The sequence below is a fragment of the Capricornis sumatraensis genome, chromosome 3 (assembly GCF_032405125.1).
Source record: "Capricornis sumatraensis isolate serow.1 chromosome 3, serow.2, whole genome shotgun sequence".
NCBI lineage: Eukaryota > Metazoa > Chordata > Mammalia > Artiodactyla > Bovidae > Capricornis > Capricornis sumatraensis.
In genome coordinates this window covers 15,792,586-15,853,533 of record NC_091071.1, presented here as the reverse complement: position 1 = coordinate 15,853,533, position 60,948 = coordinate 15,792,586, and the positions used below count along the sequence as shown (strand labels likewise).

Here is a 60,948-nt window from a genome sequence, read left to right as displayed (position 1 = left end):
GGAGGACCAGCCAGCAGGCAGACCCTGAGGTTGAATGAAGGGACTGTGGGAAGTGGGAACCTAAGGGGCGGGTGACACCCAGACCAGACCAGCGCCTGGTGCAGAAGGATGGCCAGAGCCTCAGAGAGGGAGAGGAGGGGCCCTACGAGGGCCGCTTGAGGGGTCGGCAGGGCCCAGAGCAGACAGAAGCCCAGAATGAGGGGCAGGAGCTGGGACGAGAAAGGGGACAGTCTAGAGGTAGGTGGGCAAGGCTGTGCTGGAGCCAGGACCTCTCTTCAGGGAGTGGCTGCCAGCCTGGCCCCGGGGGGAGCACAGCTCAGGTTCTGGAGGGCCCAGGCCTCCTGCCTGCCCCTCGGCTGGCACAGGCTGCCTTCTCCCTCAGCGCCCAGGAAGGGAGGCCAGTGAGGGCCCTCAGACCCCGGTGGTTGCCGCCTGGCCCTCAGCCAGCAGATGGGAGGTTTGAGGACTCATCCAGCCCAGGGCTCACACTCTCTCCCTCCCCAAGCTAGGGGTGCTTCATGAGGGGCCGCAGGGGCGACCGCATGGCCATCAACATCCAGGAGCACATGGCCATCAACGTGTGCCCGGGGCCCATCCGGCCCATCCGCCAGATCTCCGACTACTTCCCCCGCCGGGGACCTGGCCTCGAAGTGGGTGGCGGGGGCTTCGGAGAGGCCCCTGCTCATCTGGCCCCCCTGGCCCTGGCCCCCCCGGCGGCCCTCCTTGGGGCCACCACGCCTGAGGAGGGAGCCGAGGTGGACAGCTACGACTCGGATGATACCAGTGAGTCTGGGGGCTTGAAGGGTCCAGGGCACTCCTGGGGGCCTCAAGGCTGGTGGGAAGGGCCTGGGCTCTGCTGGGGGTGGGGAGGCGGCGGGCACTGCTGCCACAGCTGCAGTCGGAGTGGAGATTACAGCTTCAGCGAGGCTCAATATTCAATATTTCTGCTGAGACACTCAACCACCCACACAGCCCCAGTTGCAGCCCAGCCAGGGACCCAGACGCGCACAGGCTCGCGGGCTGACAGCCGCAGATACGCACACACCTTCACAGCTGGCACACAGCGGGGCTGCCCGCCCATCTCACACACACCTTGTCTTTGTGCACTCACTCAGGTAAGCTCTTCCTTCTCTTCCTCCAGCTGCCCTGGGCACCCTGGAGTTTGACCTTCTCTATGACCAGGCTTCCTGCACTCTGCACTGTAGTATCCTCAGGGCTAAGGTGGGTGCTCCCTGCCTCCCCCTGCTGGCCTCCTATCCTGAGAGGGGTGGGTTTCCATTCTCCCTTCTCTCCGTTGGACTCTTCGCACCCCATGGACTCTAAAGTCTATGGAATTCTCCAGGTCAGAATACTGGAGTAGCCTTTCCCTTCTCCACTCCCTCCCCTTCCCCAGGCCTAATTCCTTCTCCTTCTCTCCAGCCCCTAAGTGTCCACACTGTAGAGAGACAGACAGGGAGAGGGTAGGTGGGTTGGCAGGCCTGGAGCTCACAGCTGTCTTCCCTCTGGTCCTCCCCAGGGCCTCAAGCCCATGGATTTCAATGGCCTGGCCGACCCCTATGTCAAGCTGCACCTGCTGCCTGGAGCCTGCAAGGTACTGGCTGGCCTCTCCCCTCCCCTAGTCCCCCCAGCTTGTGGATTTCCAACCTTCTCCAGCCTCTGTGGGTCTGGAGGACACATAATGTGAATCCTTCATCCCCTCACCTAAGGCCAATAAACTAAAAACTAAGACTCAGAGGAACACGCTGAATCCCGTGTGGAACGAGGACCTGACGTATAGCGGCATCACGGTTGATGACATCACGCACAAGGTGCTCAGGTGAGGGGTCCATCCTCCCCGGTCCCAAGCATTCCAGCTCAGCACCTCCTTGAGGACAGCTGTCATTGGAATCTTCTTTGGTTGGTTGACCCACCTCCCCTTAAGCCCTCAGATGCTCCAGAACCATCACTGGCTCCCCACCCTCTTCAGGAGCAGGCCAAAATGTTCCCCTGACTTTCCTGCCACCCCCTCTCCCCCAAATAGCTCCTACTGCTCCTCCAAGGACTGCCCTCTTATAAGGGTTCTTCACTCCTGACCTTTGTCTGCTGTGCCTCTTCCTGCCTCCTCTCTCTGCCGGCCTGAACCCCACTCGTCATCCGAGGCTCTGCCTCCTCTTGCAGTCTTTCCCTGGACACTGGGATGCCTTCTCAGAGTCCCTGACTCAAGTCAGACCTACGCAGCCCGTTGTTGCCCATGTCTCCCTGACATCTCTAAGGAATGAGGTCTCAAGGGACAGGAATGGGAATGAGGTTCAGGGAGGTTAAGTGACTTGCTCAAGGTCATGCTGTAGCTATGTGGCAGAGCTGGGAACTGAACATCCCTACAGGACAGAGCTGCTCAAAAGCATCACAGCTGAAGACAGGGCGGGGGTGCGGAGGGGGATGGATAGAAGTAAAAGCAGTATTTTCTTTTCTTAAGTTACTTGGTTCTGTCAGGTCTCAGGTGACCTTAGTTGCAGCATGTGGAATCCAGTTCCCTGACCAGGGATGGAACCCAGGCCCCCTGCATTGGGAGCATGGAGTCTTAGCCACCGGACTACCAGAGAAGTCCCAAAGCAGTATCTTTTAATTCCTGGGCTCATGAGTATCTCCTAGGCTGGCTCCTGCACCACAGAGTAAAGGACAAGGGCTCTGTCGGGGGAGGGGTGGGCTCCTGGTCAACCGCGCGAGGCTCCTCCAGGCCTTTCTGGCTCTGACGTCCTGGTCTCGTGACCCATATTCACCAGTGTACACCCTGTGCGCGTTCAGTTGGTTCCCAGGCCCTGAATGGAGGCAGTTACGTGTGTGTAGAGGGGAGGGGGCAATGTTCCCAAGATTTGTGAGGGATTTCTCAGCAAGCTGAGCAGGTCCTGATGGGCAGGGACAGCCTGAGCAGCTGGAAAGGGAGGGGCTGAGGTACAGGCAAATCAAAGCATCCTCCTCAAGCTCCAGGCCTGGTGCTGGAGACAGCTGTTTTACAAGTGAGGGGTTTGGTGACTCAGACAATAAAGGATCTGCCTGTAATGCAGGAGTCCCGGGTTCAACCCTTGGGTTGGCAAGATCCCCCAGAGGAGGAAATGGCAACCCACTCCAGTATCCTTGCCTGGGAAATCCTATGGACAGTGAAGCCTGGAGGGCTACAGTCCATGGGGTCGCAAAGAGTAGGACACAACTGAGCAACTAACAACAGAGTATTGAGGGCAGAGCTGGGACCAGTCTCGGGTGCTCAGAATTCAGTTGGGGACCTTTCTCCCACCTTGGAGTGGGGCTCAGGTACTCCAGGGGGCCTTGACCCTGCAGTTCCCCACCAGGATCTCTGTCTGTGATGAAGACAAACTGAGCCACAACGAGTTCATCGGCGAGATCCGAGTACCCCTCCGCCGCCTCAAGCCTTCACAGAAGAAGCATTTTAACATCTGCCTGGAGCGCCAGGTTCCGGTCTGTGTGGGGCGGTGGGGTACTACGGCAAGGGGGCTCAGGGGAGACCAGGTTTCCAGAACTTTCTCTCCGCCCCCTCAGCTGGCCTCACCCTCTTCCATGTCTGCGGCACTGAGGGGCATCTCCTGTTACCTGAAGGAGGTGAGCCACCCGTGGGGACTGCTTCTGGTGGGAGGTGGTGGGGGTGCCGCTGACCCCCGTGTCTGCCCGCAGCTGGAGCAGGTGGAGCAGGGGCCAGGGCTGCTGGAAGAGCGTGGGCGCATCCTGCTGAGCCTCAGCTACAGCTCTCGGCGCCACGGGCTGCTGGTGGGCATCGTGCGCTGCGCCCACCTGGCTGCCATGGACGTCAATGGCTACTCCGACCCCTATGTCAAGACGTGAGCTCCTGCCCTGTTCTGAGGCCTGTCCTCCCCTCCCCAGGGAACTGCCCCCAGCCCCATCTTCCTCTGGGGTCTGGCCTGTCCCTGACCTACCTGCCCCCCATCCCCCAACTCCCATTCCCCTCTCCGCTCCTTGGCAGGTACCTGAGGCCAGATGTGGATAAGAAATCCAAGCATAAAACATGCGTGAAGAAGAAGACTCTCAACCCGGAATTTAATGAGGTGAATGGGACCGAGACCGGAAATTGAGGTGGGGGGCTGGGGCTGGGGGCAGTGCCTCATGGAAGGTGTGACCTGCCCTGTCCCAGGAATTCTTCTACGATATGGAGCTCTCCACTCTGGCCACCAAGACTCTGGAAGTCACAGTCTGGGACTATGACATCGGCAAATCCAACGACTTCATCGGTGAGGGAGGAGCCTGCCGGGTGGTGCCCGATGGAGGGCAGCCTGGCAGCCAGCCGGGCCCTGATCTTGCCTGCCTCTGCTGCTCCCCAGGTGGCGTGTCCCTGGGGCCAGGCGCCCGGGGAGAGGCCCGGAAGCACTGGAGCGACTGTCTGCAGCAGCCGGACACAGCCCTGGAGCGCTGGCACACTTTGACCAGCCAGCTGCCCCCCGCGGCCGGGGCTCTGCCCTCAGCCTGAGCGGCTCCATTGGGGCCAGGTCCAGTACCCAACCTTCGCACGAGTGTGTTGCACGTTTACACAGGGTGGATGCCTCACCCTGCACTACCCGTCTTATTTCGTGAGAGTCTCCGTGACTGTGGGTCTGTCTTGTGAGGGACTGTGGAGATCTATATTCACATATGCAAACTTCCTTCTGCCTGACTCGCTACAACCTGCAAATATGCAAGCCACCCATCCTAAGCACACCTGCGGGGGGTCCAACAGAGCCCTGGGCCCCGGCTGCTGCTTCTCTCTCCTGCCTCTCCAGGCTGCCCGTTCCCCTCCCCTATAGGAGGAGGTCGGATTAGGCGGGGTTTGGAGGAGAACGTTTCCAAAAAAAGAAAAGGACAAAAAACAAAGAGCCACTTCTTTAATACACAATCTTCATTTAAAAAACCACACACACACACACAAACACACACACACAATACCTAGCCCTGTACAGCTGCCCTTTTAAGCGGGGGGCCACCGCAGGGTCTCTGCCTCTCTGAGAGGTGACAGATGGCCCTGGCCACTCCTTTAAATAACTGTCCTCTGGATCGGGCTGGGATGTGAGGGCAGGACCCCTGCCCTCCCTGGAGAGGGCCCACCTTCTAGGGGACGTTCGTGCATGTTTACGCCTTTTCTGATTGTGTCCGTGGCCGCAGCATGGCAACTGGGCGTCAATAAACTTCTCTGAGGAAGCTGGGGGCTCGTGTGTGCTGGCTCCGAGGGGGCTAGGCAGGGGGTTGGGCAGAGGGGCTCACTCCGGGATGTCGATCACCAGGTCATCGTCCCCGTCCAGGGCGTCGTCCCCGCTGCCCGCGTCGCTGAACATCTGCCGAGGGACGGCGCTCAGGATCGTGGGGGGGGGCATCTTGGGTGGGGGTAGGGGGGCCAAGGCTGCCCCCACCCCAGCCCCAGAGCCCCGTCCTGGGAAGGTCAGCGGCCCTCCCACAGGGCAGTCGGGGGGTCCCACCGCCATCTGCAGCAGGGGGAGAAACACAGGGAGGGCTTATCAGGGAGGCACTGGGAGCTCCAGGGGGCTGGCACTGCCCCTTAAGACAGTTCTAAGGGCCAGGGAAGAGGGCAAAGGCTCATTCAAGGGGCAATGGACAAACCAGGCCAGCCAAGGCTGGAGTCAGGGAACCTGCCCCACCTCAGCCCCTTCAGAGCCTCAAATCAGCAAGTGCCTGGGGGTGAGGGGTGGTGATGGAGGTGGTGATGAGGGTGGTGGTGGTGGGGGTCTCACAGGAAACCAGGAAGGAAAGCCTGGGCCTGGGCCTGGCCCTGGCCAGTAAGGCACTGTGGCTGCCCCTGCAGTAGCAGTCAGAGCCAGACAAGAGCCTGCCTGCCCGCCTCTGGGCACCTGAGTTACTGCTGGCCTCCACTGCCTCCTCTCCCTCCTCCTCTTGAGGGGCTCTCTGGTGCGGTGCAGGGTGTCCAAGGTCTTCACCCCCCCGCCATGTGAGGCTTCTACCTCTTATGTCTGGGACGGGCCCCTCTTTGGGATCCCCGCAGCCACTGGCCTGGGCCAGGCCCTCCTCTCAGCTCACCTGGGCTATGGGACCAGCCTCCTAACTGGAATCCCTGCCTTCAGCCTCTCCCAGATCCAGCTCCTCCTCCGCACTGCAGCCAGAGTGAGCTCTCTAAAACACAGACCTGAGCGTGTCACTCCTCCACTTGAGGGCCATGGCGGACAGGCAGCGCCTGAGAACAGGCTGGTCCCTCCACCTGGAGTGTCCTTTTCTATGGGTCAGAAGTCCAGCTTTGTGCTGAGGCTGGGAAGTAGCCTCTGTCCGGTTCAACCCTCCAGCTGCCCCCCTGCCCCAGGTCCTTCTGAATCCTCCCCAGAGCTCTGGGGACCTCATGCTCTGCCCGTGGGCACAAACTGAACACCTACTATGTGCCAGGTGACTTCCACTAATGACCTCTGACCATTCCGACCACCCTGGAAGGGAGGAGAGGTCATTGGCCACAGGAAATGGAGGCTTGGAGTGGAGGTCTGAAGGCACGGGCCTCCCAGGTTCCCACCGGGCAGTGTCCAGTCTGGCCCCAGGGTGGGGGCGGGGCAGTGGTCTTCATGGTGGCCCTTCTGATTGCTTTAACTCATTCGGGCCCCAGGGGCCTACTCTCAGCTTCTCAAGGCATCTCCCCCCTACTCACTGCTGTTCCTGGGGTGGCATGGAGGGCCAGAGAGCGTTTGTACCTCAGGGAACAGGAGTCTGCCAGGACCGATGACAGGCAGGAGGCCAGCTCTGCAGTGCCCTCGCACACAGTACCAGGCACCCATGTGCGCACATGGGACCGAGAAAGCCAGCAGCATGGCTGGCCCCTCCTCTAGCCACAGCCTCTCAAGTCCCTACCTAAGTCCCCTCTGCTTGGATTCACTCCATGGCCTCCTCAGCGTGGCCCACAGCAGCAAATGTTTACCTGTGGCCTGCCAGGCACTGGGCTAAGTGTCTTCTCTCTGTTGACTCATTTTATCCTCACAGGGGCCCCACTGGACAGAGAAGCAAGCAGAGGTTCCCAGAGTCAAACAATCTACCCAAGTCACACAGCGCATGTGTGGATGTGGCCCAGGCTCCTGACTGACCTGCTTCAGTCTTCATAGCATTCCCTCTCCTCCTCAGACCTGCCCCTCCTGTCTCCTCACACCACCCACCCAGAAACTTCAGTGACCCTTCACTCTCCTTGCAGAATATCCGGCTGTCTATGACCCACCCCTCCATCTTCTTTCCGATGTTCTTCCCTCTCACCACTCATGCTTCAGCCCAAACACCACTTTCACCAGGCCCCTGCCGCCTTTTCACCATTGCCTCGGCCTGAATACCCAAATCTCACTCACCCTGGACTCAGATGTTACCTGTTCTCTGAGGCCTTCCCTGATATACTCTCTCCCCCATGCACAGTGATCCATCTGGGCCCCTCTGCCCTGCATGCCTAGAATGTAGCTTCCTGACACACGTCTGCTTCAGGACCCAGAACCTCAGAGCCTCAAACTGCCAAGTCTACACCACGCCTCCACCCTCTGCTCCAGGTTTCGGTGGCTTGAGGCCTCTCCACCAGCACGCCCCACATGCCAGAAGCAAAAACCCTGCTGAGGAGAGTGAAACAGAAGCTGGGCAGTCACTCATTTTCCAGGCTCAAAGGCCAAGGTCATACAGAAGTGAGTGGCAGGGCTGGGGTTCAAACTCCAGAACCCACACTCCTGACTACCACAGGCATGGCTCTCATTTCACTTCTGGCTCCAGAGCCTCGAGTCTACAGTCTACCCAATGGAGAGTCATCAGACCAGTCCCTATATCACTTTGGCTCAGAGCTGGAAGGGCCCTGTGCCTTCCGTATCCTCATCTCTCCTGGCACTCAGGGTGCCAGCCTCTTCTCTCCATCTACCTCCCTGCCCATGACTTCCAAATATGCGCCCCATGTGGCCCAGGCTCACACTACCCAGTTGTCCTGTCCACATTTCCAGACAGCATCTCAACATGTCCAAAGTCAAACTCACCTTCCCTCCCAAACCTGCTCCTCCCACAGTCCTCCCCGACTCAGAAGGGCCACTCCACTTCTTCAGCTGCTCAGGCCAAACCACCTGGAGTCACGTCCTTGCCCCTCAGATCCTGCTCTGACTGGCACTCTGGTCACTCTTTCTCACTTTCCTCTGACCACACTGGCTTCCTTCCTAAATGCAACACTTCCCAGACAGCCAAAGGGCTGCTGCTTATTCCCTTTTAAATTTCTGACCACCCAACTGTAAGATGGATTCTTCACCTGAATCCAGTTTTCTACACTGTGACCTAAGTATCTTGCTTATTTTCCACCTATCCCTTCAAGAACGTGGGCTCTGAGAAGGTAGGGATTTTTGTTGTGTTCACTACTGTATCTGCAGCACCTAGAATAGTGCTTGGTACACAGGAGGCCCTCCACAGTTCTTGCTGATTACATGTGGTCTGATCACTCCCTTCATACACACACATTCTGACACCTAGAGGGTCAAGGTCACGTGGTTTTTAAGTGGTGCAGCCTTGACTTCATTCTAGATTCCACAACTCCATTCCTCCTCGGTGGCTCCCTGGGATAACAGAACACCTGTGAAAAGGAGCTTGGCCCCAGCAGTCTTTACTCTGCATCCCCCGAGGCTGGGCTTGACTGGACTGGTGTTGCAGGAGCCAGGACTTTTGGGACCCAACCCTCAGCACCCAGCCCTGGGCTGGGCCCCTGGGAGCAGTCCCACATAAGTCCTTCTTAGTTCTAGGCCAGGCCCCCAGCCTAGAGCCATCTTGAGCCTCCCTCAGATGGCTGTCCTGCCGTTCTGGCCCCTCCCTAATGTCCCCCAAACAGGGTACCTTGAGTTTCCGGGGCAGGCGGGGCCGTTTCTCCCGCTTGGGCCTCAGGGGGCTGGGCTCGGGCAGCTGCAGGGCCAGGTAGTCAGAAGGGAATGGGGGGTAGGTGGGGGAAGCCAGCTGCAGGCAGGAGTGAGGGGATGGAGATGGGAAATGGAGTGGATGGGGTGGGGGTGGAGGGAAGAAATGCAAACAGGAGGAAGAATGGAAAAACAAGAGATGGTGATGAGTGTGGCTCCTGAGAACAGACGGGAGGGGACAGCAGCAGGACTGTGTCCTGGAGTCTGCTCTCCTCAGTCACGCCTGTCCCCCCATTCCTACACCACAGAGGAGCAGGCAGCCCCGACTCACACCCCTCCGAGGGATGCCTGCTGGCCACCCCCAGACAGATGTCCTTGGTGCTGGGCTGGCTTCACCCTGAGGACCAGCCCCTCTGCCCAAATGATGCCCACCTTTTCCCAGGCATCGGACCATTTCCCACCCTTGACCCCAACTCACCGAGCTCAGGTATGGGGAGGGGGCCCTCGAGGCCTGAAGGGGAAACCCTGTTGAAGGAGGCAGGGAGAGGCTGGAAGGGGAGGGAGCGCCCCCCAGCGGAGGGCTTCTCTTCCTGGAGAAAGGACAGGGGAGGGGGTCAGAGGCAGAGAGGTGGCCTGTACCCTCCCCACCTCCCACCTCCTCGAGAGAAGAATGACGACTTGTCTCACCTCTTAGGGGCAGGTGTGTCTGACAACTTGGGTGTCCCCTCTGTCTCGCTGTTGTCTGAAGATGCAGTGGCATCAGAGTCTGTTGAGGGGAAGGGCTGGTCAGTAGGGAGGTTGGCAGGTTCCCTATCTACCCCAGAGGGGTGTAATCTCAACTCTACAGAAGGGCTCTGGTGAACCTGAAGGGCACACAGGTGCAATTGTGGAGGGGCCCACAGCTTCCCCAGCTTCTTAAAATGCCCTTTACACCCTAATTCCTGGCTGGGCACCTCCATGCTAAAACATGTGTCAAGCATTTCCCATGTGCCAGGTTCTGGACAGGTGCTTGACATCTGCTGCCTCTCATTGTCTTCACAAGTATTCCAGGAGGAAGAGGAGAGCGGCACCTCTGCTTTCCAGATGCAGTCCCTGAGGCTTGGAAATGAAGGTGTGGGTCTGGAGCTTGTACCCAGGCCTCCAGCTCCAATCATTTTATGCTCTTAGTTGCCTCTGAGCTGTCTAGCACTTACCTCTACTCCACTCCCCACACCCAGGCTCCTGGGAACGTGCACCTTAAATCTTACCTTCACCTACTGCTCCCCATTCCGACTGGCACCAGGCCAGGCTGCCACTATGTCAAGGCTACCTGCTCAGGACTCTCACCACTCCTGCCAGTCTGTCCTCCCCAACCCCAGTGTGACCCCAAATGTAAAACTGATCACATCCTTACTGAGCTCTGCCAGCATCTGAAATGCTTCTTATGGCCTCAACCTACCTTTCTGGTCTCCCAACCACACTGTATTCACATCACACCAACCTGTTTTCTCAAAGCCAAAAGTCATTCCCCAGGTTGGGTCTCTATCAAGAAGGCCCATGGTTCACTTAACAAGTAACTACTTACAGGTGAAATATACTGTTCCCACTTGCTTTGGTCAGATATCCTTTAAGCAGCAGATTAAATGCTACCTCTCTGAGAAGTCTCCCAGAATCCCTCATGCTCAGCTGATGGCTGATTCTTCCATAACTCTCTATTCTCAACAGTCAGGCCTCTCCTTGCTGTACCAGGCAGTGTCATGTGAGGGTGCCTCCCTCACCACACTGTGGGCTTCTCTGAGGTATAAAGATGGCTTACATCTCTGGCTCTTGCTTCTCAGATATATCCCACTCTGACCATGAACATGCTGGGTTCCCTCATGCTACCTATCCTTAAGTCTCGCTAGACAGGATGTTAACTCAAAGACCTCCAGGAAGGAACAGGAAGGCAATGAGAAACTAGAATAAAAGCTAAATGTTTTGCCATGAGGTACATGGGCTGGCCCGAGTCTACGTCTCTGACCTCATCTACTGTTCTCCTAAATTATGTAAATGAATGAGTGCTGCATGTTTTAGCAAGATATTATTTACGAAAACAAGTAACCTGGCTGTTTGCTGATCCCTGCTCTAGACACCATGGAAAGGTGACTGCATGTGACTTGGCTAATGACAAAAACAGGGCCACAAAGGCCAATCTTAGAGCTTTTTCAAACTGTGGGTATCATACCTAATACTGGATCACAAACTTAACATTTTTGAGGGGAAAAAAAAAATCAGTCTAAAAAGTATCAGAACTGCATATGGTAATCTTACTGTTGTTTTATTCTGTCTTTTAAGTAAGGAAGTATGTGAGGGTCCGTCATGATGTAAAACATATTACTAATTGCCAACAGTGCTCAAAAAGTTTAAGAACACAGCTTTTTAGACTTCAGCTCTTCAAACCATCTGGTAGTCTTACCTCAGAGAATTTGCATTTGTGACTCCCTCTGCTAGGAAATCTCTCATTCATCTTCACAAGATAGGTTTCTTCCTATCTAGGTCCCAGCGCAAACATGACTTCCTGAAAAGACCCTCTCTTGAAATGTTTCCTGCCATCTGCTTTTGTATGCTCTATAAACTAAGCATGGCTTTTACATTTTCAACTTGTTGGTTAGGGAAAAAGACAAATCCAAAGACAGATATCTCATGATGTGAAAATTTTATGAAATTCAAATTTCAGTGCTTATAAATAAAGTTTTATTGAAACATAGCCATGTTCACTTATTTATACAACATCTACAGCTGTTTCGGAACTACCACCGCAAAGCTGAGTAGGTGCAATAAAAATGGTACGTTCTGCAAAGCCTAAAATACTTATTACTTGGCCCTTCACAGAAAAAGCTTATCAACCCCCACTCTATTCCAATGACTACCACTTAACCCTGATTTTATTTCCTCCAATCTAAAATTCTAATTTATTTCTTTGCTTATTTATTCCTGGCAACTACAATACAAACTCCAAGAGGTTTCATCTATCTTGGTTATCACTGCATCCCATGCGTAAAGCTCAGTGTCTGAAACACAGTAGATACTCAGTAATACTTCAGCGAAAGAAGAGCAAAGGAGGAGGGCCAGCAACTAGGCTGCCCTAGCCTCCAAGGCCTAAAGGGAGGGCCCAGGAAACTTGCTTGAGTGCCAGGAGCATGTCCTCCACCAATTTTTCATGACCTTGCTCACCAGAAGAGTCTTCATCCACGTTCTCGTACTGCAGAAGTCGGTCTAGGAGGAAACTGAGGGAAGAGACCAGAACAAGAGTGGTTATTCCCATCTCTGCAGTGTCCTCTGGGCCCTCGCCTCATCTAGCCGGCCTCATGCATTTGTGGCCCATTCCAGGATGGGGTCCGAATGCAGAGTAACAGGAGCCACATCACCCTCTGGCTTCCCTCCTTCCCTCAACGTGTCTCACCTCTTGTCCCGGGACACCTTCAGCAATTTCCTCTGCGCCTTCCTCAGTTCCTCCTGGAAGCACTCGTGTTCCTGTACCACGGGCAAGATGCTCGCTGAGCCAACCGCCGTCGTAAATTGGGGCTGGAAGCCGACCACAACTCACCCTGCTCCCTTTACACACAGGTAAACTGACGACCTACCGGCGCCAGGCCTCATCCCCCACCACCTTCCCATCCCGGCACTCACGTAGATGAGGAATTTGAGTTTTCGCTTCAGATTCCGGTATTTCTTCTTGTAGTCCACTTCACCGTCCGCCGGTCCGTTCATGACCCGCTCCGGGAGAAGCGCCTCAGCTGTAGTCCTAAGTCCCGCTACGCCGAGCCGGTTCAGCCCGGCCTCTCCCGCCTCAACTTCCGGGGCCGCGGCAGGGCTGGGTCCGCTGGCACTACAACTCCCGGCGTGCCCCGCGCTCAGGGATCTTACCCACACGACCTGCTCTCCGTAGCAATACCGGGAAAGGAACGTTGCTTCCAGAGGATACGCGAAAAATGGCGCCGAAGAGAAGCGTGATGTCACAAAGATGGAGGACGCTGGAGGGCGCCCTTAACTGATTCGAAATATGCTTAGCGATTTGAAGTGACAAGAAGACATTCCCCCCTGAGATTCCTAGTCTTCAGGCGAGGACGCCCTTTTCCGTCTGCCTTTCAAAGTCACAGAGGCCTAGTTGTTGCCCGCGACCACGAACGGAGGCAGCGTCGCGATTTGATTGCGTTACACTCAAAGGTGTAGCCGGCTCCGAATAGGTTTCTAACGAGAACTTTAAAAAGCGATTCCTTCTAAGAAAAGGGAGGAGCCACGAGACCCTACAACTGCCCGGCAAAAACAAGTTTTGTCTGGCAAATTCGGCCCAAGCGGGGCGCGACCGACCCGCAACGGTCTCCTGCCTCTCGGCGTCACGGCACTGCGCGTGCGCAACCTCCTGTCAAACGCACGGACGGAGGCCGGGAAGAAAAAAGGCGGGAGCCGCCAATATCAGGTGGAGCAAAAATGGCGCGGGAGAATGAGATGCAGGAGTTCACCCGTAGCTTCTTCCAAGGCCACCCGGACCTCAGGTGCACCGGAGGTTGGAGTTGGGGTTGGAAAGGGCAGGGGCGGGACAAGGACTCCGTCTTGACACGTGTTTCCGCAGCACGCTTACGCACTCCATCGTGCGGCGGCGATTCTTGGCTCACGCGGGCCGCGACCACCTGGAACCTGAGGAGAAGCAGGCACTGAAGCGGCTGGTGGAGGAGGAGCTGCTGAAGATGCAGGTGTGGGAGTGACCCTGGGCCACCGCGGGCGGGGGTGGTGGCCAAGGAGGAGGGGCCTAAGAGGGGTGCGGCAGAACCCTTCCTTGGTATAGGTTTGGCTCTCTTGACACACACAGGTGGATGAAGCGAGTGCGAAGGAAGAGAGGCTCCGCGTTGGCAAAAAGGCAAAGAGGTCTTCCGCCCCTTGCCGTGACCCAGAGAGAAAAAGGTTCCGTTTCAATTCAGAGTCAGGTTAGTGCCTTTTGCATAGTTGGTTCATTCAAAAAAGTATTTATTGGACATGTTATGTTTCCCGCGTAGCTCAGTCAGTAAAAAATCCGCCTGCAATGCTGGAGACCTGGGTTCAATTCCTGGGTCGGGAAGAACCCTTGGAGAAGGAAATGGCAACCCACTCCAGTATTCTTGCTTGGAAAATCCCATGGACAGAGGAGCGTAGCAGGCTACAGTCCATAGGTCCCAAGAGTGGGACACGACTTGGCGCTTTTTTTTTTTTCCCGTCCCAAGAACTTAGATGAGGGCGCGTGGCCCAGGAGTCAAGAACCAGAAACACGGTAAACCGAGAGCCTTTTCCTACTGGCCTTTCGTCCATCCGTCAAAGCAGGATTCGAGGCAACTTGTCCCAAGTGGAGGGGGAAGGGCCAGGAGGAACCGTCCCAACCTTCTCTTTTCTCCACTTTTCAGAGCCCAGCTCTGCAGCCCCCAGTCCAGACCGCCTCAGCCCCTCAGCAAAGAATGGGATGGCAGCAGATGTCACTCCAACCAAGGATGAGAGTCCAAATCAGGCCTCAAAGAAAGCAACTGAGAGCAGTGATGAGGAACAGCAGAGGGACCTGAATGCAAAGATCAGATTAGAGAAGGAGGTGGTGAAGGAGAGCAGTGAGGAGGAGGAAGAGGGCTCTGCCAGAAAGAGAAAGGTCTGGAAAGAAGAGAGCAGTGAGGAGGAGGAAAAGGAGTCCAAGGGCAGGACTAGGAAGAAGCCTGGGACAAAGACCAAGCAGGCACCAGGCAAGGCCTCAGGCAGTAGGAAGCAGGCTAGGGAGGAGAGTGAGGACAGCGAGGAGGAACCTGCCCAGGGGCCGGGAAAGAAAGGCGCTAAGAGCCACCAGGAAAGTGCAAAGGAGAGTGAGGAGGAGACCCTAACCAAGAAGAAAGAGAACAGAGAGGAAGAAGAGGACTGGAAACCCACAGCCCAGAGCAGTGGAGGGAAAAGATCAGTTCGGGAGGAGAGGAGCTGTAAGCAGAAAAGCAGGGCAGCACGACTGCTGGGAGACCAGGGGAACAGAGAGGAACAGAAGGAAAAAGCCGCAGCAAGCAGTGGTGATAGCAGTGAGGAAGATGAAGAGCCCCTAGTACAGAGGAAGCGCAAAGACAGGACCCAGGGAAAGGGTGGGAAAAGGCAGAGTGGAAGCAGCAAGGAGGATGGAGAAGACAGCCCTAGGAAGGTGGAACGAACTACTGGCAAGACAGCCAAAGAGGGCAGCATCATTGGTGAGGCAAGCGACTCGGAGAAGGAAGTGAGTAATAGCGAGGCAGAGGGGAGCCCCAAGAAGGAGAGGAAGAACCGCTCTTCCAAGAAGAGCTCCAAGAAAGGCAGGACACGAAGTTCCTCCTCCTCTTCCATAGATGGCAGTCCAGAACGTAAAGGCAGGAAGGTGAGGGTTGAAGATGGAGTGGGAGGCCACCCTCAGGGAAGAGGGAGACCCTGACTCCAGCCCAGAAGGCTTGGCCTTCAGCTGCTGTCTTCCATTGCCAGGCTGGCTCTGGTCGGTCTGGTGAGGACCACCCCGCTGTGAGGAGGCTCAAGCGCTACATCCGGGCCTGTGGCGCCCATCGAAACTACAAGAAGCTGCTGGGTTCCTGCCGCTCACGCAAGGAACGCCTGAGTGTTCTCCGGGCAGAGCTGGAAGCCCTGGGCATGAAGGGTGAGGCTGGCTGTGCCCTGGGGGCTGCAGAGAGAGGGACTTGGCTGCTGGGGAGGGAGGATCATGAGCTGCTTCTGCTCCAGGTAACCCTTCCTTAGAGAAGTGTCGGGCTCTGAAGGAGCAGCGGGAAGAGGCAGCCGAGGTGGCCTCTTTGGACATTAACAACATCATCAGCAATTCAGGTAAGGGGCTTCCTTCCACTCCCCAGCAGCGGGTGGGACGCAGACTTTGTCCAACAACTCCTCTGCTCTTTTCTCCTGCCCTGTAGACAGGCCACGCAGACGCACAGCCTGGAACCCTTCAGGAGAAGCAGCCCCACCAGGGGAGCTATACTGCAGGACCCTGGACTCAGACGAAGAGCGGCCCCGCCCCCCACCCCCAGACTGGTCACATCTGCGGGGCATCATCAGCAGTGATGGCGAGAGCAACTGAGCTCCCCCAACCCCAGGAGGGACTTTCCTCTGGTAGAAAGTGTATACAGCATTCTTCTCACCACAACCCCCAACTCTGCCTACAGAGCAGAAGCATCTTTCTTTAGAGGACCCACAGCCCCCACGGACACAACCTGTTGGGATTCTACTTCTCAGCTGCACATTCTCAATTTAAGGTGTTTACAGGGATTTATTTTTAAAAAGACTCAATAAAGGAGTGTTTGAATCACCTTGTCAAAACTGGTCCCCACTCTTAACCCCTGTCCACGGAGCTGAGGAGCAGCCATTGTCCCCTTGGTCTGATTCCCTTTTTCTGATTTTCCGAAAGAAGTCCCAGCCTCCAGACCCTGCCATCAAGTCTGGACTCGAGGAGAGTGTGATTCCTTCCTCCAGCCTGATCAGTGGGCCCCTCTGACCACCCTGCTTTTTAGCTGTCTTGATAACTTAATGCCTTGCCGGGAGAAGGATCTGAATAACTGGCCTTAAGAAGAATGTGAAACAAGAATGAAAGGACTGGGGAACAGCTGTTGTTTATGTCTTTCTTCTCCCTCCTGGAAACAGCCACTTAGTTCATGGGCTGACTCTTCCAGTCTTTAAAGGGGTGGGTACAAGATCTAAACCTGACCAATTGGAGCACTCGAGGCCTCTGGCTACAGATCAAACCAATGGAGTCACTTCAGGACTGCTGGAATTCTTACTGTTGAGGTTGTTAGTAAGCTGTAAGCCTGGAGCTGCCAGGGGCTTGTGGGTGAGGTGAACTTTCTGAAAATCTGAAGCCAAAGCAAAGCGAAGCAGAGGTCCAGGGACTGATGGCTTCCTCTGAAGATCTAGATTCAGTCATGTCCAAAGTCAATGAAGTCACTGAAATTTTTAGTTACACAGCCCAGTGAGTTCAAGTAACACTATCACCTGCCACTGAACATTCCTTCACACACATTAAGACAGAAAAGGTGAGAGTCCTGGGATCTGTCAGAATAACCAACAGTTTATTAAAAGCTTGCTGTAGGGCTCTGTGCCAGCCCCATAGCTGGGAGGGGCTCTCATGACTGCCCCCAGGCCCGGGAGCAGCCCCTTCCAAGGTTTTTATTTTGTTCACTTGCCCCAGCTCTGATCTCAATAAAAAAAAAAAAAAAGATAAAAGGACAAGACGGCACAGGACGTCAGACAGCAACGGGGGAATGGAGAGACCCAGGCATCCTGACCCCAAGACCCCATCCTGATCTCCTTTCAGGAAGGCCTTTTCCTCCCGTTCTTCCCTCCCAGGCCCCAGACCTGCTCTGCCACATCCCAAGTCTGGGGGCCTGGAGTCCCCAGTCCATGGCCCCATTCCAGGGGGTAGTATAGTTCTCTTTATATAATATATCTAGACCCACCCTTCCCCCTCCCCCAGGGGACTAGATAAATATTTGACACGCATATCTCCCTCCTTTCCCGAGGCCGTGATGGAGAGAAACCCTGGCACCATGGTGGGGAGGCAAGGGCTCCCGGCCAGCCTTGAGGCACCTATGCCCAAGCTGGCCTTGGGCCGCTGGCCAGCCCAAGAAGCTCATGAGATGAGGTCTGAGGGGAGGAGCTGGAGCCAACATCCTATCCCCCACCCTTGGGTGGACCTCAGGCTTACAGCCCTCCAGGATCAGGCTCCACCCACCCCTGCCTCATTCATCTGCTCATATCCACCTTGTACTTCAGGAATAGAAGTGGGAGGAACCATTGAGGATGTGGGAAGCGACACTGGTGCTGCGGCTCAGAGGCCCAGGCACTGCAGCAGCAGGTGGGCCCACACTGTCACTGCCACTGCCCCCTGAGGCTGCTCGCCGCAGGGGCTGGGGGCTGTTTCTTAGCAGCAGCAGGGCTCCACCACGGGGTGTGCCACTCTGTGCCGGGGGCCCCAGCCAGTTTGGGGGACCCGGGGGAGCCAAGAGAGCAGGCTGACGCCAGGCCGGGGGTGGCATGCCTGGTGGAGGAGGGCCATGGCTCCAGTGTGCCCCTGAACGAGGAACCGGCCGGGAGGGCCAGGCGGGGGCAGGGGGTGGAGCAGGATAGCCCTGGGCAGCAGCCTCAGCTGGGATGCCCCCGAGAGCCATACTGGAGAAGCCCAGCCTCATGCTCTCTCCATCGAAAGCCTCAATCTCACGGGCCTGCCGCTCAAGCAAACTCCGGATTCGCTCAGAGCGCCCTGTCTGCAGGGCCAGCAGCTCCTCTTCCACCTGGGGTACCCAGAAGAGAGGTTAAGAGGATCCAGGATGGGGGCTGCCCTCCCCAGCCCATCCTGGAAGCCCAGCCCTCTCACCCGCTGCTCCAGCAGGGCCCGCCTCAGGGCTACTCTCTGCTCCAGCTCCCGCAACTCCCGTTCATGCTGACTCTCCGTGCGGATCTTGATCTTGCTCTGGTAAGCATTGAGCAGCTCCAGCTCTTGTTGCAGCTGCTGCCGAAGGGCCTGGAACTCTGCTTCCTGGGTTTCATCAAGCCGCAGCTAGAGATCAGGAAGAACAAGTTTTAAGGGCCTCCTCCCCGACCCCCACAATCCTCCCCTGCCCCAGTAGGCCTGGGCCCTAAGGTTTCAAGAAGCACCAAGTCTCAATATCTATCAGAATGAAAGGTCATCATACCCTGTGACACAGCAATTACACTTCCAGGAATTTATCCCCCACGTATACTTGCACATGTGCTCGAAGATGTTCACTGAAGCGTTGTAATAGCAAAATACTGGAAACAACCTAAACGTCCACCAATAAGGGATGGGTTAAATAAATCATGGTACATCCATACCATGGGAAATTCTATGCTCTTAAAAAATGAGACATTTACTGACATGGAAAGATGTCCAGGAAATATTCGGTGGAAAAAGAAGAGGACAGTTTGCAAAGTGATTCCATTTTGGTTTAAGTTTTTAATATAATTTCCAAATATGCATAGGAAAAAAAATCTAATACAATTCATTTTTAACAATTACCTCTGAGAGGTGGGATTAGGTGAGGGAATGGCAAATGAATAAGGACACTTTCACTTTTTATACTGTTACTTTAAGTGGCCCATTCCTGTGTCATGTGATCACTAACAGCAACCTTCAAAACCCTCCAACTGGCCTGAAGGCCACACTCATTTTGATTTGCTCCCTGTTCACACATTAAACTAACTCAGGCCCAGGAAAAAAGTACAGCCATTCTTTCCTTGGTGGTTCTCGGTGGAGTAGGCAGGCTGGCTTTGTCAAGACCTTAAGAAAATATTTAAAGGGAAATAAGAAAACTGTTGCAGAGAATCCCAACAGTGGGAAGAGTATCTGCGTTTCCCAAGAACAAAAAGCCCCCTCTCTCTACACTCCCCACTTCCAGTGTTCACAGCTAAGCTGGAAATATCAAGGCCAACCTCCACCACGCTCCCTCCCTGGACCCCAGGCCTCACCGCCTGTGAGCTGAGCATCTCTGAGATGGACTGGTCGTACTGCTCGGCTAGGATTGCCAGCTTGCGGGTCTGTTCTTCCTTGAGCCGCTTAAGGAGGCTCTTGTGCTGAGCTTTGGGCGTGGTCTCCAGCAAATGGGCCCGCAGAGCCTTGTACTGCCGAGTCTGGATCTTACACGTCTCCTGGAACTGCTTCTTGATCTGCAGCTCCTTAGACTATGCAGTGGACGGACCAAAGGGAGATGGGGGCAGGGGGAAGGAGGAGGAACAACCGGGGAGAGGGGGAGAAGAAAGAGAGGAGGAGAGGAGACAGCAGCAGAGACAGGGAGAGGGAGAGAAACAGAAAACATGTTAGACAGAGGGGGCGGGGGAGCTGTATACAGACAGGCACGGAGAGATGGGGTTGTGTGGAGAGATCAAGAAGATGCTCAGTGGGCAAGAGGCGCAAAGAGAACAAGACAGCTTCCAAGAGCATGCTCAGAGTTGGGTGGACAACTCACAAGAAACAGCAGGAGAGTTCATGAAAGGGAACTGAGAATCTTTCAAGTACTGAGTGCACACAAGGAAGTTTTGACCATGCAGAGGAGGAAGAAAATATGACCTAGGATAGATGCCTGTGAGCAGATACAGAATATACACGAGTGAGAAAACCAAGTCACTCAACACACCCATGGAAGACAGCAACAAAGCTGAGGAAAGACAGAGGAAGTCCTAGGTTTATCAGCGTAGGGTGGGAGGGAAGAATGATAAGCACCAAGCCAAGAAATGGGTAAGAAAGGGTGGCCCCATTTCGGGTCACACAAGGGAAAGGGGCGGTGGCCAGAAAGGGCCTGACAAGTTCAACAGGCCAGCAGCTGCCACCCTGACCAGACCTCCACATTCCAGCCCAGTCTTTGTGCACTCAGCTCCCACTCCAAGCCCACAACCAATCCCATTTCCATGGCCCCCACACTTTTGGGCCCCCAAACTCACCACCCCCTACTGGGGATGGTTTGCAGTCCCATCCCCCAGCCCTGATGCCAGGAGAGAAACTCAGCTCCCAGACAGAAGGGAACCACACAGGGAGTGGGTTGGGAGAAAAGGCAGTGAACGAGGACGAAAAGGACCCAGGACCTGAGCACTCTCTGGGAGGAATCCACATACAGGGGAACCGTGGGACCAAGCAGCTCAACAGGGGCCCAGCCCTGCCGAGCTGGTAGTGGTCATGGTGCAATGAAGCTATGAAGGTAGAAAAGATGAGGCTGAGGAGTGAAAGGGGTTGAGATAACGTAGATGGGGTGAAAAGGTCATGGAACTGGGGGTCAAGGGTCCAGACTGGGGGCATACCGGGGAGGCTAGGCGGCAGGACAAAGCAGACAGAGGCAGCCTGGGCCAAAAGTACAGTTCCGCTCAGATATTTTATTTGTGTTTGTCTTTTTCTTTTTCTTTTTTTTTGGTGGGGGAAAGGGGACAGGTTGGAAGGGAGACAGAAAAACAAAATCAAAGAGAGAGAAAAAAAAAACATGACTCTTCCCACCCATTGCCACCCCTGGCCCCAGGCCTGAGTCGATGAGGGTGAGGATGAGCACACACACAGCGGGAGAACAGCAATAACTTAGGGTGGGGAGGAGCATCAGGAGAACACAAAGCATCGTCTCCAGACTCCATGGCAGAGGAGGCTGCCTGTCTCAAGGCTGAAGGGCTGGGGGCTGAGGTGTGGGGTGTGGGGTGAATGGGAGGAGAGGGCAGGGAATGGAGAAACTTCACTGAGTAGTGGGAGATAAAGTGCTCAATGCTCTGGATTCGGGCTGGGGAGGAGCTGGAGTTGGTCACCTCCAGGGAGGTGGGGCCCGGGACTGGCGGGCTCGGGATCTCCGCCCGGCGAGCATCCCTGGCGGTGGCTGGTGGGAGGCAGGAGGGCCCAGCCGGCGCTGGCTGCGTGGAAGCAGCCGGGGGATACGGCTGGGCCGCTCACCCCGAAGCAGGCCCCAACTGGCCAGTGTGTGGACAGCCCAGGGGGGCAGGTGGGTGGCTAAACTTTGGCTGGCCCGGGCCAGGCGCCAGTTCCAGCCCTTGCACAGGGCCCAAAACTTGGCCAAAAGGGCTAGTGGGTGTCGGGCAGTGCGAGGATTACTCCGTCGGGGCCCAGGGACAGGAATACGGCTGCGAAAGCCATCCTTGTTGGTCTTGGGGTACAGTGCAAATAGGCCCCGGTCCCCCACGGCCCCGCAGCCCTGCAGGGCCCGGAAGACCATGGGTGACAGGCGCAGCAGAGCCCGCAACCAGAGTCGAGAAATGCCCCGGCGCATCCGGGGGCCCTGCTGTTGCACCCATTTGCCCCCTGCCGCCAGAGCTGCCAGAGGTAGAGCCAGGCCTGGCCAGGCGAGGAGCCAGGCAGCCCCAAGGCCCAGAGGGACGCCCAGGAGGCCTCGGCGCCAGCTCAGACTGAGGACGGCCCCCAGTGCAGTACCCTGAGCCAGGAGTAGGAACAGACTGGGGGGCAGGTGCAGAGCTGTACAAAGAAGTAGGTAGGAGGCCCCCAGGCCCACCAGCCCCACTTCAAGAGCCAGCAGGGCTGCCTGCAGGCCGCCCCCACCCTGGGCCGCCAGCAATGGGAGCAGCAGCAGAAGTAGTAGGGGCAAGAGGCCTGAGGAGGACCCCACTGCAAAGGAGAGTCCAGCCAGGAGGCCATGGGACAGGAGTCCAGGGAGCTGGCTAGTAGTGCCTGGCCTCAAATGTGGTGGAGGGGGTTCCGGGGGGATGTCTGGTGAGGGGCAGCCATCTCCAGGATCCCTTGGGGTCCTAAATGGAGCCCCCTCCTCCTCTTCCTCTTCCTCCTCAGGGACTGGGGTCAGTGCAGGACCCTGGACCCAGTCAAGCTCAAACTCCTCACCCAAGAGGCTGCCATCCTCCTTCCCCCACAACCTCCATTCCACCGATGCCTCCTGGCCCACAATGCTCCTCTCCTGCAGTGCTGGGGATGGCACTCTGAGCTCCTCTGTCTCCTCCTCAGGTAGCCCCCAAACCTCCTCATCAACCAAACTCTCATGGTTTTGTGGACTGGGGCTAGCGGTCCCTGACTCTTCCCCCAGTATCCTCTGCTCCTCTGGCTCCACGGCAGCCCCCCTCTTCCCCAGAACCCTCCTCTCGGGAACTGCTTCCTCCTCCTCTCCCAGCATCCTTTGGTCCGGGACTGCCTCCTGGCCAGGTGAGCGGGGCTGCTCCTCTCTAGGGGCGCCTGTGTTAGGTGGTCCCACAGCCCCAGGAATGGGGAGCGGGAGGCCCGGGGGACGCTGGCCTGCACGTACTTTGAGGCTCTTGGGCTGCTGGCGAACCTGGGCCGCGTGCTTCTGCCGCAACTCCTGCTCACGCCGCTTATTGTACTCCAGCTGGTTGCCCAGCTCCGTCTGGTGCTGCAGGCGGGTGAGCTCAGCCCGAGTGCGCTGCACAGCCTGTAGCTGCCGGAGCTCCAGCTCCCGCGTGGCCTCATGCTGCCGCAGCAGCAACGCACACTCCAAGTCCTTCTGTGTCTGTTTCTTGTTCAAGTCCTAAGGCAAAAGGGAGGCAGGGGCCAGAAAGCGGTTAGGACGCCTTGTGAGTGTCAAGGAAATAAGAGCCCCAGGACTTCTTGGCAAGGGAACTGACGGTGGGGAGATGAGGGGTATGAGTGAAAGGGAAAAGGGTGCCAAACTCCTGGCAGGCTGGGAACTCAAGTGTGGTCTGGTGGGCACAAGAAGTCAGAGAGATGCTAAAGAGAAGACAGCCCACAACATGAATGAGGGCAGAGAGGAAAGATGGTCCCAAGTGAGGCAGATTAAACAGGGCAGGAGCCTAGGACCTGGGAGGCGACAGGGGGAGGGGGAGGCCTACCTCTCGCAGCAGGTCCTGGTCTAAGCTGTGGCGCGCCAGCAGCATCTTGCGCTTGTACTGGCGACACTGCAGCTCAAAGTACTGGCGCTGCCGCCGCAGCAACCCAGCCTCCTCCTCTGCCTGGCACTGCTGTAGCTGCTCCTTCTGCCGCAAAAGCCACTCAGCCTTCTCCCGCTTGGGGGTGCTGGGGTTCTCCTGGAGTTCCTAGGAAAGGGCAGTAGGAGAGCCAGGGGGTCAAGGCCTGCCTCACCCCCCACCAAGCCCACCCACAGCTGCGGTCCAAACTCACCTCCTTCAGCTGCTCCTTCCGCAGTTTGTAGGTTCGCTTCTGCGCCTCCAGCAGGGCGGCCAGCTCCTTCTTCTGCTGCCCAAGGATGTGCTGCTGGAACTTCCGCTCCTCAGCCTGAGCGGCTCGCGCCTCCTTCTCCCCAATGGCCTGGTGCCGCCGGGACAGCTTTTCGGCCTCAGCCCCAAAGCCAGCCCGCTGTGCCTCGAGCTCCCGCTGCAGCCGCGCACTGTGCTCCTCGCGCTCACCCCTCAGCCGTGACTCCAACGCCAGCAGCTGTTTCTGGTGCTGTCGTCGCATCCGCTTATAGCCACTCAGCTGCTCCCGCAGGGCTGAGTCCTGCTCATGCTCCTGAATCTGGCGGCTGACCTGGGGAGGGAGAAAGGATGAGGAGTGGGGCGCACCTCTGGCCCCGTGTTATTAACACACACACCGTCTTTGTGCTGTATGGGCAAGAACGTGAGGTTTCGATGCATGGGTTTAATTCTCATTTGGTACCTTCCTCACTTAACCTTTCTGAGCCTGCCACCTCCACTGGAGAATGGAGACATCATCTCCCTCATGGGTTGGTGTGACCGCATCAGACAAGAAAAGGGATTGAACATGGGGTCTTGCCTAAAAGTAGGGACAATTCAGATTGATCCAAAAGAGTAAAAGAATCAAGACAGACCTGGGCCCAGATCCCCAGCTCTGCCACTTCCTAACCATGTGACTTCAAGAAAATTAATGCTGCTAAGCCTCAGTTCTGTTAAGGAGACAATAACACCTCCTCATAGTGGGCTGTGGAGATTAAGTTCGCTACCTAAGTAATAGTGTCTAGAATACTTTGAACTAGAAAGTGATTGTTCCTTCCCCTTCAGCAAACACTGAAGACCCTTTACAGCCCAGGTATGGAGGCAGAATACAGACCATAGGATGCTGGATGACAAGAACACTGGATCTGGATGCCCTCATCTGAAGTTTGAACTCAGATCCCATTGTTCAAAGGCTATGTCAATGGCCCCAAACTAGTTCAGGTGGCCAAATCCCTAGAAGTCCCAGACCTCTCTCATAGTATCACAAAGCACCAAGCATCAGAGGATCTTTAGAGTTATCCTAGCAGAACAACCAGTCATAAGGAGAGGCTAAAAGAACACAACAGACCAACCAATGGCCTCCAAGAGAACTGTCAACACAGCTAAACAAGAACGTAATCTAAAAGTCTACTAAAATTATAGACAAAAAATTCTATCTTAGGGAAACAGTTTTCCTATCAACTGAGGGAAAAAAACCCCCAAACGCCATGCCTTTATTTTAGGCGAGGACCAAGGTACTGGTTACAGAATTTGAGAACTACTAAACGGAGCCCTTCTGAGTCACAACTGTGTCATCTCTTAAATGGAATCCTATCCTCACCCTCCCAGAAAAGCTGGAAGGATTAAATACAGGCAGGTGTGGGGGCCGGCAAGCCAATTACTGGTACAGGCAGATACCTATATACCATCTCTGCTCTCTGGGGGCACAGAATCCAGCAGACCTGTCACAATGCTGTTCAGGAGCACCAAAGCACAGAACACAAAGCACCTGGCTGGCCAGGAGCCTGGGAAGACACACTAGGAGATGCTATTTAAGTCAAGTCACAAAGACAGGGTGAGAGTTGGGCAACATGACCAAAACAGTCTACTGAGAGAAGGGAGGTGAGGGGGGGGGATTTAGGTGAGACAGTCGAGGTAAGAAGGAAGTGACAGCAACAGAGTCTGGAATCTGGACTTAATCACACCCCACAGGGAGAAAGCCATTTCTGAACTTAAATAGTCTGGGGGACCTAGGATGGCTGTGCTTACCAGGGAGGCAGTACGGATGGTGGCAAAGTGGTCCCTGTTGCGGCAGTAGGCCCGTCGGCGGGCCGAAGAGGTGGTAGAGGAGGGAGCTGGGGCCGCAGGTGGCTGGAGAGGCCCTGGGGTCATCTCTGGCTGATAGGGGTCATCATAGAGGTTATCAGAGCCCTAGAGGAAGAGAAGGTGGAAGGAATGCCCGAGTCTCAGAGGTCAGAGGGTCCAGAGAGAGTTCCCTGAAGACCCAGTCAGACCTGGAGCAGGGCCCTGTGGCTGTCAAGCCTACTCAGGCACAGCTGCATACCGGCAGCCGGTGGATGATGGAGCTGTGGGAGGTGACTGTGTGCTCTCCCTCCTGCATCATGGCCATCTCCCGGGCTTCAGGACCTTCTTCCTCCTCCTCCTCCTCTTCCTCCTCCTCTTCTTCCTCCTCATTATCAGAGGCATCTGCCAGGCTGTTGACTGAGCTGCTCTGGCTGGAGGCGCTGATGGACATGCTGGGCACTGAATGGCTACTCTCTAGACTGGTCAGTGTCCCGGCCCGGTGCATGTAGGGCTCTGCCTCCTGTGGACAGGACATGGGCTTGTTGGGCAGGGAAGGTGAAGGGCAAGGCAAGTGCACGTGGAGGTAGCACATGGAGAGAGAGGGTATGAAGAGGGGTGGGGGAGCGGGACCAAGCAGCTGCTCAGAGGCAAGTACAACATGGTGGTGAAGATGGCAGCAGGGCACCCTGGGTCACCTCCTCCTCCTCTGGGGCCTCCGCGCCAGGGCCATTGGGTGCCTCCTGGAACAGGATCTTCTTCATCTTGCGGTACTGCAGGTTGTCCAGCTCCCGAACAGCATCCTTGGTCCTCTGGATAAGGTCCATGATGACTGTGGGTGGCCGCTCACGGAGCACAAAGCGGTGCTGGGGAAGAGAACACTGAGGCCTGCTGCCCGGCACCCCCGCACCCCACCATCCCACGGATCCCGGCATTCCCTCCGGCCTGAGGCACTCCCGTGGGGCCCGTGCCCACCACAGCCTGATGCTGGCCTTGTCCCAAGCCCTCCTCCCACATTAATTTTTACCACCCAACCTCTACTCCTCAGACACTCTTGTTCCTCCAGGCATGGCTGACAGGCAAGAATAGCCAGAGATCTGGATTCTAGTCCAGGTTTTCAAAGTGTTCTGTGCCCCTGAACATGTCATGAGGCTTCTTTGGGCCTCACAAGGCATCCCACAGTTATAAAATAAGTGGATCAAACTAGACAGTTCCCAACTAGGGGTCCTAGGGCCCCCATGGATCTCTGAAGGAATGTGGGCCCCTCTACTTTTGATAACTTGAAAAACATCTAGGGAAATCCTACATTCAGCCACGACAAGGTTACATAGGCTTTTGGCTTGAATTACATTAGATCAGTGAGGTAACCCTGGTTATCGTACGCTGACCAGAAGCTCTGACTTGCAATTATATGTCTTGGATTAATGAAAGATGTGAAAACAAATTATTACTTAATAAAAGCAGTCTCCTTGACAAACTCTTGCAAAACAGAGTCCACTGGGCACTGGGGATATGTGTGGGAATTCATAAATGAAGTTCTTGGTAGAGGAAGAATCAGGAATCACTACTTTCACTGAGGGGTTTCTGTGATTCCAACAAACTTCAGTTCTAGGAGAATGCTAGGTCAGTGAGCCCTCACCTTCAGAAGAACCTCTGAGGTTGGTCTGTCTTGAGGGATTTTCTGAAGGCAGGAGTCGACAAAATTCCGGAAGTACTCAGACCTAGAAGTCACAGGAGGGTAAGAATGGGGTGGAGAAGACATGAGTCAGGCAGCCTGACCCCTGTGGCCTAACCCCTGGGCCCAGAAACCCCAGTCCTCACCAGTGTCCTGACTGGAGCACAGGGGACTCGTTCTGTGCAATGTGGTATAAGGCACTCATCGCATTCATGTTAAACAGTGGTGGTTTCCGTTCCGCTACAGAGAAAGGTCAAGAGGGAGAAGGTGAGAGCTGGCAGGTGGGCAGAGGAGACTGAAATTAAAATCAGAAGACTCTGGTCCACACCCCCGCTCCCCAACCCTAAGCAATTCCCATAACCTCAATCAATTCCTTCCTCTCTTTAAGATACAATATCCAGTCTTTCCGCTGCACATGGGTAGAACAGGGATCAGAGAAAACAACACATGCAAAAGCACCAACAAAAGCAGAGGGAAGCACATTCACTTGCCAGCCCAGCTAATATTTACCAGGTGCCCAATGAGAGCAAAAAACTTGCTTAGGTACTGGAAAAGATAAACAGACAGGCCTTGTCTTCAAGGAATCTCCAGTCTAACAGAGAAGGTTAAATGAGACTCAACAAATAACATCAAGTTCAAAGTGCTAGTAACTGGCCTAAGAACAAAACAGTAAATGGCTGGGAAGCCAGGCCTTTAAGTTGGTCCATTTGCAGTAGTTTCAGGGAAGCTTGTTTGGAAAAAGGAATAATGGAGGTAGGCCTTAGTTCAGAAGTTGCAAGCCAGAAGCCCCTTGTGGCCCAGACAAATGTTTTGTGTTGTTTTGGTTTGGGCCTTGACAATGATCCGTAAATTTTGACACTAGCAATGAAATAACCTAAATTTCCAGTTTCTTTTTTAAAAAATTAGATCTGGTGAAATGAAGCCTACATTCCTGCATAACAATGGGCTGGAGCTAAACAATAGCTGCCTGTTCTCCTGGGAACAGCAACCTCCAGTTTGCATTAGTCTCCTCCATACTGCTTCTCTGACACCAACTAAGTATCAGTTGCCACTTACAATCAAGATTGATGGTTTTTTTCTATAATAGAGAAACAGTTTTCTGTGCACATTTCTGTACCAAAAACTAGCAATAAAATGGATAGCTCTAGATTTTTCTTATACTGGCTTGCTTCACATACTTCCATCGCCTATCTGTTCACAGCCTTAAATGGTAAGTGTGTAGACAGAGGGAAAGGCAAGTCCAAATCTCCAACCTCAGGCCAAGGACACGGTACAAAGGTAATTAACAGGAAATATTCATAGCACACTTAGGGGTGGAGCTTGTAAAGCGGAAAGCCAGCCTTTAGGGAGCAAGAGCCTTAAGCTTGGTGTAAGTAAGAACGGGGATGGCTTCAGTCTTGGAAGGCAACAGGGAGGCTCTGAGGAGAGAAAACAACAGCACATCTCTGATGTAAAAGAGAATGGAAGGAAGAAGAGACCGGCAGTGGGAAAGATCACGACAGGAAGTTCTTGGTAAGAGTAACTAAAAGCATCTCTTTCTTGGGCACCTATTTTGTGCCTGGCATAGTTGTTCCAACAGCATTGGCTGGCAGAAAAGAGAACCTCAACATGGCTTCAAGACCTCATGAACTCACTGAACCGAACTCTTTGGCCTTATCACTCACTGCTCTTTGCTACCAACTAAAGCTAGTCTCAGCTCCACAGGCCTGCTCCTCATTCTCTGTCTATAATGCTTTTCTCTACAAGCCTTCCACAGTTACCTGTGGTTCTGTTTAGACATCTCTGCTACAAGAAGACCTTCCTCAGCCCCTAACTAGGTCAAGTCCCTTGTTTTCTGGTTGTACTGTTCCTATATCATTTCCATTCAGCTTTTTTCACATAGAGAAAAAATGCCTACTTACCCCACTTGAATGTAAGTTCCAAGAAAGCAGGAACCTCATTCACTGCTATACCCTCAGAACCTACCAGCACAGTGCATGGTACTTAGTGAGCACTCAAAAAAAAAGATTTAGAACTAGAGTAGTGGACAGAAAAAGATGAATGCTATGAAATCTTTTGGCCTAAGAAATGGCAGGGTTTGACAGCTGCTTGTACTGGGAATCAAGGGTCCTCAAAATGGACAGGTGCCTGAAAGCCTCAGAGGATGGGACAGTATAGGGATAAAGTAAGGAAAAGAGAAAGGACTGGAGAGAAAAGAGGATAAAGGAGCAGAGAGACGAATGTCCTTACCCAGCTCGATGCAGGTTATGCCTAAGGACCAGACATCCACCTTGCCATCATATTGTCCCTCATCCATCGCCAGGATCACTTCTGGAGCCATCCTGGGAGAATGGTCAGGAGAGAGAGGCTAATCACCCGCCCAGACCCTGCCAACTCTTGCTCCCAACATCCCGGGAGCTCTCTCCACTCACCACCACTCCCACTCACCAGTACGGGGTGCCCACGAAGGAGTTGGCAGGTGCCATGATGGATGCAGAGCCGAAGTCCCCCAGTTTCACCAAGCCTGGCTCTGACAGCAGGATGTTTCCAGCCTTCACATCCCTGCCGAAGGGAAAGCAAAGGGGTAAGACATGCATCTCAGGAAGGCTGGGCAGGGGCTTTGGCCAAGAAGACTACAGCCCAGCACAAGGAGGGGTGGTACGCAGAACACTAGCTCCCTCCCAGCCATCACCAGTGCTGCTTGTACCTATGAATCATGTTGTGGGAGTGCAGATAAGCCAGGCCCTGAAGGGCCCCGTGGGTCACAGCTGCAATCTCCACCTCCTGAAGGGGCTTCTTGTGCACTGGGGAGTAAGGGAAAACCATCAAAGGAGGCAGTCCAGGGTGGGGCTGAAACTACTTCCCCTTTACCCATCCCCTACAGCTTCTCTGCTCTTCTCCCTTCTCCCACTTGTTGGCCAAAGAATCACTTACCTTCCAGAAGGTCAGAAGCTGAACCCAGGCAATACTCCATCACCAGCTATGGAAGGGTCAAGGGTCAGAAATCAGCAGACCTGGCCACCCCTGGCCTAGCTTGCTCGGGGAGAGATCCAAAACAGAGGGGTTCCTTGCCTAGCCACTACTCAAGCAATGCTTCCCCGCGCCCCCCCCCCCCCGCCCCCGCAGGGGTAATAACAGGGAGAAAGGACAACTGAGAAAACAAAAAGGTGGGGGAAGTCCCTGGAGTTAGGACCTCCTTTAGAAAGAGCCCAAGAGGTCACTACCAGCAGCAGCTGAATCCCAGCATTCAATCTCCTGCTCCTCCAGCCCATGTGCCCCACTTCAACTGCTAACAGGCTACATCACTCTTCAGCCTCTCCTTCTGGACGCACAATATGACTTATGAGTTTGTTTGAGGACTAAAAAGGTTGGGAGAAATTTCCTCCCTCCCAAGATCTGCATGAGAACACCCTGAACAGGGTCCACCTCGGAGACTAGACCAGGATAAGGACAGGCCTGAGTACTGGCAAAGATGATGAGGGCAGAGTCGGGGGCTAGCTCACCCAAGCTGTGTGCTCCCTCAGGTAACAGCCCCGGTACTGAATGGTATTGGGATGCCGAAGCTTCTGTAGGAACCGCACCTCCTTGATGATGTCCTGCCATTTCTGAGAGAAGGTAAGAAAGGGGAGGAGAGGTTTACTTAGCCTGTATCTTAAGACTGGGGTCCTCAGCATCCTATCCAGTCTGTCAAGCTCAACCTACCTCATTTGACTGCTTTCCACTGTAGGACATCTTCTTGATGGCCACCACCTCACTATTCCGGACATCCCGGGCCTGAGGACCAGACCAGAAGGTAGTGAAGGTCCCCAGAAAGCACTGGGCAGCAAGAAGACTTGCTGGCCCAGTAGGAGAGGGCAGGAAAGGCTGGTGTGGTGGAGAAGAGGAGCATACAGGGCTGTCTGGAGGTCCACAGTGGGGAGACAGTCCCTACCCCACACTCCCAAGCTTTAACTCACAAAGTACACAGCTCCAAAACTGCCATGGCCAATCTCGCGGAGGTCAGAAAAGAGCTTTTCTGGGTCATCCTTGAAGAAAAGCTCAGCCACATCGGGGTCCTTCAGGCTTCCGGCCCGGCCCCCAGCTGGCATGGTGGCCCCTGGGGGCCCTGAGAGTGGGGCTTGACCTGGTGAAGAGAAGGGACCCTTAGAACAAAGACCGGGCCCTCAGAGAGAGAAAGGAGCCAGCCCCTCAAGTTTCTGCTTTCTCCCCTAGTTCCGACAAGGGGGAGGCACTACTAAGGAAGGGAGGGGGAGATTAGGAACAACATCAAAACTCCAAAAAAAAAAATGAAGTTGCCCTGGCAACCAGAGTACGGGGGGGCTGGGTCCCTGGAGTCCCTAAAACTGAAGGAAGACTGGGAGTTCAGCACCCTCACCAACACCCTCAGCCCTCAACAAGTTTCATTTCCCCGTAACTCCTAAATCTCCCCTCAAGAATAAAGATTCTGCCTCCCAGCTAGAGCCCCATGTCCCCAAGTGTCCTGTCCCACAAGTCCCATGCCCCAAATATTTCCAGGCACTTTCCCATTCCCCTTGGCGTGGAGGCCCCCTCCTCCCTCAACCTCTCACACTCTGGAAGAGAGCAGGAAACAGCCAGGCCGGAGGCAGTGGAAATCCGGCCATTGTTACAAGTGGGTACTGGCCCAGAGGGGCCAGGAGGCTTGCTCTCAAAAAGGGCCAAGGATGCTGTGGCAGGCAGGAGATCCAGAATGGGAGGACAGAGAGAAATGGCATCTGGCTCTGTGGGCTTGCAATCTAGATTGCCTTACTTGTCCAGTCCAATGGCATACCCATCACACATGTACAGGACACTGGTGGCACAAAGAACATGTACTGAGCATGTGTAGTAAGCACCTTCTGTGCATTATGTCATTCAATCCTCACCACAACCTTATGAGGTGTTACTATTACCCCTATCTACTTTAACAGCCCTATACAACAAGAAGGGAAGGATCGTTATCACCATTTCACAGATGAGATTGCTGAGGCATAGAAAGGAAGGACTTCTCCAAGGCCAGCGAACAGGCTCTTCTCCTCTCCAGTCAGGTTTGTGTACTCGTTTACTCTCTCAAAAACTCACCCCAAGCTCAGCTCCCTCCTACAGGAAGCCTCCCCTGACTACCTCAGCTCTTGGGGAGAGCTTCTAGAGCCCACAGTCAGAAAAATATTGAAAGCTCCAGCAATACACATCAGTCAAGACCCCCCACCCCCCAGGGGATTCCAGGCCAGGCGCCTGGATAAGCACTTGTTGGAATTTAGGGACAAAGGAGTTTTCAGTGGCACTGGGCTCCCAAGGCAGAGTCCTAGCTCCTTGAAAGCTCCTAACAATCGAACATGCAATTATATCCTGTTGAGCATTGTTTCCTGTTGTGTTGTTCATTTTGTCTCCTCAGCCCAACTGGAAGCTGGAGGGCAAGAAGCAAGCGCGCCTCTCTGGTGGGCCCCCAGGGTGCAGAGGGCTCAGAATAGCCTGGGAGATTGATTGACTGCCCTCAGCCCAGCCCCAAGCAGCTCCCAGGCCCTGTTCTCCATTCTCCTGCCAGCAACCCTGCCAAGCACCCCTCACCCCCACCACACACCCACACACAAAGGCAGGTGCTCACAACTTGCCAAAGGAATGTTCTTGACCTCTTTACCAGCACCCAGCCAAGAATGCCAACCGAGGACCCCAGGTCACATATAAGAAATGCCAGCAAACACCACAAGGGGCCTCTTCCTCAAATTACAAACATCTGAGTGATTACCAAGGTCTGTGCTAAATCATAACTACCTTCTAAAATGGACAATGTTACCTCCAGGCTATAGACAAGGAAACCCAAGCCTGTCCACCCTAAGCTACACTACCAATGCATTTCATCCACAGTGGACAGCAACAGGGCTTTGAGTAAGTTTCTTAACACTTGGTCTTCTCTTCAGTAAAATGGATTAGTGTAGAGCTGTTGAGAAATTTTAAATGAGATCTCATACTTAGGAACATTATGCAGACACTCAGCATATGGATTTTTCCTTCCCTGCCTCCAGAGTCATCACCACAAGGCTTAAATACTTTGGGGATCATTCTGCCCCCTGGCAGCTTGGCTTTAACTGTTAAGAGACATCACTATCATTTGTCGGAAGACACAGCCCTCTTAGGAACCCAGGCCAAAGACAGGGATCAGGGTAAAGATGAAGGTCACAGTAGAGACAGAAATCCATGAGGCAGAAGGCAGGAGCCAGAGCCTCCCATCAGGAAAGGTTCTGAGAACATCCCTCCTAAAAAGGAAGCTCTCCTCCCTCCCATTCTTCAATCTCACCCCAACCCATTCTACTCTGGACCCCTGGCTAAACCTAGGAATAGAAGAAAAGAGATGACAAGAGACAGGTATGGAACAGGGGCAAGACTTGATTAAGGACCTGAGTTCAAATTCTGATTCTGCCACTGTGTGACCTTGGGCAACCTCTCTGGGCCTCAATATGCTCAACTGTAAAATGGGAAGACAGCAGTAAAACAGCCCCCCACCACATGAATGGGAGGAGAGATCACATGAGAGCATGGACCTAAAGCACTTTGTAAACGATAAATCTTCTGACAAATGAGATTACTTATACCATCATAGCAAGAGGTTGGAAGGTAACAATAGGTGAGGGGAAATACTGCCAAGAACCCCCAAACACAAATGTACACATACACTTCCTCGAAAGGACAAGAAAACCAACCAGACCAAGCCTGAAGAACAGATAAGCAGACCGACCACGGGGAGCGGAGGTCTGGGATTTAACACCTCAAAGGAAAGAGTTACAATCACGAAGGAGTAACTGTGAGGGGCAAAGTGAACGGGGAGATGACCAGAAGGGTGCAAATCCTTCTGATTAGCTCAAGGACTGTAGGGCGTGACCCCAGGTGACATGACAGACCCTGTCATCTGAGGTCCTCCATCAACTAGATATAAGGAGGGGAAGAGGAAGGGGAAGAAGGTGGCAGCAGAAGGCAAGACTAGCCAGAGGCTGACCACTGGCTCAGCTGGCTTCCCCATCCTGAGCAGAGAGTCTATCCAGGCCCAGCTTTCCAGAAAGCAACCTTTCTTCTCAAGCTAGACACAGGGACCCGCGCCCCTGCACCCCGTGTCTCACCTGGTAGGGGTCACTGTGATGCCCCAGCGCTTCCGCTTCCTCCTGGGGTCCTCCAGCGGCTCTGCCAAGCAGGGAGAGGGGCAAGGAGACCTTTCCCCTCGCCACCTCTTCCTCGGCTTTCGCTCTTCCTGAGGGGCGGGCCCGGGAAGCCTCCCCTGGAGGGGAGGGGGTGACAACCTGGTCTGACCTCGCGGTCCAGTCCTCCTCCTCCTCGAGGGCGACAGTTGCTGAATCCCGGATTTCTGATTGTGGGGTCTGAACCCCAGATATGTGAACGGGGGGAGGCTGGATCTGATATTTGAATTCTTGGGGAATGAACCCCGGACACTGGTGCGCACGGGGTGCTGAACCCCAGATTTTTGAAATCCTATGAAACAGAGCCCCAGGTTTAGAGAGGTTGGGACCCGAGTCCCAGATATCTGGAATCTCAGGGGCTGATACCCGGATATCTGAGAAGCGTGGGGTCAAGCCCGGAAATTCGGGACCAGGGGACTGAGCCCCAGGTATTCGGCCACCGACAGTGGGCCTACCCGAGGACGTCCGACCGCACGGCCCCTCTCACGCCGGGGTCCGAGGGTGACAGCCCCCACTCCCGCCCCAGCCCCCTCCCTTTCCCCTTCTCTCTCCCGAGGATAGCTGAAAGATTGTAGCGAAGGGCGGTCCCCGTGCCCTCTCTCCCTCTCTTCTCAGTCTCAGCCTCTCTCCGCACCACAGCCCTGGTCTCGTCCCGGTCTCCCTCTCCCTCTTCCTCCCAATTCCAAGATGGAGACCGGGCGGGAGCGCGCAAGCGCGGTAAGGACGCCGGGCCAAGGGGGCGGGGCCCCAAAGGAAACAGCCCCGCCCCTCTCCCCTCACTGCCGCTGCCAGAGAGCTGGGCAGCCTCCCAGCCAGAGTGCGCGCGCGCCCCGCCACGCGGACCCTGGGTGGGAGGAGGCGGGGAGAAGGGTTAGTCTTAGAGGGAGGAGCCCAGCGCGCTGTCCGACAACTGGTGGTGGAAAGGGATGCGGCGCATGCGTTCGCCCCGCCTTTGCGCGGAACCCGAGCTTGTTGCTAGGGGAAGCTTTGAGGGGGCACGGGTGGAAGGAAATGAGAAGCCGTGATCTGCGCCTGCGTGCAGGGTAGAGGTTGGGAGGGGTAAGGGAAGACTGCCGCTGGGCGCGGGAAAGGCGGGAAAACGGACTGTCCTGGTTAGTAACTATCCAGCCTGGGCGTGGGGTCCCAAGTTCGAGGAATCTTTGCTCGGAAAATTCAGTCTGTCAAATCCCATCAGAAGACTGAGGCCCTTCACAGCACCATGACCTGCACAAGGTCACACTGCATTTATGTCAATCCATTTCCACGACCACACTCAAGAACTGCAGTCATCTATACCTTAAACCTGTTCCCTAACCTAGAGTCAACAAGGAAGAATCCCCCAAACCTCCCTAGCTTTCTTACCCTAAAATTCCCACCTCAATCCAACCCCCAATCAACACCCCGGAAAACACTGAGCAAAAAAGCCTTTTATTTCCTCCCACATTCCAGCTCCCCACTTTTTGTAACATCTCTTCCAACTCAGAATCAAGGCCCAAGAAGTTGATCCACACCTGGAAAGAAAGAAAAAACACAGGGCAGGTCAGAGGGCCCTTGGAGGAAGCTCTGGGATGGTTGCAGAAATTGAGGAAGGAGCAGAGGAAGTGACAACTAGGGATAAGCACAGGCACTTATTCCAAGTGAGATGGCCTCAGGACCCCAGAACCTGCCAGGAGCCAGAAAGCCTTCCTTTTCCAGTCTTCTCAGATCTAAGAAAGGCTGAGAGGGTTTCACCTTTTCCCAACCCAAGTAGGTGGTTGCAGTAGTCAGGCCTAACCCTAAGCAAGATAAGCAAAGTTGACCGTAAAGGTCCAGATCCTCTGGTTAGTGCTCTTCCCTGGGCCTAGGCTGTTTCCTCTTCTCCCATGGGGACTTCCTAGGGCACAGCAGCCAGCCAAAGCTGAAAATAGTTTAAGAGCTGAGTACACAATAAAATGACTCTCAAATTATATACGAGACTCACCTGAAAAGATGAGTTTTTACAGAATTTTCTACCTTAATGAGCGAGCACACTAACTAGCCAGCCAATATGTCCCACCCTCACTTTGGAGGCTGTGTCCCTCCAAAGATCCTGTTAGCAGAACTTTTCCTAAATGCAATGATGGCTAATGTAAAAGAGAAGGTGCATGTGAAGAACGCCGGCACACAGTATGTGTTTTGAGCAGCTCAAGATGAATTTCACAAAATTTACATCATAAATGGGCATCAGAATTTCACAAAAGAAAGCAAGACAAATAGGATTTATATCCAGGGCATATCATCAAATTTCAACCCTCTTAATTCACCACTGTTGCCAAAAAGCTTGGACATGAACTACAGCTATGAATCTTAAAGTCAGAGTATTAACTGAAAGAAGTCAGTCACCGAAGGACGTGTATGATTCCATCTGTAGAGAGTACAGAAATAAGTAAAACCAAACCGTATTGTTTAGGAATGGCTCTGTCTCAGAACTGCCACCCCCACCTCATCCCCTATTCCTACAGGACTAAGTCAAAGAACCTTACCTGAGAACAAGACGGGAACTAGGCCAGGGCCCTCAGAGCCGGGTTCTAGACCAGTGGGACTCCCGGCGCGGATGGAAGCACGCAGCAGTGAGACAGCAGAGGCCACAGAACAGAATCAGGAAGAAGCCCAAAACCAGCAGCCGAGAGCCACACAGAGTCAGCTCCTCCTAGGGGTGGGGACGGGGAGGGGAGGAGGAATGATGGAGAGGGTCTGTGGAGGATCTTCCCTGGGGAAGAAGACATCTTAGACACCCCCAGCCCAAGGGCTATAGAGAGAGCCTTCATGGGGGAAAAGGCTCTCCATATCCAGGGAACAACTAAAGGGAAAATGTTTTTATTTATTTTTGGCTATGCTAGGTCTTTGTGACTGCGTGGGCTTTTCTCTAGTTGCATAGAGTGGGGGCTACTCTAGTTGCAGTGTGAGGGCTTTTCATTGAGGTGGCTTCTCCTGCTGTAGAGCATGGGCTCTTGGGCTTGAGGGCTTCAACAGTTGCAGCACGTGGGCTCAGTAGTTGTGGCACAGGCGGTGAGCTGCTCCATGGCATGTGCAGTCCTCCCGGACCAGGGATCAAACCCGTGTCTCCTGCATTGGCAGGTGGATTCTTCACCAATGAGCCACCAGGAAAGCCCTCTATTTTTATACAATTTAACACTTGTCTACTTTCTTGCTCAAACGTTAAATTGAACACTGTAATGATGCCAAGAAACAGGGAAGTTCACTACTATCTATGTGTTGAAATGTGCAAGCAGGGCCAGGTCTGGAAACCACGATCTCTGGATTCCAAGCTCCCAGGTTATGTTCCTCACCAGGGTCTTTGCAAATCTGAGGGAAGTGTATGCAGCAGCCTCCTAACTGTCTCTCTCCTCCACTTAGCCAGTCTTGTCCACCCAGCACCAAGGAACCCTGTGACCTGCAGTTATCAAATCATAGCATCTTAGCCAGGCATCACGGTGCATCATGACCTGGCCCCTCCATCTCTTTGCCTCTTCCCCTAAGTCATTCCTAAGCCCTCATCATGGAGTGCCCCCGAACACTGAACACCTTTCAATCCCTGGGCCTCTGCTCTTGCTAATCCCTTTGCCTGGAATGCGTCTCCCCTCTCCCGAGCCCCCTCTATGGCATTCCTGGCCCAAGTCTTCCTCATTCTCCAAAGATCACCCTGACAGGGCAGAAGACTTGGGAGTCAGACACTGCAGGTTGCAATCCTGGCTCTGCCAACTTAACCAGTTGTATGGCCTGGGGCAATTCACTCCCTCTCTGTTTCCTCATCTGTAAAATGGGATAATAACAGCTACCTCAAAAAGCTATTTTAAGATCAAATAAGATAATGAACCTGAAAACACTCTGTACATTATAAACTACTGTAAACAATCCCCTTTTTTTAAATGCCAGCTTCTTGGTGAAGCACTCCCCACAAATGTGCAAGTTAAGAGTTAATTGGTCCTCATTCTGTTTGAATAACACTTTGCTCACATCTCTCCCATAGCAGTTAGTCCATTCTGCCTTTTATTACAGCTTCTGAACTCCTTTGAGGTGAAGATCATGTTTTATTGTATCTAAAGACAATTGTTAATAGTAATAGCTAACATTTATCCAATCTATTATGTACCAGGCATTGTACTAGGCACTTTACATTCATTCTCATTTATCCTTATTTGTTAGTACTAGAAGATAGTATCATGTTTTCTATTTTACAGATGAGGAAGCTGAGGTTCTCAAAGGTCCACATGCTTGTTCAAGGTCACACAGCCTCTGTGGAAAGATTATAAAGCCTGTGCTTTTCCTCCTTGGTAAAGCTACCTCCAGGGGCCTTCACGACACAGCAGTCAGCATGACAGTTTATGAAAGCCCAACAAAGTTTACTGAGGCTCTTACCGAGGTGAGTAACTTGGTGAGCACAAGACCTTCGTGGCTCCAGACACTGACACACTCCTCAGCCATTCTAGGGCTCAGCGTGGCATTTCCTGCTCCCTCCTCTGAACAGGGTATCGGTGGCTGGCTGGAGGGCAGGATTTCTGGAGTAGCACTAAAATACAGGCAGGTTCCTGGGGTCCTTTCTGTGGTCACCCTGGCCGTTATGAGGACCAGCTCTTCTGCAGAAGGTCCTATGAGAGGCACAGGGGAGGAGATGTTAAGAAAATTCTGGGAGGTATCCATCTTTAGACATCTATTCATTTCTGTAGGCTTCCTACAGTACCAGGTATTTTGGTATTGATTGTATTCAAGTAAGTCCTTTAATACCATCATTTATGTCACTGAGAAATGAAAATAACTGCATACCAATATAAACAAAATTTAAGTTAGCTCACAATCAATAAAACGGTCATACCAGTTCTCAGAAGGCTGCAGTAAAACTGAGATAGATACACACTGCTGCTATCAATGTGTCTAAACTAGTCCATTTTTCTGAAGAAAACTGTCTTCTACTAGGTACTCAAATCCATTAAAAAGTTCACATCTCATTTCAAATTAGTGGAAAAAGAATGGCCTATTCAGTCAATGGCCCTGGGACAATTTCCATTTGGAAAAAAAGTTAGACTGTTACCCGACACTATAAAATTCAGATGTATTAAAGAGCTTTTGTAAATAAAACAAAACAAAAACCTAAGTATTAAAAGAAAACAGAAAAGAACATTTTCTCATTTTAAAGTGGGAAACAAAGGCATTCCAAAAAAAGACACAAAACTTAAAAGCCTGACGACAAGAGCAATAAATTTCATAAGAATTAAAGGCTTCCGTACAATGAAAGGTAAGTTTTAGAAAAAGAAGTAACAGAATGACTGAAAATACCTATGGCATATTTAATTGGCAAAGTGTTTACTATCCAGAATGTATAAAGAACTTAAAAAAATCATAAGATAAATATCTTGAAAGAAAAATAACTAAAGGATATGAATAGGAAATTCATAGAATACATGAAAATGGCCAATAAACCTGTACGAAAATTGCTCAACTTCACTAGCAATCAGGAGAAAGCAAATTAAAACAATCAGGTAATTCCAGGAACTTCCCTTCTGGTTCAGTGGTTAAGAACCTGCCTTTCCAATGCAAGGGATGTGGGTTCAGTCCCCAGTCAGGGAATTAAGAGCCCACATGCTGCAGAGCAACTAAGTCCTCACACCACTATTAGAGTCCTCATGCTAAAACCAAGACTGGAGGTGGCCAAAGAAATTAACTTTTAAAAAATCAGGTAGGTGTGGGAGGGAGTTTCAAAAGGGAGGGGATTTATGTATACCTATGGCTGATTCATGTTGAGGTTTGACAGAAAACAGCAAAATTCTGTGAGCAATTTCAGTTCAGTTCAGTTCAGTCGCTCAGTTGTGTCCGACCCTTTGTGACCCCATGAATCGCAGCACACTAGGCCTCCCTGTCCATCACCAACTCCCGGAGTTCACTCAAACTCATGTCCATTGAGTCAGTGATGCCATCCAGCCATCTCATCCTCTGTCGTCCCCTTTTCCTCCTGCCCCTAATCCCTCCCAGCATCAGGGTCTCTTCCAACGAGTCAGCTCTTCGCATCAGGTGGCCAAAGTACTGAAGTTTCAGCTTTAGCATCAGTCCTTCCAATGAACACCCAGAACTGATCTCCTTTAAAATCTTCTCCAACACCACAGTTCAAAAGCATCAATTCTGCGGCACTCAGCTTTCTTCACAGTCCAACTCTCACATCCATATATGACCACTGGAAAAACCATAGCCTTGACTAGATGGACCTTTGTTGGCAAAGTAATGTCTCTGCTTTTGAATATGATATCTAGGTTGGTCATAACTTTCCTTCCAAGGAGTAAGCCTCTTTTAATTTCATGGCTGCAATCACCATCTGCAGTGATTTTGGAGCCCAAAAAAATAAAGTCTGACACTGTTACAACTGTTTCCCCATCTATTTCCCATGAAGTGATGGGACCAGATGCTATGATCTTAGTTTTCTGAATGTTGAGCTTTAAGCCAACTTTTTCACTCTCCTCTTTCACTTTCATCAAGAGGCTTTTGAGTTCCTCTTCACTTTCTGCCATAAGGGTGGTGTCATCTGCATGTCTGAGGTGATTGATATTTCTCGCAGCAATCTTGATTCCAGCTTGTGCTTCTTCCAGCCCAGTGTTTCTCATGATGTACTCTACATAGAAGTAAAGTAAGTAGGGTAACAATATACAGCCTTGATGCACTCCTTTTCCTATTTGGAACCAGTCTGTTGTTCCATGTCCAGTTCTAACTGTTGCTTCCTGACCTGCATATAGGTTTCTCAAGAGGCAGATCAGGTGGTCTGGTATTCCCATCTCTCTCAGAATTTTCCACAGTTTACTGTGTTCCACACAATCAAAGGCTTTGGCATAGTCAATAAAGCAGAAATAGATGCTTTTCTGGAACTCTCTTGGTTTTTCCATGATCCAGTGGATGTTGGCAATTTGATCTCTGGTTCCTCTGCCTTTTCTAAAACCAGCTTGAACATCTGGAAGTTCATAGTTCACGTATCGCTGAAGCCTGGCTTGGAGAATTTTGAGCATTACTTTACTAGCGTGGGAGATGAGTGCAATTGTGCAGTAGTTTGAGGATTCTTTGGCACTGAATTCTTTGGGGCTGGAAAGAAAACTGACCTTTTCCAGTCCTGTGGCCACTGCTGAGTTTCCCAAATTTGCTGGCATATTGAGGGCAGCACTTTCACAGCATCATCTTCCAGGATTTGAAACAGCTCAACTGGAATGCCATCACCTCCACTAGCTTTGTTCATAGTGATGCTTTCTAAGGCCCACTTGACTTCGCATTCCAGGATGTCTGGCTCTAGGCGAATGATCACACCATCATGATTATCTTGGTCATGAAGATCTTTTTTGTACAGTTCTGTATATTCTTGCCACCTCTTCTTAACATCTTCTGCTTCTGTTAGGTCCATACCATTTCTGTCCTTTATCAAGCCCATCTTTGCATGTAATGTTCCCTTGGTATCTCTAATTTTCTTGAAGAGATCTCTAGTCTTTCCCATTCTGTTGTTTTCCTCTATTTCTTTGCACTGATCACTGAGGAAGGCTTTCTTACCTCTCCTTGCTATTCTTTGCCTCTGCATTCAGACGCTTATATCTTTCCTCTTCTCCTTTGCTTTTCGCTTCTCTTCTTTTCACAGGTATTTGTAAGGCCTCCTCAGACAGCCATTGTGCTTTTTTCTATTTCTTTTCCATGGGGATGGTCTTGATCCCTGTCTCCTGTACAATATCACGAACCTCCATCCATAGTTCATCAGGCACTCTCTCTATCAGATCTAGTCCCTTAAATCTATTTCTCACTTCCACTGTATAATCATAAGGGATTTGACTTGGGTCCTACCTGAATGGTCTAGTGGTTTTCCCTACTTTCTTCCATTTCAGTCTGAATTTGGCAATAAGGAGTTCATGATCTGAGCCACAGTCAGCTCCCGGTCTTGTTTTTGCTGACTGTATAGAGCTTCTCCATCTTTCGCTGCAAAGAATATAATCAATCTGATTTCGGTGTTGACCATCTGGTGATGTCCATGTGTAGAGTCCTCTCTTGTGTTGTTGGAAGAGGGCATTTGCTGTAACTAGTGTGTTCTCTTGGCAAAACTCTATTAGTCTTTGCCCTGCTTCATTCCGCATTCCAAGGCCAAATTTGCCTGTTACTCCAGGTGTTTCTTGACTTCTACTTTTGCATTCTAGTCCCCTATAATGAAAAGGACATCTTTTTTGGGTGTTAGTTCTAAAAGGTCTTGTAGGTCTTCATAGAACCATTCAACTTCAGCTTCTTCAGAGTTACTGGTTGGGGTATAGGCTTGGATTACTGTGATATTGAATGGTTTGCCTTGGAAACGAACATAGATCATTCCGTCGATTTTGAGACTGCATCCAAGTACTACATTTCAGACTCTTTTGTTGACCATGATGGCTACTCCATTTCTTCTAAGGGATTCCTGCCCACAATAGTAGATATAATGGGTCATCTGAGTTAAGTTCACCCATTCCAGTCCATTTTAGTTCGCGGATTCCTAGAATGTTGACGTTCACTCTTGCCATCTCCTGTTTGACCACTTCCAATTTGCCTTGATTCATGGACCTGACATTCCAGGTTCCTATGCAATATTGCTCTTTACAGCATCGGACCTTGCTTCTATCACCAGTCACACCCACAACTGGGTATTGTTTTTGCTTTGGCTCCATCGCTTCATTCTTTCTGGAGTTATTTCTCCATTGATCTCCAGTAGCATATTGGGCACCTACCAACCCCGGGGAGTTCCTCTTTCAGTATCCTATCAGTGTAAGCAATTATCCTTCAATAAAAAATAAATTAATTAATTAAAAAAATCATGTCGAAGGAAATGGCAACCCACTTCAGTATTCTTGCCTGGAAAATTCCACGAAGAGAGGAGCCTAGTGGGCTACAGTCCATGGGGGTCACAAAAACAAAAGAGTCACTAACACAACTTAGTGACTAAACAACAACAAAAGTCAAAGTTAAGCTCTTTCCTCTGTCTGCTACTGAGTCCAGCCAGCAAGTTTTTAATTTTGATTGTTGTGATTTTCAATTCTAAAATTTGCATTTACATCTTTATGTTCCCTCTTTACAGACTATTTTTAGCATTTAAGAGTGTTCTTGATTGAGCATTTTTATAATGGCTGACTTAAAACCTCTGTCGAATAATTCTGTCATGTGCATTCTATTTTGACATCTATTGATCATTCTTTCCTGTGCAAGTTGAAATTTTGTGTTCCTCATATGCTGAATAATTTTGGTTATATCATGACATTTTAAGGATTATTTTACAAGATTCTGAACATAATCTTGTTTAAATTCTATGGAGAATGTTGCTATTTTTGTTTTAGCAGGCAATGGGACTGTTGGGGTTCAGAGTAAAAAAATTTCAACCTTGGGCTCTGTTTTCAATGTCAGATTGAGGCAGGCGATAGATGTGCCCATCCCCACTGGGTGAACAATTGGGAGTTCATTCCCTGTGGTCAGAAACTCCAAAATATTAATATCAGGACAATCAAGAGAGGCTAGGCCCTACCCAGATAAGAGACCACATATTCCTCATTCTCTTAGTCAAGGAGACCCTCCTGTCTAGAAAACTCCTTGGAGGTCAAGAAGGGAGTGATGCTAAACTACCCTCAGGCATTTTCACTGGAATCCACCTTGGCTTACAGATGCCTGAGCATACATGGGAGGATCCTGTGATATACCAAATACAGACTCAGGCAAATCAAAATGACTGGCCAGTGGCTAGCCCAGGTCGCCAGGGGCCGAGGGCTCCGGCCAGCACGCGGGGATGAGCAGGTCCCTGGGCCGGCGGCAGCAGCTCTGCTCCACTGTGGGCATGGTGCAGGCAGCGGCCTGCGGATCCTGGGCGTGGGGGGCAGAATGCTTGGGCAGCAACGGCGGCAGCAGCTCTGCTCCACTGTGGGCATGGTGCAGGCAGCGGCCTGCGGATCCTGTGCGTGGGGGGCAGAATGCTTGTGCAGCAACGGCTCTTGGGAACACCTGAACGCATTGGTGAAGAAGGACAAGGTGGTGCCCTTCCTCAAGAGGACGCTGGAGCAGCCTGGTGTGGCTTCAGCCACGTCGTGGTGCAATTTCTGCAGCTCCACGGTGTCCGTGACTACTTGACCTACAACATGCTAGACGACCGCCAGCTCCAGCAAGGCATTCAAGACTCCTCCACTATCCCGCAAGTGCACCTCAACGGCGAGCCCGTGGCGGGCTGTGACAATGCAGCAAACAGGGACCTGATAGAACTGAGAAGCTGGGGATCTGCTCCGCCCTCTTAGACGAAACAAAACACCAGGACTCAAGTGAGGGGGGGCAGCCCGGGTGAGGAGCCGCTGGTGTCAGGAGTCTCACCACCAGAGAAGCCTTACCCATTCGGGTTCCCACTCTTCAGATGACTGCTTGCACTGCTTCTTCCTGTCAGTCTGCAAAGATAATATAACCCCCCTCCCCGGTTTTCTGTAACTTGTTCTGCTAAGAAAAATGATGGACAAGGAAGAAAATAAGACAACTGGGTTTTTAGTTTTTTAAAAAACAAACTGCCAACCCAGGAAACAAAAGACTGGCCAGAGGAAACCCAAAAGAAATGCCCCACACAAGTGATTTAAACTACCACAAGGGTATGACTCTCTCTCTGAGTTTGCCCATGTGCCTTATCCACACATACTGTACTCTTTTTTCCTAATAAACACTTTACTTGTTTCACTAAAAAAATAAAATAAAAACCAGGTAGTTCCTTGGACCATTAAATTGGTAAAAATTAAAAGGAGTGATACTAACAAGAGTTGTTGAAATGTGGAGAAATGGGCACTCTTCACTGGTGACACTTTTAGAGGACAATTTGGATGTTTCTGTTGCAATTTTAAATGGAGACAGAGAAGGACTGAGAGGATGCCCAGCAAACTGTGGACTCTGCAGGGGAGGTAAGGAAGAGTTTTACATTTGCTCTGTACCTTTCTACGTAATCTGATTCCACAACAAAATGAATTTGTGTATTTAAAAAAATGTCCATACTTTGACTCAGTAATACATACCACTTGTAGAAACTAATCCTACGAAAAGGATTCAAAAGAAAAATGCAAAGTATACGAACTGTTTATTGTAATTTCATGAAAAATATAAAAAAATAGAAAACAAAAATGTTTATCAATAGAGAAAACATTAACAAAGGTTGGTCTAACCAATTAACAGATCAATTTATATCCATTAAAATAATAGTGTTCTGGCCATTCAGTAATATAGAAAACATGATGTCATAAAGTGAAAAAAAAATAAAAACCAGTATATACATCATAATTGCAACTGAGAAACGTATTTGTGAAATTTATAAGAAAATTCCCCTTTCTTCTACATTCCCCAAATCAAATATCTCACCAAATCCTATCCATCTCACACTTCTATCAACTCTCTCAAATCAGTCCCCCTCTTTCACACCACCATCTTAGCTCAATTTTTCTTATCATCTTTTTTTGGGGTGCTGCGCTACGCTGCAAGTGGGATCTCAATTCCCTGACCAGGGAAGGAACCCATGCCCCTGCATTAGAAGAGCACAGTCTTAACCACTGGTTTACCAGGGAAGTCCTTATCATCTTTTTATCACAATCACTTTCTAACTGGTCTTCATGCACTTTGACCCATTCCTTCCAGGCAGTCAGCCAACAGAGTATGATCTTTTAAAAAGAACAAAAGAACAAAATTATACTCTCTTTCTGATGAAACTCATTGAGTAAGCCAAATATACTAGTTAAAAGTCCAACTACCTTGGCTTGGCACAAGGGACTCTTCATGGAATTCTGCCTGCTGCTTCAGATCCATTTCCTGCCACTCATCAATACTCCTTTCCCTGGAAGTTCCTAAATGTGCCATCGTAATCCCTGTCTGCCTGCTTTTGCATATGCTCTTCCCTCTGGCTGGAATGGGGCTTCCCAGGTGGCTCAGCAGTAAAGAATCTGCCTGCCAATGCAGGAGATGCAAGAGACACGGGTTCGATCCCTAAGTCGGGAAGATCCCCTGGAGGAGGAAATGGCAAGCCACTTCAATATTCTTGCCTGGAGAATCCCATGGACAGAGGAGCCTGGTGGACTACAGTCTACAGTGTCACAAAGAACTGGACACAACAGCAACCGTGCCCACGCACTGGCCAAAAGGGCACATTCTGAAGCCTCCCTCGAGCCTCAGTTCACTCCCTGCCTATATCCTTGGAAAGGCCTGTCTTCACCATCCCTGCTTGACAGACTTATGATACTCTCGCTGTACCCTGTGTTCCACTGCACATGCTGAAAGGTATTTACTTCTGTTCACATCTGTATCCTTGCTAGATTGTGAGTGATTTGAGGTGAGGATCCATATCTTACAGACAGTGCTCTATTCCCCATGCTTGGTACATAGTAGGTGTTCAATAATTACTGCTTAGATGATGCAATCATATGTGATTACTTTTTACTTGGTCCAAAACAATCTTGAATGTTACAACTTTGTTTCTAATCATGCAGAAGCAGAAACTGACAAGCTGATCCTAAAAATAATATGAAAATCCAAGGGATCTGCAATAGCCAAAACAATCTTTAAAAAAAGAAAAAAAAAAAGAACAAAGCTGGAGAATTCGCATTTTCTCCCATCCAAGTATTAACAGGCTCGACCCTGCTTAGCTTCTGAGTCAGGGTGGTACAGCCGTAGATGAGAATTCACATTTTCTGATTTCAAAACTTACTATAAAGCTACAGTGATCAAAACAGTGTGGTACTAGCATAAGTAGAGACATAGATCAATGGAACAGAACTGAGAATCCAGAAATAAACCCATATGTCTGTGGTCAATTGCTTTCAGTAAGAGTGCCAAGGTTATTCAATGAGGAAAGAATAGCCTTCTCAACAAAATATGCCAGGTCAACTGAATAGTACCTGCAAATGAATGAAGTTGGACCCTATCCTCACACCATACACAAAAAAATTAACTCAAAATTGATCATAGATCTAAATGTAAGAGCTAAAAATACAAAATTCTTACAAGAAAACAATAGTAGTAACCAGCCATGAAATTAAAAGACGCTTACTCCTTGGAAGAAAAGTTATGACCAACCTAGATAGCATATTCAAAAGCAGAGACATTACTTTGCCAACAAAGGTCCATCTAGTCAAGGCTATGGTTTTTCCAGTAGTCATGTATGGATGTGAGAGTTGGACTGTGAAGAAAGCTGAGCACCGAAGAATTGATGCTTTTGAACTGTGGTGCTGGAGAAGACTCTTAAAAGTCCCTTAGACTGCAAGGAGATCCAACCAGTCCATTCTGAAGGAGATCAGCCCTGGGATTTCTTTGGAAGGAATGATGCTAAAGCTGAAACTCCAGTACTTTGGCCACCTCATGCCAAGAGTTGACTCATTGGAAAAGACTCTGATGCTGGGAGGGATTGGGGGCAGCAGGAGAAGGGGACGACAGAGGATGAGATGGCTGGATGGCATCACCGACTTGATGGATTTAAGTTTGAGTGAACTCCGGGAGTTGGTGATGGACAGGGAGGCCTGGGCGTGCTGTGATTCATGGGGTTGCAAGGAGTCAGACACGACTGAGCGACTGAACTGAACCGAACCGAACCTATATTTAGTGACCATGGGTTAGGCAAAGTCTTGTTAGATATAATGCTAAAATCACAAGCAGTAACAACAACAAAAATAGAAAATGGACCTCATCTAAATGAAAACTTTCATGCTTCCAAGCATACCGTTAACAAGGTGAAAGACAACCCAGATGGGAGAGAAAATTTGCAAATCATACATCAGATAAGAATCCTGCATTTAGAAAACAAAAGAGACTCCTACAACTCAATAATTAAAAGAAAAGTTATCCAATTTTTAAAATGAACAAAGACTCTGAATATACATTTCTCTGAAGAAGATACGCAAATGGCCAATAAGCATATGAAAAAAATATTCAATATTATCAGTCATCAAGAAAATGCAAATCAAATGATGCAACTGATAAGGGCTTAATTTCCAAAACATACAAACAGCTCATACAACTCAAACCAAAAAACCCAACACAATCAAAAAATGGGCAGAAGAACTAAACAGCCATTCCTCCAATGAAGACATAGATATGGCCAATAGGCACACGAAAAATGTTCATCATTGCTAATTATTAGAAAAATGCAAATCAAAACTACGACAAGGTACCACTTCACACTGGTCAGAATGACCATCATCAAAAAGTCTAAAAATAACAAATCCTGGCAGAGGTGTGGAGAAAAGGGAACCCTCTTATGCTGCTGGTAGGAATGTAAACTAGTGCAGTCTCTACAGAAAACAGTATGAAAAATTAAAAAGAGAGTTGCCATATGATCCAGCAATCCCACTCCTGGGCATATATCCAGACAAAACTACAATTCAAGAAGACACATGCACCCCACAACAGCCAAGACCTGGAAACAACCTAAATACTTACTACTCAGCCATAAAAAGAATGAAATAATGCCATTTGCAGCAACATGGATGGACCTAGAGATGATCACACCAAGTGAAGTCAAGTCAGAGAGAGAAAGACAAATGCCATACGATACCATTTAGATGCAGAATCTAAAATACAACACAAATGAACATATCTACGAAACAGACTCACAAACATAGAGAACAGACTTGTGTTTCCCAAGGGAAAGTGGGGGCGGGGGTGGGTTGAGAGTCTGGGGTTGGCCAATGCAAACTGTTATATATGGGATGTATAAACAACAAGGTCCTACTGTATAGCACAGGACACTATACTCAATATTCTGTGATAAACCATAATGGAAAAGAATATGAAAAAGAATATATATATGTATAACTGAATCACTTTGATGTACAGCATACATTGACACAACACTGTAAATCAACTGTACTTCAATGAAAAAAGAAAATGCAAAACAGAAACGTAATTAGATATCACTTCACACTGACTAGGACGGATATAGTCAAAAAACAGGCAATAACCAGTGTTGGTGAGAATGTGAAGAAATTAGAACTCTTATACACTGCTGGAAGGAATATAAAATGGTAGTCATTTCGGAAAACAGTCTAGCAGTTCCTTAAACATAGAGTTACTATATGACCCAGAAACTCCATTTCTAGGTATATACTCAAAAGAAATGAAAACACAGAATAATGCAATAACTTGTACATTAGTGTTTACAGCAGCATCATTCATAATAGGTAAGAAATGGAAACAATTCAAATGTCAATCAACTGATGAATGGATAAATAAAATGTGGAATATGCATATACTGAATGCCTTTCAGCAGTAAAAAGAAATGAACTACTAACGTATCATACAGTATGGATGAACCTTGAAAACATTATGCTAAGTAAAAGAAGCCAATCACAGAAGACAACATATTATATGAAATGTCCAGAAAAGGCATATCTTCAGAGATAAACAGTATTACTGGTTGCCTAGGGCTGGAAGGTTACGAGAAAAAGGGAAGTAGATGCTAATGGGGACAGGATTTCTTCATCAGGCAATGAAAATGTTCTAGAATGGACAGTGGTGACAGCTGCACATTTTTTTAATATAAAAAAAGCCATTTACTTGTACATTTTAAATAGGTGTACTTTATGGTTATGTGAATCTTTTATATTTATATATATATATTTTACATAAAAAGAACAGGAAAAAATGTTCCAAGTCTGTATATATCATATACATTCCTTTACTCTTGCTCTCTGATCACACACACGTACACCTGACAATATAAAGACCTACTCTCACCTGGCAATATATGTATATGTGTGCCTCCCTACACATATACATATTGATTCCATGCAGAATCTTAGAACGATAGTGTTGGAAAGGACCACAGAAGTCTAAGAATTCCACTTTTCTCTCCTCCTCCTTCATTTCCCCAGTCTTTAGATAAGGAACTTGAGGCCAAATGTCCCCCAGGAATTAATGGCACCCCCAACTCACTCTCACTCATCATTTTCCCAGAAGACTTACGCAATTTGGGAATGGAAGATGTCTAATTTTTCTGTATACTTCATAGCACACAGAGCTGTATCAGGCACTAAAGACACTAGGTTAAATAAATAAAACATGCTTCTCTGATATCCCTGAGGAAAAAAGAAGGTGCCTCTAACAAAAGCCCCAAGGGGTGAAGAGGATTGAGAAAGAACTTTAGGTCAAATCTTGCCAATTTCACCATACCTCCAAGGATAGAATCAAAGAACCCTCAAAGCTGGAAGGGGACAGAGAAAACATTTATTGAGAATCTACACAGTGGGCATTGTGTTCACTGAAAATATCTAGTCCTATTATAGCAGAAATGATTAAGGCCCAGAGATGTGGCCAAGGTCACCAGGATGGTGAGGTCAGAGGCAGGGCCCCACCCCTGAGTGTTCTGATATCCAACCCCACAATTCCTCCTTGGTCTCACCTTTCAATCCCATCCGACTACCCTGGACCTGGGCTTGGAATGTCTGGGTCTTGTTCCTGTCTGAACCATCTCCGAAGTTCAAGGTGGTCAGTAACCCCACGATATGAGACCCACGCCCCTTCCCTGTGACTGTCCCATTCACGGGGCACAGGGTCAGCTGGCCAAAAGACCTCAAGAAGGAGACCCAGTCCTGTGTGCAAAAAGAAGGTGAGGAGAAGTGAGAGGAGATTAGCAGCAAGAAGTGGCCTGCAGGGGATGGATGAGCAGGAGAGTGAGTACTCACCTGGGGGATGTCAGGGCTGCGCAGGTCAGTTCTGTGGGTGAGGAGGAAGCCACCAAGACCCAGGCCAGAAAGGCCAAGAAGCAGCAGGATCAAAGTGGCACAGACCAGAGGTGGGTGGTGGGCCAGGCAGAAATGCAGGTAGTGCCCTGCCTGGCAGCTGCCCATGGGGAGCAGAGGGGTCTGAGCCTCCGGGAAGAGCCTGCGGGAGGAGAGGAAGGGAGAACTGCACAAGAGCCTGCCAGTAAGAAGGCACTTACCCATTTCATTCAAAGGGAAGTTAAAGCATCAGGAAGACAAGGGACTTGTCCAAGGCCACACAGCCAGTCAGTGTGGCAGAGCCAGGACAGGAATCCGAGGCTCTTAACTCTGAGTGTTCATCTCCATGCACCAATCAATAAATGTTTGCTGAGTTTCATTTCTGAAGTAATCAAGGCGGAAGCAGAGCACAGTACGCTGTGCTGGAAAAAGGAACTCGAAAAGGAGAATTGTCCAGGGGAGAAATTCAGGAAGCAGCTGTTCTGGGGCTACGGTTTGGCTAGGGTTCCAGCTGAGAGTCCAGACAAGTAAGTGCTGGACGAAAAAAACTCCACTTTGGAGCTAAACTCAACTGAAATCCTCCTCTGCCACTCAGTGGCTCAAGGAGACAAATCAGCGAACCTGTATGAGTTTAAGAAATCTGTGAAATGGGAGTTCTAGGAACATCAAATAGTGAGGACTAAATGGGGCAGATAAAAGTTGCCCTAGTACCTGGCCTTGCAAGAATTGAACAAATGTTCATTTCCTTTCTATTCCTCTGGGTCATATGGATCTTCAAAACCAGGTGGGACAAGGCAAAAATGACTACAGGGAAAACTGAGGTTCGGGCACTTTAACAAAGGAGTGGAAGGGCCAAAGTCTGAAACCCGGCTCCCCTTCCAAGTGGAGTGCTCTTTCCCTGGCGAGAAGCGACAGCCTGATGAAAAGGAACATCGGGAAGGTGAGATAAACAGATGGGCTGGGGGAGAAGGAGGGCTCCAGGGAAATGCAGGTGTCACCAAGGCTCAGCCCCGGCCCTGTTTCCCGTCCTGGCACATCTGGAAGGACGGAAAAGGCAGAAAGGGGGAGGGCAGAGCCAGAGGTCGGCGGCTGGTGGTGCCCCTAGGCCTCCCCTCCCCCGCCAAGCCCCTCCTGCAGAAACTCAACACCCGCATCCCTTCCCGCTCTAGCAGCGTCAGATCTGCCCGCCGCTCGCTCTCACCGCTCGCAGCCGGGCGGAGGCCGGCGCCCCCCGCGACGTCACGCGTGGAGTCGCGAAGGGGCGGGGTCCGTGCTCCCACCCAGCCGCCCCACCCGGCCTCGGCGGGATGCGCATGCGCATTGCTCCTGCGAGCGCGCCTCGCCCCTCCCGGTCGGGGTGGAGGCGTACCAAGAGAACATCCACTGCAGGGGCAAAAGGAAAGAAAGAACGCCACGTGAGGTGAGTAAAAGGGAGAGAGGCATCGGAGGTAATCCTAGAGGCATTCTTAAATAGTAATCTCTCCATCCGGTGGATCATGGGGGTATTTCAACGAGAATCTCGTCGCAGGCAATTTTCTTTTGCTCGTCTCCCACCCTTGCCAATAGCACAGCCCAGCCGCGCCCTAGTTCCGGGTAAAGACTTGGGGTCCGCCCGGGGGCGGGCTCCGGTCCTGGGACTCTGGTCTTCCGGGCCGGCGTTGGAGCATAGTTTTTTTCTGCAATTTAGTAGTGTCTAGTGGCACCCCACTCCAGTACTCTTGCCTGGAAAATCTCATGGACAGAGGAGCCTGGTGGGCTGCAGTCCATGGGGTCGCGAAGAGTCGGACGCAACTGAGCGACTTCACTTTCACTTTCATGCATTGGAGAAGGAAATGGCAAACCACTCCAGTGTTCTTGCCTGGAGAATCCCAGGGACGGGGGAGCCTGGTGGGCTGCCGTCTATGGGGTCGCACAGAGTCGGACACGACTGAAGCGACTTAGCAGCAGCAGTGTCTACACCTCAGGCTTGGTCCATGGCTTTTAGTGACCCCTTGATGCATTGGATCCTACAGCTGCAAGGCTGCTCAATAGAGACCATCTGCTTTCACTTCTGCTCGCATTTTAGAGATGAGAACAGGAGGTCCATCTTAACCCGACAGGACACATGGAACCAATAACTTTGGGTTCAAATCTTGACTCTGTCCCTGCCCCTACCTAAAAACATAACCGTGCTCTTCTGAGGATTGAGTTTACTTCTCTATTAAAGGGGATCATCTTATCTGTCTCACCGTTTAAATGGGAAGATTAAGAGAGAAAGTGTGGGAAAACGTGCGCCCACTGAGCACACAACAAGCACTGGACAAATACTGTATGAAACAGAATCTGAGTATTCAACTCTGCTGAAGTGAAGTGAAGTCGCTCACTCGTGTCCGACTCTGCAACCCCATGGACTGTAGCCCACCAGGCTCCTCCGTCCATGGGATTCTCCGGGCAAGAATACTGGAGTGGGTTGCCATTTCCTTCTCCAGGGGATCTTCCCGACTCAGGGATCAAACCCAGGTCTCCCACATTGCAGGCAGACGCTTTAACCTCTGAGCCACCAGCGAAGCCTCTTCCTTAAAGTAGAGACTATGTCCTTTCTGTACCACCACCCCCAAAAGTTTATAGCTCAAAATCCTCTCGTATATGTTGTTTAGTCCTTAAGCCATGTCCAACTCTTTTGTAACCCCATGGACTGTAGCCTGCTAGGTTCTTTTTGTCCATGGGATTTCCTAGGCAACCAGTACTGGGGTGGGTTGCCATTTCCTTCTCCACAGGATCCCCCTCCCCCCACTCGGATCCAACCCTTATCTCCTGCATTGGCAGGTGGATTCTTTACACTGAGCCACCAGCGAAGCCCCTCATATATATAGACAAGTGATGTTCAACAAGGTGCCAAGACCATTCAGTGGAGAAAAGCCTGTCTTTCCAACAAATGGTTTTAGGAAAACTGGATATCCACATGCAAAAGAAGGAAATTAAACTCATACTTCATACCCTATGCAAAAGTTAATTCAAAATGCATGAAAGAACTAAATGTAAAAGATGAAACTATACAAATGTTGAAGAAAACATAAGGGGAAAACTTCGTGATTAGGTTTGGCAATGATTTCTTCAATATGACACTAAAAGCACAGACAGCAAGAGAAAAGGACAGGAAAATGAGACTAGATCCAAGTTTAAAACTTCTGTGCATCAAAAGGCACAATCAACAGAGTGAAAAGGCAGTCCATGGAATGGGAGGAAATATTTGCAAATCATGAATCTGCCAAGGAGTTAATATCTAAAGTATATAAAGAACTCCTACAACTCAACAATAGCAAAACCAGCTTGGTTTAAAAAGTGACTTAAATTCCTCCAAAGAAGATATGTAAAATGACAACACATGAAAAGATGCTTAATATCACTAAGCACTAGGGAAATACAAATCAAAATCACAATTAGATACCACTTCATAGCTATCAGGATGGCCACTCAAAAAAAAAAAAAGAATATAACAAAGGTTGACAAGGCTGAAGAAAGTGGAACCCTTATGCATTGTGGGTGAGGATGTAACATGGTACAGCTACTATGGAAAACAGAATCAAGCAATTTCACTTTCAGGCATATATACCCCAAAACTGAAAGGTCTCAAAAAGATATATAAGTACCATCTTCATAGCAGCATTACTCGAAAGAGATAAGAGGTGGAAACAACTCAGTGTGTCCATCAACAGATGAATGGATAAAAAACAAATGGTATACCATACAATAGAATATTATTCAGCCTTTAAAAAGGGCATTCTGACACATGCTACAACATGGATGAATTTTGAGGACATTATGCTAAGTGAAATAAGTGAGTCGCAAAAAGACAAATATTGTATGATTCCTCTTATATAAGATATTCAATACAATAAGTAGTCAAATTCATAGAGATAGAAAATAAAGAGACAGGAGAGAGGAGAATGGGGAGTTACTGTTTAATGGGTTCAGAGTTTGAGTTTTCCAAGATAAAAAGTGTTCTGGAGACAGATGGTGGTAATAGTTACACAACAAGGTAAATGTACTTAACACTACTGAACTATATAATTAAAAATGATTAAGATAGTAAATGATGTGAATGATTAAGTAAATGATTAAGAAACCTGGGGAGGATTTATGGCCCAGTCTCCTAGGGTATTAGTGGGTGTTTTTTAAATGCCATTGATTGTTGCAATTCCAAGTATAGGAAGTATTTTCTTCTCAAAGGAAAAAATGTGTGGCTGTCAGAATTTTAGATTCTAGGAATTGGAAGGCACTTAATAACTGAACAATGGGTTTCCCTGGTGGCTCAGATGGTAAAGAATCTTCATGCAATAAGGGAGACCTGGGTTCAATCCCTGGGTCAGGAAGATCATTTGCAGAAAGGAATGGCTACCTACTCCAGTATTGCCTAGAAAATTCCATGGACAGAGAAGCCTGGCAGGCTACATCCACGGGGTCACAAAAGAGTTGGACATGACTGAACGACAAACACTTTAATAACTGAACAGTTCAACAATACCACCACCCTCCTTTATTTTCTAAAGGGGCTAAAATTGATGTCTGGAGAAATTAAGGGACTTACTTGTCCCAAGTCTTCCAGCCAGTTGAGCCTTAGCCAGAACTAGAGCCCACATGTCCCAACACTGAATCCAGTCCTTTCCCACTAAATCCTTTCTCAGTTCTGCCAAGAGCTCTCTCCTGAAAACCTACAGAAGTCTCTACACATTCACTCATAGTCATGTCCAGCCCAGTGTGGGCCAACTAGGTAAACTTTCCTTAGTCTTGATCTAGTCTCCCTACCTGCACCTCAGCTCCTAGAATACCATGTTCTCACAAGCCCCAGGTCTTTTCATAGTTTGAGCACATATTATTTGCTCAGTAAATATTTTTTGATGAATTTACTAAAAACAGCTCCATACAGCCCAGTTTCCCCAAGAACTCACTGATTTTCAGTCTCATTTTATGGTTGGGAGCATGTCTACCCATGTTTGTGAAATTTAGGTTAAAACATAAAAGAAAGTTTATTCTGTCAACAATCTTTTTTTTTTTAATGCCTGCCATGGTTCAGGTCCAAAATTAATATCCACATAGCAAAAATTTTGTTAATGCTTTGACTTAATGACAAGTCTAATTTGTAGGGTAAGATGACATGAAAGCACCCAGTAGTGCTGGTATACAATGGAAAGTCAACAAGCAATTTTCCCCCATTATTCTTGTGCTTCAGAATAATTAAGCATATTTGGACAGAAGTTTCTGTCAATGACCATAATTGATACCTGCCAAACCAAGCAAATCCTATGGACCAATAGAGGCAAACTGGTTAGAGCAAGAAAATTCCTTGAGGTCTGCGAATGAGGGTAAATGGATGTGAACAAATGTCTTAAAAGTTGGAGGGGAGCAAATGAAGACACAAAATTGGTTGTGAACTGTAATGCTTCAGCATTACACCAGTATTTTGACTTAGTCCACTCATCAGGCCCTCAAAGGATGTTACTGTGGAAACCTGGCCCTAGACATGTTTAATTAATTAATTTATTTATTTTTGGCCATATCATATGGCAAGTGGAATCTTAGTTCCTTGACCAAGGATCGAACCTTGCACTGGAAGTGCGAAGTCTTAACCCCTGGACCACCAGACAGTAGGTGACGGAAGCTGGCTTATGATTCAGGCTTGTCTACAGCCTATCATATGAGGATCAGAAAGCTGATGGAAAAGGGAATCAACCAGTCCCTTGAAAGGAATTTAAAGAGAGATTCTTCAATCACTCCACGGTGATAAATTCTTCTCAGAGCTCTGACTCAGATAAAGCCTCTCTCAGAGAGCTGTTTTATTTTTTTCCTTCCAAATTATTGAGTCTTAAAACTTGGGGAGACTAAAGACCCTTTTGAAAATTTGATGAAAGCTTTTCATTCAGTCAGCCAGATATTCATTCAATAAATATGAGCAGAAGGCTCTATTCTGTGAGCTAAGAATACAATGGTGAACAAAGGATTCAAGATCCCTGGCCTCCTGGAACTACATCCTGCTTCTGGACACTCTCCTTGGAAAAATGCACATTCATCTAAACATCCACATGCAGTTTAAATCAGTGGAACTTCAGTCCTCTTGGAGCTCATCCTTAGAAAGAACCCCTAGATATTAGTACTTAATAATGTTCCTTCTATACCTAGTTAAACCTCACTTTTGTGTTTAGTTTTATATCAGAACTGCTTGATAAGATTATTGCTTTCCCACTTTATGATGTGGTTTTATCCATTCCATCAACCAATTCATTCATTCAACAAACATCTGAATATCGCTAACTGCCAGGCACTTGGGTAGAAGCAATACTTTTGGCTGTGCTCTGAGGCATGTGGGATGTCTCCCCAACCTGGGCATCCCCAGTGAAAATGCCAAATCCTAACAACTAGGCCACCAAGGAACTCGCTGGGTAGAAGCCACAATGAGGGAAACCATATTTCCTATCAATGAAAAGTCTTAGTGAAAGAGGCAGATACACAAAAAAATTATGTTAAGATGTTAAATACCGAGATAATCACATAATAACAATAGCTACCCACTACTGAATAACTTCTAAATGGGTCAAGCATTTGATGGCCTTTATATGTTCCCTTGTTCAACCATGTCAATATCAAAATAAAATTGGTATTATCCCTACTTTATAAATGAGAACACTAAAAGTTAGCAATGTTAGGAAACTTGCCAATGGTATCCAGATATTGGTAGCTACATGTAATACATACACATGTGATAAAAATATTGGGGAAAAAAGGAAAATATGTTTATAAGCCTGCCTGGGATAAGACATGCTTTCTAAAGAAAGACACATATATGTATAGAAACCATAAATGAAAAAATTGATGCACTTTTTAGAAGTTTCTAAATGATTTAAAAAATACATACAAGTGAAAAGTAGGAGAAAATAACTGCAATATATATTAATGGTCAAGAGATTGTCAGTTCCTCCTTTTATGTCTGTTAGTGTTTGTCTTATGTATTGAGGTGCTCCTATGTTGGGTGCATAGATATTTATAATTGTTATGTCTTCCTCTTGGATTGATCCCTTGATCATTATGTAGTATCTTTCCTTATCTCTCATAATAGTCTTTATTATAAGATCTACTTTGTCTGATATAAGGATTGCTACTCCAGCTTTCTTTTGCTTCCCATTTGCATGGAATGTATTTTTCCATCCTCTCACTTTCAATCTATATGTGTCTTTAGATCTGAAGTGGGTTTCTTGTAGACAGCATGTATATGCATCTTGTTTTGTATCCATTCAGCCAGTCTGTCTTTTGGTTGAAGCATTTAATCTGTTTACATTTAAAGTAATTATTGATATAAATGTTCCTATTGCCATCTTCTTAATTGTTCGGGGTTTGTTTTTGTAGATCTTTTTCTTCTCTGTATTTCCTGACTATATAAGTCCCTTCAACATTTGTTGTAAAGCTGGTTTGGTGGTACTGAATTCTCTTTACTTTTGCTTGTCTGAAAAGCTTTTGATTTCTCCATCAATTTTGACAGTAACACATATAGTAGGAGACTTTAACACCTGACTTACACCAATGGACAGATTATCAAAACAGAAAATTAATAAGGAAACACAAGTCTTAAATGATACATTAGATGAGGTGGATCTCATTGATATCTTCAGGACATTCCATCCAAATGCAGAAGAATACACCTTCTCAAGTGCATATGGAACATTCTCCAGGATAGACCACATCATGGGTCACAAATCAAACCTCAGTAAATTTAAGAAAATTGAAATCATATCGAGCATCTTTTCTGACCACAGTGCTATGAGACTAGATATCAATTACAATAAAAAACACAAACACATGGAGATTAAACAATACATTTCTAAATAACAAACAGGTTAGTGAAGAAATCAAGAGAGAAATCAAAAAATTCCTAAAATGACAATGAAAACACAACACCTCAAAACCTAAGGGATGCAGCAAAAGCATTTCTACGAGGGAAGTTTATAGCAATACAATCCTACCTCAAGAAACAAGAAAAACATCGAATAGACAACCTAGCTTTACACCTAAAACAACTGGAAAAAGAAGAACAAAAAAACCCAAACTTAGCAGAAGGAAAGAAATCATAAGGATCAGAGCAGAAATAAATGAAAAAGAAATGAAAGAAACAATAGTAAAGATTAATAAAACTAAAAGCTGGTTCTTTGAGAAGATAAACAAAATTGACAAACCTTAAGCCAGACTCATCAAGAAAAACAGAGAGAAGAATCAAATCAACAAAATCAGAAATGAAAGAGGAGAGGTTACAACAGACAATGCAGAAATACAAAGGATTATAAGAGACCATTATGAACAACTCTATGGCAATAAAATGGATAACCTGGAAGAAATGGACAGATTCTTAGAAAAGTTCTATCTTCCAAGACTGAACCAGAAAGAAATAGAAATCATGCACAACCCAATTAGAAGCACTGAAATCAAAGCTGTGATTTAAAAACATCTCCCAAAAAAAGAGCCCAGGACCGGATGGCTTCACAGATGAATTCTATCAAACATTTAGAGAAGAGCTAATGCCTATCCTTCTAAAACTCTTTCAAAAAATTGCAGAGGAAGGAACACTTCCAAACTCATTCTACAAGGCAACTATCACCCTGATACCAAAACCAGACAGACAACACACAAAAAAAGAAAACTACAGGCCAATATCACTAATGAACATAGATGCAAAAACCCTCAACAAAATTTTAGCAAACAGAATTCAACAACACATTAAAAAAGCTCACACACCATGATCAAGTTGGGTTTATTCTAGGGATGCAAGGATTCTTCAATATAACAAATCAGTCAATGTGATACACCATACTAACAAATTAAAAGATGAAAACCATACAATAATCTCAATAGATGCAGAAAAAGCCTTTGACAAAATTCAGTTCAGTTCAGTCGCTCAGTCGTGTCCGACTCTTTGCGACCCCATGAATTGCAGCATGCCAGGCCTCCCTATCCATCACCAACTCCCGGAGTTCACTCAAACTCATGTCCATCGAGTCGGTGAAGGCATCCAGCCATCTCATCCTCTGTCGTCCCCTTCTTCTCCTGCCCCCAATCTCTCCCAGCATCAGAGTCTTTTCCAATGAGTCAACTCTTTGCATCAGGAGGCCAAAGTATTGGAGTTTCAGCTTTAGCATCAGTCCTTCCAAAGAACACCCAGGACTGATATCCTTTAAAATGGACTGGTTGGATCTCCTTGCAGTCTAAGGGACTCTCAAGAGTCTTCTCCAACATCACAGTTCAAAAGCATCAATTCTTCAGTGCTCAGCTTTCTTCACAGTCCAATTCTCACATCCATATATGACCACAGGAAAAACCATAGCCTTGACTGGACGGACCTTTGTTGGCAAAGTAATGTCTCTGCTTTTGAATATGATATCTAGGTTGGTCATAATTTTCCTTTCAAGGAGTAAGCCTCTTTTAATTTCATGGCTGCAATCACCATCTGCAGTGATTTTGGAGCCCCCAAAAATAAAGTCTGTCACTGTTTCCCCATCTATTTGCCATGAAGTGATGGGACCAGATGCCATGATCTTCGTTTTCTTAATGTTGAGCTTTAAGTCAACTTTTTCACTCTCCTCTTTCACTTTCATCAAGAGGCTTTTGAGTTCCTCTTCACTTTCTGCCATAAGGGTGGTGTCATTTGCATATCTGAGGTTATTTATATTTCTCCCGGCAATCTTGATTCCAGCTTGTGCTTCTTCCAGCCCAGCGCTTCTCATGATGTACTCTGCATAGAAGTTAAATAAGCAGGATGACAATATACAGCCTTGACGCACTCCTTTTCCTATTTGGAACCAGTCTGTTGTTCCATGTCCAGTTCTAATTGTTGCTTCCTGACCTGCATACAGGTTTCCCAAGAGGCAGGTCAGGTGGTCTGGTATTCCCATCTCTTTCAGAATTTTCCACAGTTTATTGTGATCCACACAGTCAAAGGCTTTGGCATAGTCAATAAAGCAGAAATAGATGTTTTCCTGGAGCTCTCTTGCTTTTTCCATGATCCAGCGGATGTTGGCAATTTGATCTCTGGTTCCTCTGCCTTTTCTAAAACCAGCTTGAACATCTGGAAGTTCATAGTTCACGTATTGCTGAAG

At 49.6% G+C, this 60,948-nt stretch overlaps 5 protein-coding genes across 16 annotated transcripts; 2 read left to right on the top strand and 3 right to left on the bottom strand.

Annotated features, from left to right (window-relative positions):
* Positions 1-518: 518 nt before the first annotated feature.
* DOC2A (double C2 domain alpha) lies at positions 519-4,474 on the top strand. Its single transcript, XM_068968933.1, has 10 exons — positions 519-783; positions 1,142-1,221; positions 1,517-1,591; positions 1,707-1,816; positions 3,327-3,453; positions 3,535-3,594; positions 3,667-3,830; positions 3,974-4,055; positions 4,142-4,238; positions 4,329-4,474. Exons 1-10 carry the CDS (start codon positions 519-521, stop codon positions 4,472-4,474), a joined length of 1,206 nt encoding a protein of 401 aa, XP_068825034.1.
* A 434-nt stretch (positions 4,475-4,908) lies between these two features.
* Positions 4,909-13,289, bottom strand: INO80E (INO80 complex subunit E). Of its 7 annotated transcripts, none has more exons than XM_068967406.1 (7): positions 12,486-13,289; positions 12,259-12,329; positions 12,021-12,082; positions 9,525-9,603; positions 9,316-9,427; positions 8,821-8,937; positions 4,909-5,459 (listed from the first exon to the last, which is right to left on the bottom strand). In XM_068967406.1, exons 1-7 carry the CDS (start codon positions 12,564-12,566, stop codon positions 5,238-5,240), a joined length of 744 nt encoding a protein of 247 aa, XP_068823507.1. In that variant the 5' UTR covers positions 12,567-13,289; the 3' UTR covers positions 4,909-5,237. The 7 variants fall into 7 exon arrangements, with proteins under 7 accessions (XP_068823507.1, XP_068823508.1, XP_068823509.1 ...); XM_068967407.1 differs by having other exon boundaries at positions 12,030-12,082; XM_068967410.1 differs by lacking the exon at positions 4,909-5,459 and adding an exon at positions 5,948-6,123 and having other exon boundaries at positions 12,030-12,082.
* HIRIP3 (HIRA interacting protein 3) lies at positions 13,152-16,073 on the top strand. Of its 2 annotated transcripts, XM_068967405.1 has the most exons (8): positions 13,152-13,351; positions 13,429-13,549; positions 13,666-13,780; positions 14,231-14,392; positions 14,468-15,201; positions 15,303-15,471; positions 15,555-15,653; positions 15,740-16,073. In XM_068967405.1, the coding sequence occupies exons 1-8, from the start codon at positions 13,287-13,289 to the stop codon at positions 15,901-15,903; spliced, it is 1,629 nt and encodes a 542-aa protein (XP_068823506.1). In that variant the 5' UTR covers positions 13,152-13,286; the 3' UTR covers positions 15,904-16,073. The 2 variants fall into 2 exon arrangements, with proteins under 2 accessions (XP_068823506.1, XP_068823505.1); XM_068967404.1 differs by having other exon boundaries at positions 14,231-15,201.
* Positions 16,074-16,953: 880 nt separating this feature from the next.
* TAOK2 (TAO kinase 2) lies at positions 16,954-34,608 on the bottom strand. Of its 3 annotated transcripts, XM_068969269.1 has the most exons (19): positions 34,056-34,608; positions 30,903-31,069; positions 30,649-30,720; positions 30,450-30,551; positions 29,881-29,926; positions 29,654-29,750; positions 29,395-29,508; positions 29,197-29,288; positions 27,114-27,207; positions 26,932-27,013; positions 25,991-26,158; positions 25,555-25,815; positions 25,260-25,421; positions 23,440-23,805; positions 23,151-23,354; positions 22,589-22,828; positions 19,305-19,517; positions 18,193-18,375; positions 16,954-18,109 (listed from the first exon to the last, which is right to left on the bottom strand). In XM_068969269.1, exons 2-19 carry the CDS (start codon positions 31,032-31,034, stop codon positions 17,588-17,590), a joined length of 3,150 nt encoding a protein of 1,049 aa, XP_068825370.1. In that variant the 5' UTR covers positions 31,035-31,069; positions 34,056-34,608; the 3' UTR covers positions 16,954-17,587. The 3 variants fall into 3 exon arrangements, with proteins under 3 accessions (XP_068825370.1, XP_068825371.1, XP_068825369.1); XM_068969270.1 differs by lacking the exon at positions 16,954-18,109 and having other exon boundaries at positions 18,243-18,619; XM_068969268.1 differs by lacking the exons at positions 16,954-18,109; positions 18,193-18,375 and having other exon boundaries at positions 19,387-22,828.
* Positions 34,609-35,551: 943 nt separating this feature from the next.
* TMEM219 (transmembrane protein 219) lies at positions 35,552-52,153 on the bottom strand. Of its 3 annotated transcripts, none has more exons than XM_068968893.1 (6): positions 52,035-52,153; positions 50,798-50,996; positions 50,515-50,704; positions 38,508-38,737; positions 36,632-36,798; positions 35,552-35,641 (listed from the first exon to the last, which is right to left on the bottom strand). In XM_068968893.1, exons 2-5 carry the CDS (start codon positions 50,960-50,962, stop codon positions 36,664-36,666), a joined length of 720 nt encoding a protein of 239 aa, XP_068824994.1. In that variant the 5' UTR covers positions 50,963-50,996; positions 52,035-52,153; the 3' UTR covers positions 35,552-35,641; positions 36,632-36,663. The 3 variants fall into 3 exon arrangements, with proteins under 3 accessions (XP_068824994.1, XP_068824995.1, XP_068824993.1); XM_068968894.1 differs by having other exon boundaries at positions 36,632-36,795; XM_068968892.1 differs by lacking the exon at positions 52,035-52,153 and having other exon boundaries at positions 50,798-51,058.
* Positions 52,154-60,948: the final 8,795 nt, after the last annotated feature.

Excerpts from the sequence above, each read along its gene's own strand:
- DOC2A (XM_068968933.1), top strand. The coding sequence starts at position 519 with ATGAGGGGCCGCAGGGGCGACCGCATGGCCATCAACATCCAGGAGCAC. Across the intron at positions 3,454-3,534 it reads GCCTGGAGCGCCAGGTTCCG|CTGGCCTCACCCTCTTCCAT; the intron begins GTCTGTGTGGGG and ends CCGCCCCCTCAG. Across the intron at positions 3,831-3,973 it reads TCCGACCCCTATGTCAAGAC|GTACCTGAGGCCAGATGTGG; the intron begins GTGAGCTCCTGC and ends GCTCCTTGGCAG.
- INO80E (XM_068967406.1), bottom strand. The coding sequence starts at position 12,566 with ATGAACGGACCGGCGGACGGTGAAGTGGACTACAAGAAGAAATACCGG. Across the intron at positions 12,330-12,485 it reads AACTCAAATTCCTCATCTAC|GAACACGAGTGCTTCCAGGA; the intron begins GTGAGTGCCGGG and ends CCCGTGGTACAG. Across the intron at positions 9,604-12,020 it reads AGACTCTTCTGGTGAGCAAG|ACTCTGATGCCACTGCATCT; the intron begins GTCATGAAAAAT and ends TCCCCTCAACAG.
- HIRIP3 (XM_068967404.1), top strand. The coding sequence starts at position 13,287 with ATGGCGCGGGAGAATGAGATGCAGGAGTTCACCCGTAGCTTCTTCCAA. Across the intron at positions 13,781-14,230 it reads CCGTTTCAATTCAGAGTCAG|AGCCCAGCTCTGCAGCCCCC; the intron begins GTTAGTGCCTTT and ends TCCACTTTTCAG. Across the intron at positions 15,472-15,554 it reads GGAAGCCCTGGGCATGAAGG|GTAACCCTTCCTTAGAGAAG; the intron begins GTGAGGCTGGCT and ends CTTCTGCTCCAG.
- TAOK2 (XM_068969268.1), bottom strand. The coding sequence starts at position 31,034 with ATGCCAGCTGGGGGCCGGGCCGGAAGCCTGAAGGACCCCGATGTGGCT. Across the intron at positions 29,751-29,880 it reads AGCTTCTGACCTTCTGGAAG|TGCACAAGAAGCCCCTTCAG; the intron begins GTAAGTGATTCT and ends CTTACTCCCCAG. Across the intron at positions 25,422-25,554 it reads CCATCATCCACCGGCTGCCG|GGCTCTGATAACCTCTATGA; the intron begins GTATGCAGCTGT and ends CTCTTCCTCTAG.
- TMEM219 (XM_068968892.1), bottom strand. The coding sequence starts at position 51,058 with ATGGGTAAGTGCCTTCTTACTGGCAGGCTCTTGTGCAGTTCTCCCTTC. Across the intron at positions 50,705-50,797 it reads GCAGCCCTGACATCCCCCAG|GACTGGGTCTCCTTCTTGAG; the intron begins GTGAGTACTCAC and ends TTTTGCACACAG. Across the intron at positions 36,799-38,507 it reads TCACCAAGTTACTCACCTCG|GAGGAGCTGACTCTGTGTGG; the intron begins GTAAGAGCCTCA and ends CCCCACCCCTAG.